This window comes from Phallusia mammillata, chromosome 2 (genome assembly GCF_965637545.1).
Source record: "Phallusia mammillata chromosome 2, kaPhaMamm4.hap1.1, whole genome shotgun sequence".
Classification (NCBI taxonomy): Eukaryota; Metazoa; Chordata; class Ascidiacea; order Phlebobranchia; family Ascidiidae; genus Phallusia; species Phallusia mammillata.
Genome location: NC_137253.1, coordinates 14180746 through 14242639, shown reverse-complemented (window position 1 = coordinate 14242639; position 61894 = coordinate 14180746). Strand labels below are relative to the sequence as shown.

The following is a 61894-nucleotide window of genomic DNA, read 5'->3' as shown; positions in this document are numbered from 1 at the left end:
GGTAAGTGCGACTATAGAATTGACGTTTCGTATGACATCGTTTACTATTATAATCAATGTTTACTGGTTTGCAGTTTGATAAACGTGATGGTGTACAGTGCTTATGATCAGTCGTTTCAAAATAATCTGAAGAAACTTTGGAACAAAGTAAGGCCACAGAAACTTACAAGATCAAATATTACTTCAGTTAACCATTGACGTTTGTCGCAAAACCGTGTTTTATAAATTTGTCTTGTATTTGTTTTACCAGATATTGTAATTAAATACACAAAATGTCATTACTTTATGTTCTATTTCAAAGTGTTTGATAAACCATATGAGTGAAATTTTCCCACTCCTGAAAACATACACTGAAAAATACTGTTAAAACTGGATCACTGATAAATTATTAATATCTTATTGTTTCCAAACAAAGGGTAACAAATAAGCAGTTCTTTTTCGACAATTGTCTGTTTAATCTTCCCGAAAACTGGAGCTAATTCGGTTTGCTTGAGGTATAGTTCTTGCCTGTTATACACGAGTTAGACATACGTTAGCTTTGCGTCGATAAGAAATCTCGTAAGAAATGCGGAATTTGACTGTAATTTTTTCTTCGTTTTGTGCTCTTCCTGCTTTTTGTTCTCGTTCAGCCTCAAATCAATGCCTTCAAACCACACTCATCGACTGTCAATACTGCAGGTAACTTTATACCACCGGTTTTACTCATTTTTTTGTTTTAACTGTTTCCTTGTGAGTTATTGCGAGTTTGTTTTATTTTCATATTTTTTTTTATAGTTTTACGTCGGCATTTTTCTTACTGTTTTGCCTTGCAATTCTTGGATTTTCTGTAGCCTTCTCAAATTTGTTGGTCTTACTGGTTACGTTGATTACAAAACCAAGTGACAGAAGAAAATTGGACTACGTCAAAGCTTCACTTGCTATGACTGATATCATTAGTGGTTTGTTGGTTAAAAATTACTTTGATCAATAATTGGAATAAGTTAGGAAAATAACATGCCGTTATACCAGCCTTGTGTATTTTGTTACCTGGTAAAAGATAGTCAGCAACGAGTCTTTTACACTTACCTTGTTCTTTGTTTTGCCAGGTTTAGATGTTCTGTTTGTGACTGTCAGATACGGTGCAACATTTTTACATTCGTCGGTTTTGGAGATGCTTGAAATTGAAACCAAATCCCGAGGTACTGTTGAAGCAACCATTGGAGGGATAGTGCATTTCTCAACCTACACATTAACCATTTACCACCTACTGTACATGAGCATGCAAAGGTTTGCTGCTGTAAAATACCCTTTCAGGTATAAAGCACAATCAGTCCGATCCGTACATTTTCACCTGATATTGGTCTGGTGCTTTTCAATAGTGTTTGGTTCAGCACCGGGTGAGTTTGAGTTATACATTTTACTATGGTGATAGCAGCTCAATTTTTCCGATTTCTGATTTGCAGCTTATATTTACGCTGACTTAAAATTTCAAGTTTTGGGCATCGCTTTTCAATATCTTCCGTTTGGTTCATTATACATTGATATTGTACAATCGAGACCTTTACAATTTTTTGTGTTTATCGCCTTTTTCCTTATTCCCTACGTGTTGGTGGTAAGTTTGAATGTAGTCTGAAGCAATATATTTTACTCTAACTATACGTCATAATTTGCAGACAACATTGACTTGCATAACGGCTCGAATGGTCTGGAAACTTCGTAGAAAGTCTAGAGACTTAAGGCAAGCTCACACACAGTGTACTTTGAACAAGGAGATACATTTGCTGAAAATTACAACGTTCATGGTGCTTGGCTTATCTGTGGGGATAGGTAAAATAACAAAAGTTGACCTGTTGTGTGTTTGAAACATGAAAAAGGTATAATCACATAAAGTTTTAGTAAATTCTATTCACAGTTCCTGTGGTAACTTTGTCCATGTTAACCAGTTTGGACTTGGTGCCTTGTGATTTTATCTCATCGTCCTATTTCATCTGCTACTGTCTTTCAGTATCCACAGGGTAAAGTATGATAAACAGAAATAGCCTACGTGTTTCGGCGTTTTTACCTATGTTGTTTTACTCAGCTTGGTAAACGTGATGGCGTACAGTGCATTCGACCATCAATTTCAAAACAACTTCAAGAAATACTGGAACAAATTATGCACATGCAAACAGTCAAGCTTGAATATATCACCGGTTAATTGTTGACATTTGTTGCAACGCTCTACTACTGTTGCTTCGTCCCGTTATGTTGGTGTTTGGGAAAAGGGCGAAGTCGCCTACCATGACTGGTTGAACGAAGCGATAAATCTGATGCTTCCACTCTGAACAATGACATGTACTAAAAGTTTTGTGATTGTATATTCATTGAAAAGCGATGCCGAACATTTGAAATTCTGAGTCATTGTAGAAGTACACTGTAAAAAACAAATCAAAATAAATATAAGTATTATCCCTAATTTGCAATCATAACGCACCCGGTGAAAGTCCCCACGCTATTGAAAAGCACCAGACAAATATAAGGTGAATATACACGGACCGGGCAGACAGTGCTTTATATTTGAAAGGATAATTAACAGCAGCAAATCTTTGCATGCTCATGTACAGCAAGTGGTAGGTGCACACTGAGTAGGCTGTAAAGTTCACAAATCCCAAAATGGTTGCCTCGATACTCCCTTTTGATTGAACTTCGATTTCCAGCATTTCGGAAACCGACGAATGCAAAAAAATCGCTCCGTACCGGAAAGTCACAAACAGGGCATCCAAGCCTGTCAATCACAGAACAAACGTGTGAATGAGTTTTAATGTTGATTATCCAAAACATTGGTAACGTCAATCTATACTTCACTTCTATGATTGGTGGTTTAATAAACCAATTGCAATGTGATAAATAAATGTCCGACCAATCGTTAATGATATCTGACACAGCCAATGAAGCCTTGACGTAGTCCAGTTTTCTTCTGTCGGAGGGTTTTGTTTTACAAACTATTGCAATGACCAAAAAATTCGAGATGACCACGGAAAATCCAACAAATGGGATGAAAAACAGTAAGAAGAAAGCGGATGTAAAACTGCAAACAAACCAGGAAAAGTTTTTTTACACAAAAAATGGTACAGATTGAAACAGTTTAAAACTAAGATCCAAAAATCAAGACTTGAATAAGGTTACCTGCAGTATTGACAGCTAATCAACGGAGTTTCTAAACAGTGGTTTGAAGCCGCTTGAGAACAGTAGGCAGGCAAAGCACATGCGGGAGTAATATTACCAGTTAAGTTGTCCATAGTCTTTGTGTTTTACTCTGTCACAAATCATACGTTTACACCCTACTAGCATGTCAAAAATTCACAGCGTTGTTCATAAACTTACACTGATCGTTAAATTAATTTTATTCAAACCAAATTTGTAGCTAAGTCACTTGAAGCCCAGTGCGTCGAATACCCAGAGTTCAATCAAACGCAGGTTAAGAACCACGCTGCACTAAACTATAGTTTATATGTATAGGCTAACCCCAAAATTGTTATCCTTCTGCACTCGATGCAACTTTATAAGAAATACCAGCCCCCTATAAATAATGTAGACTTGTCTCAATAGTTCATGGTTGTGTAAATATGCATGTTTTTTTTATGGTTTTAGGTTGATTTTCGATGTTATAGTTATAAATTTTTGATTTTGTATTATTACATATGTAAAATTTAAGTTAATGCGGTAATAACTTATATGAGCCCAGCGCACATTATCTAATTTTCGTTGAGTTTCGATGGATTATTAATGTTCGTTATAAATCTTTGATCGGGTAATTGTAATAAGCCAGAATTGCTAGTACATCGTGCAATAGTTCTTAAAACATGTAAAATTCAAGTAGATGCGGTAAATGATATGGTCACAGTACATCGAATGTTTTGGAGTCGATTTTCGAAATTCATATTAATTTTGCCGTTGAATGGCTACACTAGCCAATGCGGCCGATCTCTCGTCATCAGCTGCACTGATGAGACCTTATAGGTCGAAACAGTGTGCACTGTCTGCAGCTTATCATATTAATTTTTTTTGCTAAATTGGTGGTGTTATGCATAATACATGTAAATTTCAAGGGCACATCGAATATATTTGTGTGAATATGTTATGATATTAATGAATATTACGATGTTTTCCGATATGCTAGAACAGTGGTTCTTAACCTTTTCATAACGGCCGAACCCCCACGACATTCTTCAGCCTTTGGTCGAACCCCACAGTTACATCCTAGGTTTTAAACCATTTTGTTTGCTGGGTCGTAATTAGATTTTGTTCAAACGTAGTGTCAACAGTTATTGTTTGTCCTTTTGTTAAATTCTGACATAATAATACAAGCATCTTGTTTCCAGATTGCATTAATTCCGGTAATTTTTAGTTTTTACCAAAATGAAGCATTGTATTTTTAACATCTGTACACAAACATGAAAAAGATGAAGTAATAAGTTTTTGCTGCCAACAAAATTTCGTTGTTTTTCTGCTTGAGAACAACGCGCACAGTGCTCTTTGTTACGTTTAAAAAGAAAATAAAACTACAGTTCAGGGGTGCACAGCCTTTTTGCTGGGACGGCCGCATCGCAGATTCTTGTTTCACCAACGGCGGCCATTTACCTGCTCTTTTGTTTGAAAATACTTGGTTTATATCATATATATATATAATAAATTAATAGAGCCCAATAAGCCCAGATTAATTTCTGGCTTGGTGCACAGATTGAGCTGCACAACGCGGAGATCGGTCTTAAGTGTTTATGATGTCATAATCTATATTGTGATGCTTGTGGTACCTGTTTTGTTCGCATTGTTTGCACACAATAGGCGTACAAAAAGGCTGACGCATATGGTTATTAGGCTGGTAATACTCTTTTTAGTACCACAAAAACTGTTAAAGCAGTTTAAAAATTAAAATATTTAGCAAAAGAGTTTTATTTAAGTCACCGCCGCCTGTACATATATTTTAGTAAACATGTTTACGGCCGCACCAACTCGACTCTGCGGCGGCATACGGCCGTACGGCCGCAGGGTGTGCACCCCTGCCTTAGTGTAAGCTTCCAGCGTTTTGATATTTGGCAAATAGAAATGCCATTTTTTAGCGACTATAGACCCCAAAGTTTGACCAAAACGAGTATTTGTATTTTACTTCAAAAAGACCTTCGTCGAACCCCTGATTCAGCTTTGCCGAAGCCCTGGGGTTCGATCGAACCCCGGTTAAGAACCACTGTGCTAGAAGATTCAGAAATGTCGCATATTGTGCGCTGGTTTTAGACTAGTCATGCTTGTCGGGTACTTGAATTGAATTGGGAACTTGCAATGCAGACAAAAGACCTAACCAGTCATTATCTTAAATAACAATGCTAGTTTGGGAAGCCATGAAAAAGAAGAGTGTTCCGAACAGGAGGAAGACCTTTTTCGGGGAGTTCTTTGCCTAAAGTTTTCTTCCTATTTATGTTGAAGCAAATATTGCTTTACTGAAGCCAAATAGGCTACCAAGTTCTGGTGTGTCTGTAACTTTTGTTTTGGTTGTTGCGTAAACTAAAAATGTACAAGCATCCTGCACTCCAGCAGTTGCGAGCTCTTCTCCTTTAGTTTTTTTTAGCGTCGATATACCCAGCATTTAGTACTGCCATAGCTATCGTCTATGTAGCGGACTACAACATTATTAGCTCACTGTATGCGTTCATAATGGAAAATGTTTACAATCAAATGCAACTTCTAGGAAATTGGAGTGTTTGAACCGTTTGTGTCAAAAAATGTAACAAATCCCAGAACATTAATGGATGAAGCTAAAGAACTCTCTCAATAAACACCTAGTAGCTGCTAAATCGTTTCACAGGAAATGGTTTACTAGTCTTAAGATTAAGAATGAACATATCCTACAGAAGAGATACCAATGAAAGCATATATCCTACTTTTGCCAAAGAAAAGCTGGTCACTGAAATGATAAACAACAAGAAGGATACAGACTTTTTAAATAACACAATGAACTCAAAAGACTTGCACCTGCAGTGCTTACAATAGAAAAACAGTTTTTTAGTCATCATTAGATGATCAAGAAGAAAGTAATTAATTATTTTGCCTAAACTATAACTCCATGATACATTTTAGTTAAAAAGGCAAGCCAGGTTTAATAGTGTGGTTTAGAGTTAGGTGATAGTGTTGTGAATTTGGAGATATGGAGTTTTGTTGTGTAAAATAGAGTGTTTTTTTAAAATGTTTTAAGTTGTAACAGTTATATTTTAACCTAGGTTTAAGCTATTTCTCACAAAATGAAGCAGCAAGTATAAGTTGTGAAACTGAAAGTTTACATACAAAACTTCATGAATGCAGTAAGGATGTTTCAATCAACAAGTGCTAAGGAAAATATGTGGTTGTGAAATTTGTCAGTTATTATTCAATTAAAAATCTATGGCCAATTTTGAGTGTGGCTAATCTGTACACTGTTTTAGTATTTTTTGAAATGTCAACTGTGATTATAACTTACTCAAATAAAACATGACCATATTAATGGCTGAATGGAAAGTGTGTTAGTCAGTGGATATATTGTTACAACCTTGCTCCTTTTTTCTCTTTCGATCAATGTTATTTTTTTCATTATTTTTGTTTCGCGTATTTACAACCGATACGTTTCGAGCCTGTGTCGCGTGTGTTTTCGTGCTACATTATCACTTCGTGTTGTCAAATGTGGTCCATCGCCGTGCACAAAATACACAAATCATACCTTCTGTCTCTTGTTTATACTCATGTTGATTAATGCGTGACGAAATAACGTCACAATGGATTGAGTTGCTAGTTCATATTTGTATTCTTTGTTTTTCCGGAATAACAATGGGGCAGTTAAGGGTCACAAATTTCCGCGTGGTGTCACCACGCAACAGTTATGGTTGTCATAACGGCACAAACGCGCGCAAATTTAGACGCCTAAATTTGGTAGAGCTACTAACACCATACGTTTCTCCTGATCCAAAAGTGCTTAATTTTCGACAGGTGGCGCAAAGAGCACTTTTTTCATTTAAAACGGTATATCTCAAAAAATGCTAACGGTTAGGGCTATTAGGGTTGGGGTAAGGTGTTAGCACTTAAAATTCAATAAAACTAACCCAAAAAATTAGTTACTAATGTAAAAATTTTATGTAAATATTTCCCAGCCCAACCCATTTATAGCCGCTAAATAAATAATTCAGCTCTTTACGCCACTTATCGAAAATTAAGCACTTTTGGATCAGGAGAAACGTATGGTGTTAGTAGCTCTACCCCTAAATTTCGCATTACTTCATCAACACAACTCCACTCCGTCATATTTTTACCAAAAAACACTGCTATTTGCCAACATAAATCAAGTAAAAATGGAATATTCTAAATGGCCAACACACTGATTAAAATCTGAGTTAAATAGAAGATGTGCCAAATCAACTGGCAACAAAGAGGATTTAATTTTAAGGTGCGTTGTATTTTTGTGCAATAGCTTCTTGTTTTTTTTCTGTATAACTACTTGTACACAGAGGTTTATGATAGGAATGACAAATTCACCTGTGCTGTGAGCTTGAGAGAAAATGTAGGTAGCAGCTCTGAGTTACAGTGACCCAAAGTGGGTTTCCTCAAATAACCAGCTTGGACCAAATACCACACACAACTAGAGAACAAGTGAAAGTTTATTTTTATTTCAAGTCCACATGTGACAAATTTCCAACAGTGATGTGAAGGCTATTGTGAAAGGATTCTGGCAAGGTGGCTTTTCTATATATTGGTAGTTTTTATGTTCTACAAAGGCTGAAAATTAGGACCAGCACGCCCAGTATTTCTTGGCACGAGCCGCCACTGAAAAACGGTTTGATGAGCCACTGACTGAGATGGTGTATCAACTGTCAAACTCTTGCAAATAACACACATAGAAATAAAGTATATTGTATGTACACACTTTTATTTATAGTAGATGGGCAAACAAAATCAAGACGAAAAAAACGTCAGGGCTAATTGTTGTGCTACTTGATTTCGAAAGTCACTGCGATTCTTTTTTGTTCCACATTTTCTTCACACTGTTTTGAAACGATTCATCATAAGCGCTGTACACCATCACGTTTATCAAACTGCAAACCAGTAAACATTGATTATAATAGTAAACGATGTTATGAGGAATCTCAATTCTAAGATTGCACTTACCCTGAGGAAACAAGAAGAGTGTAACAGATAAAATAGGACGGAGAGACAAGCTCACAAGGTACCAAACCCACACTGGTCAAAACGGTTACAAGTAAAACTGGTACTGCAAAAAGTTGTAGATTGTAGCGTTAAATAGTTTAGCTTGGTGAATTTAACACCGGAGGAAGAGCAGTAGGAAAATAAAAAGGATTTTTTATATTTACCGATTCCCACAGAACAACCAAGTACCATGAAGGCTGTCATTTTCAACAAATGCATTTCTTTTTTAAAATTGGACACCGTGTTAAGCTGTCTTATGTGCCTAAAGTTTTTGCGTTGATTCCAAGCAACTCGAGATGTTATGCAGGTCAGTGTTGCCTGAAGAATGTTGTGTGTATTAGACTCAAATATAGACAAAGTTACACAGAAAAACTTACCACCAACACAAATGGGACAAAATAAAAAGCCACAAACACAAAATCTTCTAAAGTTCTTGTTTGTGAAAGATCTGTCTCTAACGTACCCTGTGGTAGAAATTGAAAAGCGATGCCGAACATTTGAAATTCTGAGTCATTGTAGAAGTACACTGTAAAAAACAAATCAAAATAAATATAAGTATTATCCCTAATTTGCAATCATAACGCACCCGGTGAAAGTCCCCACGCTATTGAAAAGCACCAGACAAATATAAGATGAATATACACGGACCGGACAGGCAGTGCATTATACTTGAATGGATAATTGACAGCAGCAAATCTTTGCATGCTCATGTACAGCAAGTGGTAGTTGCACACTGAGTATGCTGTATAGTTCACAACCCCCAAAATGGTTGCCTCGATACTCCCTTTTGATTGAACTTCGATTTCCAGCATTTCGGAAACCGACGAATACAAAAAGATTACTCCGTACCGGAAAGTCACAAACAGGGCATCCAAGCCTGGCAATTACAGAATAAACATGTCAAGTAGTTTCAATGCTGATTATCCAAAACATTGGTAACGTCAATCTACTTAACTTCTAGGATTGGTGGTTTAGTAAAGCAATTGCAATGTGACAAATAAATTTCCGACCAACCGTTAATGACATCTGACACAGCCAATGAAGCCTTGACGTAGTCCACTTTTCTTCTGTCGGAGGGTTTTGCTTTACAAACTATTGCAATAACCAAAAGATTTGAGATGACCACGGAAAATCCAACAAATGGGATGAAAAACAATAAGAAGAAGGCGGATGTAAAACTGCAAACAAACAAGCAAAAATGTTTTTGACTCCAAAGATGATACAGATTGAAACAGTTTAAAAGTAAGATCCAAAAATAGAGGCTTAAGGTTACCTGCAGTGTTGACAGCTAATCAAAGGAGTTTCTAAACAGTGGTTCGAAGCCGCTTGAGAACAGTAGGCAGGCAAAGCACATGCGAGAGTAATATTACCAGTTGAGTTATCCATAGTCTTTGTTTTTCACTCTGTTACAAATCCTACGTTTACACGATAGCTCGTCAAAATACACGCGTTGTTTATAAACTTACACTCGTCGTTCAATTAATTTTATTCAAATCCAATTTGTAACTAAGTCACTTGACGAAGCCCAGTGCGTCAAACACCCGGAATTCAATCAAAAGCAGGTTAAGAGTCAAAAACCACGCTGCAATACACTATATAGGCAAACCCCAAAATGGTTAACCTTGTACCTGCGATGCAACGAAACCCAGTCCAAAACAATCTGTACACAATCACAACTCTCTACTCTGATAGTTAGAGTTGAATACGAGCTGTTTCTGGTCGCAGAAACCGCACCAATTTCCATGCTGCTGCAAAACTTCTGTGGTCAACGTCAATGTGTATGCATATTAATCGCTGCCAATGTGCTTAACTCATGCCGCGAAAATATGCCAGGCACGGCATTTGCTTGAGCCCTTGTTTTTTAGGCTGTCAATAGCGTAAAAGATTTTCAATTCTGAACCTTCCAGTTTTTGTTTGCACCCCTTGTTTAACATCCAAATTTAAATTTAATTAATTCACATTCATCTTTTCACGAATTTGCAGTTTGCCACTCAACTAAACGTATAATGTGGAAACATGAGCGTGCGAACATGATATACACTGACATTTCACAAATAATCGCCCATACCTTATCTAAGTCGGCACGTTTGCACGAATATAAAATAGCGATCATTTCATTGCTTTTTGGAGTTCATTGCTGCAACGGTAGCAACGTTGAGCACTTAACATGTAAAGCATTCGATAAAATATATTGCACGAATATAAATAGCGACCATTTTTTTCTAGATTTTGTTGTTGTGTTTTAACGTATTTACAACCGCTTCGTTTCGAGATTATGTCACGTGTGTTTTTGTGCCACATTATTCCCGCATGTTATTGAGTTCGGTCCGTTTCCGCATGTTATTGAGTTCGCTGTGCAAGTAAATCCGTTTCCCGCATGTTATTGAGTTCGCTGTGCAAGTAAACAAACTACACAAATTATACCATCTACTATTTACACTCGTGTACATTATTGCGTAACGAAAATTACGTCACAATGGAGTTGCTAATTAGGATTTGTATCACTTTTTTCTGCACAAAATAATGGCTAGAAAACTAGAAATGTGGCTTTTCTATATGTAGCCAACTTATACATGTTCAATAAAGACTAAAATTCGGACCAGCACCCCCAGAAATTTTAGGCACGAGCCGCCACTGAGTTTGAGGCTTACATTGTTCCTCGTCATTCCATTTTTGACGTGACAGGGTGTAAAGGTTTGATTTGTGACTCAGTAAAAACATAAGCTATGGACAACTCAACTGGTAATATTACTTTCACATGTGCTTTGCCTGCCTACTGTTTTCAAGCGGCTTCAAATCAGTGTTTAGAAACTCCGTTGATTAGCTGTCAACACTGCAGGTAACCTTATTGAAGTTTTTATTCTTTAATCTTAGTTTTATTTTGTTAACACTTTAATGTCAAATAATTTTTTTTGTATGTTTGCAGTATTTCATCCGCCTTCTTCTTTTTGTTTCCATCGCATTTGTTGGATTTTCCGTGGTCATCTCAAATCTGTTGGTGATTGTAATAGTTTGTACAACAAAACCATGTGAAAGAAGAAAACTGGACTACGCTAGGGCTTCATTGGCTATAGCAGATGTTATCAACGGTTAGTCAAACATATTTATTTAAATGCATTGACATTAACTATGTTAAAGATAATGAACATTTAAACTAATTCACACGTTTGTTCTGTAATTGCCAGGCTTGGATGCCCTGTTTGTAACTCTCCGGTACGGAGTAATCTTTTTGTATTCGTTGGTTTCCGAAATGCTGGAAATCGAATTTCAAACAAGAGGGAGTATCGGGACAACCATTTTAGGGGTTGTGAACTATACAGCCTATTCAGTGTGCACCTACCACTTGCTGTACATGAGCATGAAAAGAAGTCTTTAAACGGATCCATCAAAGTTTGCGTCATCAGCGTATCTATGTTTTGATGCTTGTTAGCGACGTTCAAAAATTGACACTATAAATGATAGAGCGATCGCAAGTTCATCAAAAGTTGAGGCACTAGATTTGTTTTGTGTTTGTTCGTAAGCGCTAACAGCAATTTAGGCTTCGTCCGGACAACCGTTACACAAAACTAAGACTGTTAAAACTGAATAACTGATAAATTATTGATATCTTTTTGTTTCCTAACAAAGGGCAAAAATAGGCAGTTCTTTTTATTAACCATTGTCTATTTAATCTTCCCCAAAACTGGGACTTAATCGGTTTTCTTGAGGTGTAGTTCTTGCCTGTTATACACGAGTTATATATGAGTTAGCTGTGCGACGGTAAAAACTCTCGTAAGAAATGCAGAATTCGACTGTTAATTTTTCTACGTTTTGTGCTCTACCTGCTTTTTGTTCTCTTTCAGCCTCGAATCAATGCCTTCAAACCACACTCATCGACTGTCAATACTGCAAGTAAGTTTATACTATCGGTTTTACTCATCTTTCTTAACTGTTACCTTGTGAGTTATTGCGGGTTTGTTTTATTTTCATATTTTTTTTACAGTTTTACGTCGGCATTTTTCTTACTGTTTTGTCTTACAATTCTCGGATTTTCTGTAGCCGTCTCCAATTTGTTGGTCTTAGTGGTTACTTTGATTACAAAACCAAGTGACAGAAGAAAGCTGGACTACGTCAAAGCTTCACTTGCTATGGCTGATATCATAAGTGGTTTGTTGGTTAAAAATTACTTTGGTTAAGAGGAGGTGTATGTTATCAAAAAACCTCGGACACATACCATTATACTGACCTTGTGTATTTTGTTACCTGATATTGGTAGTAATAAGCAACAAGTCTTTTACACAAAACTTGTCCTTTGTTTTGCCAGGTTTGGATGTTCTGTGTGTGACTGTGAGGTACGGGGCAACATTTTTACATTCGTCGGTTTTGGAGATGCTTGAAATTGAAACCAAATCCCGAGGTACCGTTGAAGCAACCATTGGAGGAATTGTGCACTTCTCAACCTACACATTAACCATTTACCACCTACTGTACATGAGCGTGCAAAGGTTTGCTGCTGTTAAGTATCCTTTCAAGTATAAAGCACAATCAGTCCGCTCCGTATATTTTCACCTGGTATTGGTCTGGTGCTTTTCAATAGTGTTTAGTTCAGCACCGGGTAAGTTTAAGTTATACGTGTTACTATAGTGATAGCAGCTCATTTTTTCTGATTTCTAATTTGTTTTTTTGCAGCTTATATTTACGCTGACTTAAAATTTCAAGTTTTGGGCATCGCTTTTCAATATCTTCCGTTTGGTTCATTATACGTTGATATTGTACAATCGAGACCTTTACAATTTTTTGTGTTTATCGCCTTTTTCCTTATTCCCTACGTGTTGGTGGTAAGTTTGAATGTAATCTTAAACTATATATATTTGACTCTGACTATACGTCAAAATTTGCAGACAACATTGACTTGCATAACGGCTCAAATGGTCTGGAAACTTCGTAGAAAGTCTAGAGATTTAATGCAAGCTCACACAGAGAATACTTTAAACAAGGAGATACATTTGCTGAAAGTCACAACGTTTATGGTGCTTGGCTTATCTGTGGGGATAGGTAAAGTAACGAAAGAGAATCTGTTATTTGTTTTGAACATGAAAAACGTATATAACCACATAAAGTTTTGGTAAATTCCATTCCACAGTTCCCGTGGTAACTTTGTCCATCTTTACCAGTTTGAACTTGGTGCCTTGTGATTTTATCTCATCGTCATATTTCATCTGCTACTGTTTTTCAGTATCCACAGGGTAAAGTATGATAAACAGAAATAGCCTACGTGTTTCGGCGTTTTTACCCTTTGTTGTTTTTCTCAGCTTGGTAAACGTGGTGGCATACAGTGCATTCGACCACCAATTTCAAAACAACGTGAAGAAATACTGGAACAAATTATGCACATGCACAAGTCAAGCTTGAATATATCACCGGTTACATATTGAAACTTGTTGCAACGCTTCACTACTGTTGCTTTGTCCCGTTATGTGGGTGTTTGGGAAAAAGGGCGAAGTCGCCTACCCTGACTGGTTGAACGAAGCGATAAATCAGAAGGTTCCAGATTTCAGTGTATGTAACAGTTGTCAGTAATGACTAAACGCACTTTAATCGCCGTTTGTATTTGTAAAATGGCATGAAGTAAATCTGGTGCCTGAAATTTTGACGACCTTCTTCTAATTGCTTACTTATTTTGAGTCAATTTTCCAAAAGTTCACTATACACGCACTATAAAACATACATAAGCTGTTGACAAAAACTTTGGTGGATCCATTTAAAGATTTTAACCAGAAACAAACAAGCCAATATATTTGCATAAAGCATGACGTTTCGACATCAACTTGTGTCATTCTCAAATGAATAAATCTAAAATCAAGCAGCGCGTAAAACCAGTAAAAGCAGTAAAAAAGGCAATAAACACAAGCGCGAAAGGCAGGTTAAAACGTAAAGATAACGGCGATAAAAAGTCACGTGTTAAAAAGGTATAAGGGGGTCGAATTTTGGTCTACATTTAGCTCGGGGCTGTGTTCCTGAATGTTGAGCGATTCCAAAATCAGCAGGCGAGTAAAATCTTTTGACGAAGCCAGTACCTCGGGGTTGTGGAAACGTCATGCTTTATGCAAATATATTGGCTTGTTTGTTTCTGGTTAGAATCTTTAAAACCGTGAATTGTGTACCTCATTTAAAGATTTGTTGTCAAAAAAAGGAATTCAGCATTATGCCATTTCTGTAGCCGATTAACTGTTAAGTTTTATTTTCTCGTCAATGCGATGGTTATTTACAATATCAGTTTATCAAGCACCATCGACTTTTATATTATTTGTTGGAAGTACACTTAATGGGCTATTATGAACAAAACCATCTCATGTACTTTGTATTGGTTGTTTAAAGAGGCATGTTTAAATAAATGGTTTTGTTTCAACGGTCATTTTTTCACGTTTTAATTGTCTTTTTTTCTTAATTTTTTTGATTGTAAATGTTCTCATGCAATACGTCGATCAGTGTTGCTCAACCTGGGGTCAGCTCAGGATGATTTTATCCTTATGACAAAAACCTTTCCCAGTATCTTCTCTTTGGCATAGTAACTCACACGACAGTTACTTACAATGGCATAATTACAAACTTCCATGAATTTGATTTTTGGCTTTTAATTGACACAAAAATCAGGAAAAAGTGAAAAAGTTATGGTGACGTAAGCTATATGACCTCATTGTAAAGGTTTGCTGCAGAACAAACAGCCAAACTGTTCAGATGACATTTGATAGTAAATGTATAATGATCACATTCTGGTAGTAAATGGTAAAACTTCATTATGTGTTCCTGAAAGGGTCGCGTATAGTGTAAGATAACCTCTAAAGGGGGTCGCAAAGTAAAAAAGGTTGAGAGTCACTGACTTAGATGATGTACCAGCTATCCAACTCTTTTAAATAACACGTGTAGAATTAAAGTATATTGTATGTACAAACTTTTATTTAGCCGGGCAAACAAAATCAAGATGAAAAAAACTCAATGGGTAACTGTTGTGATACTTGATCTTGAAAGTTTTTGCGATTCTTTTTTGTTCCAAAATTTCTTCATATTCTTTTGAAACAAGTCATCATAAGCGCTGTACACCATCACGTTTATCAAACTGCAAACCAGTAAGCAAGGATTATAATAGTAAACGATGTTATAAGGAAAGTCAATTCTAAGGTCGCACTTACCCGGAGGAAACAAGAAGAGTGTAACAGATAAAATACGACGTAGAAACAAGCTCACAAGATACCAAACCCACGCTGGTCAAAACGGTTACAAGTAAAACTGGTCGAGCCGTTATGCTGGTCAGTGTTGCCTGAAGAATGTTGTGTGTATTAGAGTCAAATATAGACGAAGATAAACAGAAAAACTTACCACCAACGCGAAAGGGATAAAATAAAACGCCAAAAACAAAAGTTCATCTAAAAGTCTTGTCTCTTTCGCTAACGTACCATGTGGATAGTATTGAAAAGCGAAGCCCAACATTTGAAATTCCGCGTCATCGTACATGTACACTGTGTAAACCAAAGCAAATTAAATATGAGCTATTATCCCTAATATGCAATCATAACGCACGCGGTGAAAGGCCCCACGCTATTGAAAAACACCAGACAAAAATGATATGAATATACACGGACCGGACAGGCAGTGCTTTATACTTGAAAGGATAATTAACAGCAGCAAATCTTTGTATGCTCATGTACAGCAAGTGGTAGTTGCACACTGAGTATGCTGTATAGTTAGCAAATCCAAAAATGGTTGCCGCGATACTCCCTTTTGATTGAACCTCGATTTCCAGCATTTCGGAAACCGACGAATACAAAAAAATTACTCCGTACCGGAGAGTCACAAACAGTGCACACAACCCTGTAAATACAGAAAAAGCAAGTGTCAATTGGTTTTAATGTTGATTATCTTCAACATTAGTAATGTCAATCCACATGAATTCTCGGATCGGTGGTTTAATAAAGCAATTGCAATGTGATAAAAAAGTGTCCAACCAACCGTTAATGACATCGGACACAGCCAATGAGGCCTTGACGTAGTCCAGTTTTCTTCTGTCGGAGGGTTTTGTTTTGCAAACTATTGCAATAACAAAAATATTTGAGATGACCACGAAAAATCCAACAAATGCGATGAAAAACAATAAGAAGAAAGCGGATGTAAAACTGCAAACAAAACAAAAAAGTTTTTAACACCAAGAATGCTACAGATTGAAACAGTTTAAAACTAAGTTTCAAAAATAAAGACTTAAGATTACCTGCAGTGTTGACAACTAATCAACGGAGTTTCTAAACAGTGGTTTGAAGCCGCTTGAGAACCACTGCCCTAAACTGTATAGGCTTACCCCAAAATGGTTATCCTTCTGCACTCGATGCAACTTTATAAGAAATACCAGCCCCCTATAAACAATGTATACTTGTCTCAATAGTTCATGGTTGTGTGAATATGCATGTTGTTTTAAGTTTTTAGGTTGATTTTCGACTTTAGTTATAAATTTTCTTGTGTTATCTGCCAGAACCGATTTCATCGAGCAATAGCTCATTTTGAAGACATGTACGTAAAGTAGGCTACAAAATATGTAAAATTTAAGTTAATGCGGTAATATTTATATAAGGCCAGCGCACTTCGACTAATTTTGGGTGAGTTTCGTTATAAATCTTTGATAGCGTAATTTGTAATAAGCCCGAATTGCTAGAAAATCGTGCAATATTTCATTTTGAAGATATGTATGTACCGATAAAAACATGTAAAATTTAAGTTAATGCGGTAAATGATATTACCACAACACATCAAACGTAGAGTCGATTTTCGAAATTATCATATATTTCATTTTCTAAGTTGGTGGTGTTATGCATGATATGTGTAAATGTCAAGTTGAGAAAAAGACGTTTATGACGATCGCACATCGAATATTTGTGTAAATATGTCATAATATTAATGAATATTCCGCTATATGTTTCCGATATGCTATAACAGTGCTCTTCAACCGGTTATCACGAAAAAATACAAAATATGCATGGGGTGCACCAGTACAAAAAAATATAGTAGGGTGCATCACAAACTTTTAATAAACTATTAATATTTGACTTTCAGGATATTGGAAAAAATATGTTGGTTTTAACTGATGTATAAATGAACCTCTGTATTTTTTAAAAATGTTGGTATCTAATTTGATTCTTGTTTTGGTTTTATTAAGATGATGATATGCATAATGATTTTTCATATCGCATTTTAACTCAGTTTACCTATTAAGTAAACAGGGTATATGAGTTCGTCACAACACTTTAAATGGTTCGCGAAACCATGCAAAAGAGGTTGAAGAGCACTATAAGAACATTGAGAAATGTCGCATTTTTAATCTGGATGAGTTGCAGCCTAGCAGCTCTACGTTACTTACTTAAAAATTGTTATTATTCGTTTCAACGCCTCAATCATTGGAAATACCAAGTGCACCAACGATTTCTGCTCGATTGCACGCCTACGAAATAACTATGTCCCATGACCGAAAGAAATTTGCAGAAAGCAGCTATTTTAGTCTGTGTTCTTAATTCTTATCTTAACTTGTCATCTCTTTTACTCTTATTAGTTATTTGCTTTCATTTTGTTTGATGAACATACTGTTCTTAATGGGCCTGCCATACTGTGTCATTTTGTTTGAAAATTTTTATCTTAAAGAAAAATGTTCACCTTTGACTATGAGGTCAGTTACAGCACGAACACACTATGGATTTATTATCTACTAACTTTTTTGCATTACAGTTATAATGAAACATTTGGTAGCATTGGGTTTCAAATAAGGGAAGGATGCTAGGTAGAACTTTTCTGAGGATTAAAACATGCATAACAAAAACACATGCTGCAAAGGTCCACAAAAGAACAATTCAAACAACAACAGCATTGTGTGAAGATGATTTGCCTATTGAAATGGAAAACCCTTTCCAAGAAAGAACCAATCGCTGCACACTTTGCGGAGTACCTGTTGACTACAAAAATGTGCAACTGTTGTCACAATTTGTGTCATCGGTAACTGGATTGCCATTTCCTCAAAAGGCTACAAGTAAGACAATTGTTTCCATAGCTAGCTAAAAGTTAAACCAATCGGAAATGTTTTTTTTCCACAAACAGATTTGTGCGATCACAAATATAAAGAGGTAATACATGGAATACGAGTTTCAAGGGCCTCTGGGTACATGCCTTACACTTATAAAGAAGCAATATTTCTTGATGACCCAGTGTTAGCTTTTAAATTTGAAGATAAACTGGACACATTCTCTGGAGATGATACTGCATGTGACATAAAAGTTCAAACTCCCTGACCCATGTGATTGATGATTTAAGATCCTGTTTACACCAGATAGTTAAGCAGTGTCAAATAAATCATTGTTGTTTTTTTAACTACACATTATTTGTTGAAGTGTAGTGGTATAACTTAGCGTCCAACACATAGGTTGGATCACAAAGGCTTATTGTACACATTTCTGAATTTAAATTACTAAGACCCTAGTTGGTAATTTGACATATCTTGACGGTGGTGCTAAATACCGCATAATATCGAATGTTACCTCATGTTGTCACACAACAGGTTGTAAAAATCTTGAATATGCTTTTACGAAAATAAATTTTGGGGACTTTTGAAAGCGCTGACAGTTAGAGCTATTCGGGTTGGTTGAGGGTTTGTAAATAAAATAGCTAGAATCTGTTTTATTTTACCCTTGTTGTGCTTGTATTTCCACATTTCCCATACAATGCAGTATTGTAAGCGGAATAACATGCGATCTCATTTGGTATTTAGTACCACCCTCGTGGAGTCACTATTAAGTGGAGGTTTTAACTGTAATTAAGTAGAGCAGACAGATCATAAGCTGTTTTTACACATTTCCAATGCAATTTCACAAAACTAATATCAATTTAAGAATGCATTGGCTTATTCCTAACATTTGCTTGCTGCTAAATGACAACCAAAGCACTTTTGCATCAATATATTTCATAGCAAAATTTGAATTCAACATTCTCACATGGACAAATTTTGACATTCTTTCATTTGGACATGTGCTCCAACAAATCTTGTCATCTAAATGAACACAAACATTACATACAAGACAATTAAAGAAAAAAATGAACATCATACCTTTTGAAACAATCCTTTAAATATTGCCACCTTCAGACAAGAAACTTCTAAAATGGTATAGGTTGTTACAGAACTAAACAAGTATATATTTAAACACATTCAAGAATTATAAAAGCAAAATTTAAACCTGTGATTGAGAGACTCCATTCTGCACCTTATTATGAAGTTTTTGTTGATAGTTTCCATCATGCTTGTGTGCATGATAGTTAAGAGCCTGTTTGGACCGAAAAAATCTTTTGCATGTTTTGCACTGATATGGTTTTTCTCCAGTGTGACATCTCATGTGATTTTTTAAATTGTACTTTCGCCTAAAGTACTTTAAACAAATTGCACATTTCCATTGACTCTTTTGACCCAATTTAAAATTGTCATGTTCGGACACACACAAGCTTCGGCACAACATGCAATGGCGATCCTTGCAGTTAGCTATATGACTTGACTCTTCATACATATGCCTTGACAGACAAGTATAAGGGCTCACAGTTTCTACATTTTCAAGACCCTCCTTGACACTTTTGTCATGTTGATCATTGTTGTCTTTTAACATTTCATTTAAAGCTCCAGTATGAGATGTGGTAACCTCAAGAACAACTGGGGTTTGTTCGGCAATTTGTCCATCATCTTCGTTATCATCATACATGGCATCTTCACTGTCCAAATCCTTTGACATTGCTTGTAAATTTTCTTGTGTGGAATTATTATTTGTCAGAGACCACCCTGTTGGGCTGTTGTCAATAGGGTGCTCTGAGATGTCTTTGCCGAAGTAAACATCCTCCGGGTTTGAATTAACTAGTAATGTTTTGGAACTGTTAAGAACCACAAGGTTCTGATTTAGTATTTTCAACTGATTTTGGATTCCCATAAACTGTTCATTAAATTTTAATAACATTTGCCAATACATTTCTTTCATGTCCACCCGTAAGCGCTTTATTTCTCCAAAAAGCTCTGAATTGGATATTTCTGTTAGACTCTCCTCGTTCATCATAAACAAATTAGTATCAGCACAGTGTTTTTAGCAAACGACTTACGATAACCTACTGGAAAAAACAGTTACCTTTACTAAAAAGTTAAGGGCAAAAAGAGCTCTTCTTCATGCAATATTGCTGTTTAGCAATATTCGACTAATTCAGGGGTCTCTAACACGCGGGCCGCATGCGGCCCTCAAAGGGTTTTTGTGCGGCCTGCGATGTACCTTTTAGAAGTCACGTGTTTTACTTAGGCGGAATACCCTGATGTCAGACCAGAAAATTAACATGATACAAACATTCTCTATTGCTGGTATATGATGATTGAACGAGCCCATTTTTAAATTCAGCAATTTCAATTGTTGCGTCATATTTTATACATTGTTGCGTCATTGTAGGCCATTATTCCCACACAAAGCAATATTACACAGTTGACTCTTTTACTTGCTACACTGAAAATCTGTTTGTTAATTGTTACGATATTGTTTTTTAATGTAGCTAATGGCATAAATGAACATTTTACTTTTTAACATTGCAATATTTTTGATAGTGCGGCCCCTGACTTACTTAAAAGTTTGTTTTTGGCCCCCAAAGCAGTTTGAGTTTGAGACCCCTGGACTAATTTATATCAGTTTAACTTTAACGGTCAAGCGTAACAATTTAAAATGACCTATAGAAAATGTTAAACACCCATATATGACCCAACACAACTTTTCATTAGCTAGGTTGCTGGGTGACGTCACTAAGGCCCATCCGGATCACCACAGATGTTCAAAAATTATTAGGTTTTGCCATTGACACAAATCGACTAATGAGTGGCTGAGTTTATTCATAGACTATGGATTGTTACATGAAAAAAACAACAACAACAACAAAATTATTGCTTCTGCGCATGTTTTTTGAAAATAGAAACTGCATAGCTGTCGCCACTAAAAAACTGGCGCAATTTGGTGTGGTAAAGATCAAATGTGACCAATTTGGGCAATCACGCGCAAATGGCGCTTAGGCATGAAGCAGTTATGTCTTGAACGGTCCAAGTAAGTTGCTTGTTGTCAAAGTGAATAGAATTTGATTGGTGGGAAAAGATGTGTTTGCTTTTCTGACTTTAGATTTTAAACCAAGGTACCTGAAGGTATATAGGCCCGGAAGGTAATAAGGCCCACTGCTCATATTTTTTTATGTGCAAGAAAAAATGCTTCCGTTTTGATGCAATTTTAAAATATATGTGTACTTAAAATGATCTACAAAGTTTTGGACCTGCAAGTTATATGTAATTGTTATCATGACCAATCCAAATTTAGAAGTGTTTATTTTCAACTTTTTATTATTTTTTGTAAAAATTGGTAACAAAAATGAAAAGGTTGTGTTGTCGAAATGAAAACTTATTAAGATATATTAGTAATGGGGTCATTTTAGTTTAATTGGAGCATTATCCGATCTGGAAAAAAGAATTACTTCAAATAAATTTGATTACGGTTTTGTTTGTCAGCCATTGCTTGCAATAAGGCCCAACGATTTTTTGTTATTTTCTCAAGTGTCTTTTATAGTAAAGGCGACTGATTTGCACAAAATTTGCTTTTTTCCTTTCTTAGGAAGATAAAAAGTCCGAACAAGATGTTTGTGGAAGTAATCTTTCATTTAGTATTTTTGGTTATCAAATGTCGAGGGGTCGTTTATTCTTTTTTTAGTACCTTCAGATCAACAGTTATATGTCTTAGTTAACAGTATATGTGTAATATGAGTTAATAACGTTGCTTGTTTGAACTTTTATTTCACCGAAGCAAAGTATAAATGAGTCTGATTGGTTTCTAGACTATCTTTAAAAACATAAAAATGTTGGGCTTTATTAACAGCACAGGTTTGTATTAAGGCCCAAGTTTTCATTTTTTTTAAACTATTATCCTACAAAAACAAAACATGCAAACGTCCTCAAAATCTAATGGATGTTTAATATCAACCTCTACAACAATCATGCCGAATTTGGCCTGAAATTGTTAAATGGTTTTTCAGTTATACGCAAAAGTTTTTTAAGGGGCCTTGTTAGCTGCAGGTACCTCATTTAAGATAGCGAGAAGTTTGTTTGCATCAAAAATAGAGAGGCCGGTACTCAAGTTCGCGGCAGGCTAATGGGAAGCTGGAAACTGCTATCAGAACTTGGGCTTTATCAGTCAAAAACAAAACCACAATATAATTAGCCTAATTGGTACATTTGCACGATTGCAAACCTTAGGTAGGCTGATGGCCTTCAAGGCCGTTTAGTGTAAAATAAACCTTTCCTTTTTAGGCTTAAATTGAGTGTTTTTTAAAAGACCACCCAAGTAACACACCGTACTTTTTTTATTCAATGCACTACCGTTCCGCATTAGAAATGGATTTTAGAGATTTCAGTTGATTTAAAATCTAAAAAGAATTGTTTGTGTAAAGTTTCCAACCATCTTACATCAAACTTGTATTTTCTTACAATTTTTAGCATTTTTGTTGACCAACGTAATAATCACACCAAGATACCCAAACCACGACATGATTTCCATCACGAACTAGGTTGCTTGGGTCTAAAGCAGGGGTCGGCAACCTTTTTTGCACTGCGGACCGTTTATGAAACTGAAATTTTATCGCGGACCGGTCTTCAAAAAAAAATTACAAATATTTAGCAATGAAAACGCCAAAGTTAGTTTCTCCCCCGGGATACATGGGCAAAATGTTGTATAGCATATGGTTAATATTAACCTGAAAAAGTATACGGCCCGGTAACGAACTCCTCGCGGACCGGCGGTTGCCGACCACTGGTCTAAAGTATCAATAATTTACGCTCGTTGAATTTTGGTTGGCAGATATAAAGTGGCCGAGTACGTTGACCTCGGACAAACAACTTGTTTAAAGTCGAAACCGAAAAAAATGTGTTTATAAGCGTCAACGTCTAGACACGACTTTCAAACAAATTTTTAAACGGCAAGAGCGCACATAAATGGCATAGGTCTACTTTAAAGTTCCACATGTTATGTGTTCAGATGCTATAATCAAAGATTTTTTTGTTTCTGATTCCATGGAATCTGCAGGTCAAATTAAATAATGTAGATATGAATAATACAACTGGCAACAAAACTGACAACGAGAATGTTTTCCGTTCACCCGAAGTAATCGGTTTTCTAATGGAACTTATCTCAGTAATCGTTTGTTGCTACGTTCTCGTGAACTTGGCAATCATGTTATTACGGTAGGGTTTGTTTCACACGTTACTGCATATAGTTAAACTGAGTTGTCAAACAATATGGGATAAATTTTAGTTGCTTAGTTAAAAAAAAAAGTACTGTTACACTTATCTATTTGACTGATAAGCAATGTATTGCAATTTGTGGTGGTTTTGATTAATGTGTAGATAAGAAATCGAGACGAAACAATAAACAGTATATATATCCCTTCGTTTTGTAGAAAACGCCGAAAATCGGGCCATCGTCAGACCTGCAATTTTCATTTGATACTCATGCTATTCTTTATTAGTTTTGGGACGACCGTTTTTGCCAAATCTGTTATGGGTGTCGTATTTTACGTGACACACCGTGATACGACTGGATGCCTTGCTGTTGATACGGTTCATCAAGCTATACACACAATAGGTATGTACCCTAAAATTTTATTTTCTTACCTTTTATCGTATAAATTTACAGCAATACATCACAAAACATTTACACAAAAAACAACAAGTTTTATGGAATAGGACAAATACAAAAAGCCTTGGTCTCATTTCAATAGACTGACTTATAAAAAGCAACTTTATTGAAATTAATGTAGGCCTACTAATAACGACAGCAGCAATAAACTTATGAGGTCTTTATTTGGACTATTGGCCTGAAAAAAAAAAACAAATTTAACATTAGCATCAAAGAGAAATTTCACCGGCTATACGTTTACCCAAACTACAGGTTGATTTGCATTGTGTTTGTGTTATATATTATGTTTTCCAGGAGGCGGGTTTCTGTTTGTTTTTCTGTGGATGCGTCAGTACACTTTGTACAGAAACCGGTTTCTCAAACGATTAGCGACGAAATGTGTGCACAGGTAAAATCTCCAAGTATCTTACCGTGTAATTCTACCCGGTTTAAAAAATATTTGACTTGATCTTCTGAGCCACCACGATGAAAGCTGTTATTTACATGTTTACTGTTGCATTTACAGTTCACGACCAAATAACAGTCCACAAACTTAAATAACTACACAGGAAAAAATGCACCTTTAAACACACTATCAAATTGCAAATAGTATTTCAAATATTTTTTTTAATTCACCAAACGTTTTGTTAAGATTCAGCTTCGCGCTGCTCGGTGTCATGCTCATTCTGGTGGCAATGGCACTATTTGGAGTTTATTTTACGTCACTGCCTGTCGACGTAATAGCTGTTGGCCAGAAATGTTTGTACATTGACCAGACCCATTCCGTAGATCTTCTGGCAGCCGGATTTCATGCAATTGCAATATTAGCGCAAGGTGAGAGTTTAACAGACCGTTAAAGTTTTTGTTACAAACGATAGGTAGGCTATTGGCGCCTTTGGATAACTGGCACGTTTGCCTTTTTTGAAAGTTAGTGTAAAACACCTTATTTTCTTCCACCAAACGAAATAAACTTTATGATTCGTGCCGATTCTTATCAGTTTCTCTTTACAGGTTGCGTACTTGCGCTGTTCGTATTTATGCTTCGTCGGCATGAAAGCATGGCAAATGAGGTAATTCGAACCAGAGGCAGATCAAACTCAACCGCACTCGAGCGTCTCCGTGTGGTTGTACAAACTTGTTTTGTTTCATCAACAGTTAGTGTAGCAACTGACATTATCTGCGTGGCGATTACCACTGTCCTACGATATCGCGTGAGCATGCTGGTAACTATTCTTATTTAACAACATCATTTTGCAAATACAATCATTATGTATACTGTTGCAGGTGACGAATGCTATATGGGACTTCGATTCTTTAATCAACTTCATTTGTGCCCTGGTTTGTTTTAACAACTGGAAAGAAATGCTTCACCCTTTCACGAGTTCTAAAGACTCTTCAAGAATACGGCGATCTGATGTTTACGTTGTAACATAGTGGCTGATTATTACAAATATTTTATTTTTCGCCGCCTTTATTACGATACTCTCGGATACACAAAATTGGATGTCAATCTTTTTAGTCACTTTTAAAAAATGATTTTTTTACCAAAATTTTGAGATTCACAAAAAGATCAAATATCATATTATATTGAAATATACCGACATGTCTTTTCCGTTGTTGTAAAGTTACAGAGAATAACAAGAACCTGTGGGCTTGGTAAGTTTTGTAAATATGCAGTCATAAACCAAAACAAACCAATAAAAACAAAGCATTAAATAATACAACTCCAAAGAATAGTTACTAAATGACTTTTGTTGCTGTGTTAACACGAAGTATAATGGACATAATTTACTGTAACACTCCAAGCGTAAAAACGATCTTTATTTCAGAAAAGAAACAAACCGTGCAGTTGGATTGTACTTATAGATTAGGAATAATAAATTATTGATGATCAATAGTCACAAGCGCTTTGTCAGCATAACTCTGTCAGCTTTTAAAGTGGTCTCCAACGTATGGCGCTACCTTGTCAAGAGCAATTAAATTAAGATTAAAATACGAGGACCAGGCAACACATTGTATGCATCAGGTTGCAGACAAAACATTTCAGCACTTCTGTCAGCTGAATTGATTCGAAAGCCACAATTTAGATTTCAAGTCATTGAGCGATTATTTGCGACGCTGAGAAGTTGCGTTTACATAAAAAGCAACTTAACTGACATTTAACTTATTAATCAATTTTTTTTATTGCAAATTAATTGTTTTTAAAAAATAATGTTTTCAATGCAGGGATTTTTCAAAGAAAAGGTTTAACAAAGTAAAGCCATACAGGCATAATGAATGTGACTGAAATGTGGAATATAAGCGATAGCTTTAGTGAAAACGTTTTCCATTCCGTTGAACTATCCGCATTTATTTTGGAAATATTTGTGCTCTTTGCATGTACATATATTTTTGTTTCGATTGCGATTTTGCTCATAAGGTAAGAAAAGCAAATTATTTAAACTTTTGTTCCAGCGTTGACATTTATCCATTTTTTTTATACAAGCTTTGACGTTTATTCATTTTTTTGTTCTAGCGTTGATATTTATTCATTTTTTGCAGACGCTCAACTGCTACTGAGCAAAGAAGTGTTTATGGCACGATTCTTATTCTGCTTTTTATCGGTTTCGGCTTAACGGTTATTGCCAAATCGGTTGTTGGAATTGTGTTTTTTGTAGCTGCCAGAACCACGCAACGTTGCCATTTTGCTGACACTGTTCACCAAGTTCTTCATACTTTCAGTGAGATGTTTCTTTTTGTTCTCACTCACTTGAACAATAGAATTCTGGCCAACGTGGTTAAAAACAGTTGCAGATTGCAAAACCGTTAATTCCATCTTTACTATAAGCACAACACAGAGACTTGTGAAATTCAAGTGCAATGACTTATACGCCACCGATTTTATGTGACCGTGGACTTATTATATCACTTATAAATAAAACGAAAACGAACAAAGAAAGTCAGAAACCTTCACGCTACAAAGTTGTAACTTATCTGTTAACTGTGTTTTATCGTGTAGGCTGTGGAGTTCTCTACGTGTTTTTGTGGATGCGACAATACACACTGTATCGTAACAGGCAGGTCAAGCGTTTTGCTAAGAAATCTGTGCTCAGGTACAAGAATTGCTTTTTGACATTTTAAGCACTAATTAACCACGTCTATTTTCAGATTTAGTTATTCGTTGCTGATCATTATCTTCTTGTTGGAAGTTGTGGCGATGGTAGCGACTTACTTTACCTCTCAGCAAATTGACGTAAACGTCGAAAGAGGATTTTGCCTCTACAGCAACACACACTCTGTCACTTATCTGATTGCTGCTTCATATACCGTGGCCTTCGCGGTTCAAGGTACATAAGGAATAAATGTGAAACTGACATGAGGTATGCTGCTGCCTTAACTATTTCCAGAACAACAGTATAGTCGATCCCAGATTTGAAACCCCACTTACACTAGGTTACCTGCTCTCCACCTTTACGAACACCCCAGACCTCTACCTTTGACGAAATTTCCTAATTTAGTTTTACATTTTTTTGCAATAACATTTTTCGTAGAACTTCTGTCACGGGTTATGAATGTCAGGGGTTTGATTAAACATTTTTGGGTTTGAAACTGAGTTGGTGCATGCTCATCTTAATACACATAGAAAAGAAAATATACTTTGTACGAGATATTTATATTTGTAGGATGTATGCTGGGTCTTTTCTTTTATATCCTACGTCAGCATCAAAGTCTATCACGTGACGGAGTTGGTGTAAGCAACAAAACTACTTGGAGCGGTCTTGAGCGACTTCGCGCGCTGGTTCGAACTTGTCTCATTTCGGCCGCGGTGTGTGCGCTGACCGACGTCATTTGTGTCGTCATCACCACAACGATGCGACGTCATACCACCATGCTGGTAAAAAAATTGAAATTGTTTGAAAAGAAACGGACAGGAATATATATATTTCATTTAAACTTGACGTTTCACAAAACCTTTTACTGACAAGTTTATAAAGATTTGATTTAATTAGAAAACTGATGATGCCCAATACTTAGGTGAGGTATGTATATCGTTAATTTAAAGTTATGTTGTTGGTAGGTAACAAACGCTATGTGGGACTTCGACTCATTAATCAACTTCGTTTGTACACTGGTTTGTTTCAACAACTGGACAGAGATGCTACATCCCTTCACAAGTGGAATCAAGCACGTTGTCAACAAGCAGATTAGCATCACTGTTGTGACCCAATAGCGAGAAAAAAATCTGTGCATTTTCTGTGTATGCTTCAGCATGCGTCACATTTAATGTTTCCGTTGCACGCTAAGTTACAAGGGAAACCCATTGACACGTTATTTGCACCAAAGCAAAAAATCCCGCAATTTTATTGTTCTGCGTATATTTCTGCTTCAGCTTCTTGCGAAACCCAATCACTTCACTTTTTGATGAAAAGTTGCAGCAAAAGTTACAACGTCAACAAAGAAATCTTTAAAATCAGTGTAAAAACTATAACTTTCAACTTTTTTGTTTTGGCTTGTGGGTATTAGTTGCTTTTTTACAATTATTGGCTTTGCACTTAAAAAAACTAAAAAGTAATTTTAGTGTAAAATACATTCAAGCAAATGTTTCTGCTAATTTGTGCTTTATTTGCATAAAACATATTCAAAATGTACCACATCCGCACAGTCAATGCACTTTTTAATTTCCATTGAAAACATCCGGAAAAATATATTTACATTTAAAAATAAATAAAAAGAAAATATCGTTTCTTTGCTGCCAGGCATGGTATTACAAGTCCTAATGTGCATGCTGTGTTGAATTTCCTTCGCCAAATCGGTTTCAATAAAGTGGTTAAATTTGAAAAGACACGAGATAGTCTCATCACGCTTGTAACGATCGCCTTGCGCAGCCACGTCACGCGCAAAGACCGTGATGTAGCATAAATACGTCACAAAATTACGCTGTACGATATTTTTCGTGCCTGGGGCCATTGGTGCTCAATTCATCTGCTTAAATAGGATTGGTGACCCTTTATTACATCTGTTGAGAAATGAACGTAAGCAATGTTGAACTTGCTGCTTTACAGGATTTGGATTTTGTGTACATCGACTGTGGTGTTGTATTATCATCATGGAGAGATGAGCGATGCATTGTTAATAACCCATTGTTAAATGGGTTTTAAAGAGCAGATATCGGTTATAATGGAGTTCAATTGTTTGTTTTTGAAAATTGAGTGACAAAATAACCAAAGGGGGAAAGGATGATTTAGAGATTCTCGATGAAATTACCAGTTGCTTGACAGTATAATTTTGCATGCAAATAAAATTTAAATTTAATGATTACACAATACAAGACAAATGATTTTTTTTAAATTGGATGGTTCCAGAAAGATTCATTCATAACTTAAAAAAGTCTAAGCATAAAAACAGTCTTGATTAAGAATAAACAAGCTAGCCAGTATGCAGTCTCATCACACTTGTAAGTAAGGAACATATTGACGTTTTAAAACTCCTAGACCCATTTTTAATGATTTCATCTATACCGGAGATGAGCTTTATCTTATCATGTAAAATTGGTCAAAACGTCAAAAAGATGTGCTTATACTTACTGGCTTATTTGTTTATCAATCAAGCTATAGGTTCTCTAAACTGTGTGCGTAACAGCATTTTTATCGATAAAATAAAATACACTTTTGAATTACAGGTTTTTGCCTCTTAGGTATAAACATCATAATTTCACTTACGTATACCCACGTGCCACAAGCCCTAAATAGAGCAATGAGCGGCGAAAGTCCAGAACGGCCTAGGGTTGCAGAACCTTTTCTTATAGATAGAGTCGTCAGTCCGCAGCCCTTCGTATCACCCGAACCTGAATTCTTTAATGAAGTCTTTACTATGACTGCCGCAGCAACGTTTCGCCCTACCATATTCAACTCAATGGTCATTGATCGTTTCGAAACACCTGTCTATTTCGTACCTCTGAAACCCGAACTTGTAGCTCCACCAATACCAATTGAATTTGTCCAGCGTGTATTTCCAGTCAACGAAACTACAACCGTCCCTGAAAATAGTTCAAGATTGAACATTGCGACAGAAAGTGCATTGGATTTACAAAATGGAAATTACTTGAATCAGTCCAATGAAACTTTATTGCCATCCAATTTAAGCACGTTCAACAGCGGCCGACCCGAGGAACTAGACGATTCCTGGCTACCTAACCGCAATTACACACAAATAACAGATAATTATACCTCCACGAGTGTGCTGGAGTCCTCGCCATTGTCAGTTTTTCTGCATTCCAACTTAACCACAACCAGCGTGATGAAGGCGATTACACCAAGCACCCCTACTTCACAGCTTTGTGGTTTTCCAAGCTTTTGTTCATCGAACGCTTTATATGATTGTGCCAACATTGCATTGAAAGCATGCCAGCAATGTAACATGGCCGGGGCGTCCATTTTTGTGGCTCTAATAGTTTTGCTGGGTCTACTCATCGTGATGGGCAATGGATTTGTTATCTGGTGTAACATGACAAAGAAGAGCGGATTTTCTGGGACGTACAGCAAGATTAAAGCGTCGTTAGCAGTTGCTGACATGTTGACAGGTAACGTCGATTGTGATGATATGAAACGAATGACCTTTAAACTTTACCTTGTGACATTAAGAGATTCGCATCATGATCAAATGTAGTCAAAGTTTAGGCATGTAAACCTAAAGAGTCAGGTTTTTTATACTTTTAATTCTAAATGAAAAATAAATAAATAAAATATTGCTTTACAAAAACATAAATTAGATCTCAGTGCCTAAATATTAAAAGGACGGATACAAAATTGTCTTCAAACGTGCTTAACTTATTTTAACAGATCAGCGACTAACTTTGATTAAATCAATTCGTTTTAAACTAAAAACACATGCAAATTAATATTACATTAAGTTCGTATTCAACTAAGTTTTTTTCTCTCGTGTAGGGGATTCCAAATCACATTTTGCTTGCAGGAATTCAGATTTTTGGAATCGCCATCTACAACTTTAGCTGGACGTTGAATTCAACAGCAAACGAACTTGATCGACATCAGTTACAGTTACGGGGTTCACCACAATCGATTGCAGGCGGAATTTTTCACGTTTTCGGTTTTACTGCTTCCCTGTACCATTTGATATTTCTTGGCCAGCAGCGCTTTTGCGCTATCAAGTGGCCAATGCGATATCGGAGCCAACGGAACAGAAATGTATACGTGGGGTTGATCACTGTTTGGGGAATGGCTGTTTTGATGTCAGTGGTTCCAAGTAAGTTAATTTTGTGTCGTAAATGAAGGTTTATTGACGTTTTTTGTAACTATTATCTTCTTTTTTTAGCTTTTTTCCCTTCCGTCTACACCTACACATACTCCCACCCAATATTTCTGTTTAATATTACCATGAAAGAAATCACATTAAGTCAAGACCTGGGGCCACTTGCGCTGATTTTTACATTTCTATTTATTGTTCCTTACGTGATTATGGTAGGTCGTATTCTCAAAGTGCGTTTTGAGCTATTTTTTGCAAATGAAGAAAATTGGAAACGTATTTGAAACTTAATGATAATTGCGTCATTATTAACTTTTTAGCAATGCATATTAACAATATATAATGGTCTGTGGCCTTACGTATATTTACATTTTACTAGAATTTTTACTGTTGACTTTAGACTGCTTTAACCGTTGCTTCTGGTGCCATCCTGCGTTCGTATAAGAAGGGATCCCGTGATCTTTCTCAGCGACAGGAAGCACATAAAATAGAAAAACGGGAAACAGCTGTGTACAAAATGCTGGCCATCATGCAGATTGGTTTTACAATAACTCTGGGTAGGTATAGGGCAGGGATGGGCAAACTTTTCAGTGCAAGGGCCACATTCAAAAGTTCATAATTTTATGGGGCCGCATTGTATTTCACCAACGGCCTCTTACTTGTTTTTAAAAATAACTGGTGTAAAAAATTAGATTTATATCATATATATATATATATATATCATTTAAAGCCGCCTAAAATTCTCAGGTGTATAAGTTTAGCTGAACGGAGATAACTGTTTAAGACGTCATAATCTATATTGTGACGATTGCAGTGCCTGTTCTTTTCGCATTGTTGCACACAATAAGCGGATAAAAAGCCTTGCGCATATGGCCAGTCTCACGAAATCTCGTTTTAGCAGTTTGAAAATCGAAATATTTGGCAAAACACTTTTAGTCACGTCACGGCAGTCAGTATATATATTTTTTCATACAAGGTCACGGCCGCACAAACTCGTCTCCGCGGCCGTATATGGCCGTACGACCACAGGTTGTGCACCCCTGATTTAGCCCAAAATATTAACATAGTATATTTTCAGCTATGTGCAAATACGTTCGTTGTCACTTTGTTTGGAGAAACATTGGTTGAAACGCTACAATTGTAATTGTTTTAAAACAAACAGGCTTTTGTTGCAACATAGGCTACACCACGTTTTTTTTTGTTAATAAATTCCTTGCGCCAACATTAAACAAAGCGAGCGGGTCTGTGGTAACGATTCTATTGCCGTGTTTAATGTCCGTTTGCAATGTACTGCAACGACCTAAACTTGATCCAAAATGACCAAAGTTTTGGCGTCAACAGTGCAAAGTGGGCTGTAATTGAAAACGTGAATAGCTTTTACTTTTATCGAACGAAGAAATTGTGTCAAGTGACGATTTGCATAATAACGTGGCAGAAACAACAGGCTAAAACATGTAAAACGTATCTGTGTTTAGTTCCAAAGTATGGTACTGGTACAGATTCTGCATGTGGTAAAGGTATCGGCAAGTCGCACCTTCGGTATTTTTTAAAACTCTACGCCTGTGCTTATAATACTATTCAGCGTTGCTCGGTAACTTTGTCTTTAAAATTTACTAACATTTGGCGGGCCGCATAAACTCCTTTGCCCACCCCTGGTGTAGGGCAACCAATTGATTTGTATTTGCGAGTTTCTAATCCAAATCGCGAACTAAGCTATTTAATTGCGGCTATTTAAGGATCAATCACAATATACTGATCAACTTGCTGCGGGGAGCCGTACACTGTTTTGACATGTAAGGTCTTTATAGTGCAACTGGTGACAAGACATTGGTGGTACAAACTTATATTTTACTGTGGTTTATGGACATTTGTGGCACCACAATATGCTCTGGGGCTTAACAAACTGAGCTGCAGTCTTTTTATGCTGTTTGCGGAGTGCGGTAGCCTGTCTATACTGTTTGAAACTATATTCAAATCCCATTTTTACTCTGTAAACGTGTTGCTATGTAGTTTTCTTTAACCTTAAGCCTAGATTTGTCAACCTGGGCGGATGATCACATCGCTGGAAGTTTTGCTAATTTTATAGGCTTTTTGAAAAATGGTCCCAGAATACCACATAACAACAAGTTCTTAGAGTAAATATGGGATTTACATTGAGAAGTTAGTATTTTATGCCTTTGTTTGAAAGTGTTCAAAGACATAAGACTGGTTAAAAAAACCCACAAAACATCAACTGTAGCTTATTTGATCACTTCTATTGCAGTGCCTCTTTTGGTCGTGGTGGTCTTGAACTACACTGGTGCATTGACGTGTGAGACAATTTCTACACCACTTATTGTATGCGTCTACTTGAGCATGTCAAACAGGTAGGTTGTAGTGTGTATGTTGGGAGTCGTATGAGAACCGCCCATGTACTTAGTTTATGATTATGGCATCTTTTCATGATGTTGTCGTCATTAAACATTATAGGCTCTTTTCACTTTCCACTAAACGACACATTTTTTGAAAGAAAATTGTTAAGTTATAATCCACTTACTTGTTTTTTCATTTTTATGAACGGTTAGAGGAGCAAAGCATGGTTGCCTTGAACTGTGCATTGTTGTATATCAAGTGTCTTGGGAAAAGTAATAATGGCTGGGCTGAGATTAGAACCCACAACTCGCCCTAATATTGTTTTTAGTATTGTTGCTTCAGTAACGTCAATATATCTTCTAGTTTGGTGAACGTGATTGTTTACGGATTTATGGACAAGAATTTTCGGTCAGCTTTTGTCGAAGGCGTGCCGTCTTGCTTTCAAAAACACCCACCAGTTCAAAAGACATCAACAGGACCAAATCAACAAGCTTCGAAATGTTCAACGAACACAACGAAACTGCAAGGAAGTCTTGCCACTCATTCTGTGTAGTGATTGGTTTATAATGCTAGTATGTTTTTGACACAGCAGCAGAACCATAAGCATGTATTTAGACATAAAAAGTTTATAAATGTCACAAGACGCAGAGTTCATTGGGAAGTCGAGTTAAATATTTTAACGGATATGTCATTCTTATCTATGGAAATGTCGTTCATATATCCAAGCTCAAATTTAGCCTTTGCTTGTTGCGTTAAAAAGTCCACAAAGCAAAACGATGTATAACCAGCTAAGGGTAGCATTCAAGGCGAGTTAAATCTGTTTTGCCGTGCGCAATATTATAAGACGAAAAATAATGAACAGACTGTGATGTTGGTTGAACGCTGTTTGTATTTTAGGCATGTAACTTTGAAATGTTTGTGTGCTTATCTCAGACATATTCAACATCGATAGCATTGGTAATCAGCCTGCGACATTTTTTGGATGTGCTGTATGGTAACCAATATCATACTGTACATGTAATTTTTTTTAAAATTTTATTCGGTTCGATTTAGCAAAGTGCTTTATCTCCAAATGTAATATAACGCATCTTATGTCACGCAAAGTTACATTTATATTTACTACTTGAGACCAAAAAAAGTTTTTGTCAGCGTTGGATGTATTAATTGCTTAAACTATATTATGTTTCTTACTTGGGTTTTGCACAAAGCGACCTTTCTTGCGTTAAGTGCTTCAAAGCCGACTCTCGTATGGTTCCTTTGCACGATTTGTTGCCTCAGACCCTATCTATATTTAAACTTATATATATAACAAAAAAGTGTTCTGTTCGATTTGTTTGATAACGTTTTGCGTAAGCATGTAGTATATCTTCCTTGCTTTTTTCTATTGCGTAGCTGACGCTTATGGGAGTGAGCTGAGTACATCACAATTGCGAAGATTCTCTATAATTTTAAATAAATTTAATTAGCTATAAGTAGCCGGTTGCTGGATCTGGCATAATGTCATACAGCCCTAAAACGCCTTGTTCCCAGGAAGAATCCTGTCTTGGGTTTGAATTCCACCAAAGGATAGATTTTTTCTAGGCTAGGTTTTTTTAGCCTATGCCTTGTCTTATGGGAATGGTCGAAAGACCGGCTAAATTGGCATTACTCTTTGAATAGGCCAGGCGTACTATGATTTATAAATGAGTAGGCCGTGATCGCTGGTCTGCATGAACGTTTCAGGGCTGATCCCATAAAAAAGGTTGAGAACCATTGCTCCAGACTGTACAGGAACTTGTTAATGAAGCACGTACGCACGTAGCCTGTAAAAAACGATTCGGAACCACTGCATGTACGATTTTTGGTCAAACGTTTTTAACTAAGAAGATTTGGCGACGGTGGCAAACTGATAGGGCACGAGACAAGGTTAATGATTGGTCTATCCTAGTTCACTGCACGCGATGCCGCGCATTATTAAATCGCACATAATGCGTCGGACTATTTTGCAAAATTTTAGTTCCTAGTTCACTGCAGACGATGCCGCCCATCATAAAATCGCAGATAATGCGTTGGACTATTTTGCAAGATTTTAGTTCTCTTGATAATCGCAATCATTTATTCGTGTGACTAAATCCAGAAATCTAAATCTAAACCAACAGTATAAAATTTGAAAGATCAATTATAATTAAGCTGTACACAGTGCACACTGTTTTTACTTACGAAGCCTCATTAGTGCAGCTGGTGACAAGACATAGGTCATATTGGACAGGTTGGCCATCTAACTTACATATTATTTGTTTACTTGATGCCTTTATATAGATTAATAATATTTATCTTAAAAATTAACTTTAAGATTTTTCAGGCTTGACCTAAATGTTAAATAACAATGAGTGGCGAAAGTCCGGAACCAACAGTGGTCCATCTACCTTTTATGGTTGTAAGAATTTTACATAAAATACCTACAATACAATATGAAAAAGCTGCATATGTGACGGAACCCCCAATGATAATAAGTCAAATTGAGGAACCTGTTTACGGGGAACCCGCGTTGATCCCGGCTAACGAAAGTTTGTTTGTCCCTTGGAATCGTTCAGAATTTAACATCGTAACGGAAAGTGCATTGAATTTACAAATGGAGAGCTCCTCGCAGCCATATTACAGAGATTTCTTGCCAGAATTTCCTAATACGTCCAACCAGAGCCAGCTTTTTACATTACCAGATCTAATGCACTTCAACCAAAGTACAACAAACGACGATTTTGAGGCCGCGAAGCCAAGCGCCCTAATTGTTTCACAACTTTGTGGTTTTCCGATGTTCTGTTCATCGAACGCTTTATTCGATTGCGCCAATATTGCATTGAAAGAGTGTCAACAATGTAACATGGCCGGGGCATCCATTTTTATGGTTCTAATATTTTTACTGGGTCTGCTTGTCCTGCTGGGCAATGGTTTTGTCATCTGGTGCAACGTGGCCAAGAAAAGCGGATTTTCTGGGACGTACAGCAAGATTAAAGCGTCGTTGGCACTAGCTGACATGTTGACAGGTAATCAATCCTCTGTAACGAGTAAACTTTCAACATAAGCTAGTTTCGTTGCGTTTTCGCCTGTTATAAATGTTAACTAATGTGTACAAATCCAAAATATTTCGCATAAAATCAGATTCAACATTTTGTTGCAAGTTGTGCAATAGAAACTGAGAGGTAAAAAGCAAGATCTAAGTCACATTTTCATAAAAAATAGTTTAATACAGAGGTATGTATTTGTGACTAAATTACTCCACTTTGTGTAATAACAATCTGGAAAAAACAAACTAAACAATATAATACGTTTTTTTAAAACTTATATCTGGGCAAAAGTTCCAAACTGATCAAGTTTACCAACTGACGTCAGTAAAAAGAAAAACTCATTTTGAACTCAGGATTCCAGATATTTGGAATTTCCATCTACAACTTTAGTTGGACCCTCAATTCAACAGCCAACGAACTTGATCAACATGAGTTGGAATTAGAAGGCTCGCCACAATCGATTGCTGGCGGAATTTTCTACTTTCTCGGTTTTACTGCCTCCTTGTACCATTTGATATTTCTTGGCCAGCAACGCTTTTTCGCTATTAGGTGGCCAATGAGATACAGAAGCCAGCTTAACAGCTATGTATATGTTGGGTTGGTTGCTGTTTGGGGAATAGCTGTTTTTACGTCTGTAATTCCAAGTAAGTTGTTTTGCATTGTTTTCATTGTTAAATTGAAGTCAACTCAACCTTATGCTTATTTTGTTTGTTAGCTTTTTTCCCTTCTGTCTACACCTTCACATATTCTCACACGACTTTTCTGTACAATCTCACTCTGAAAGAATTGACATTAAACCCAGACCTGTTACCACTTGCTCTGCTCTTTACGTTCCAGTTCATTGTTCCTTACTTGATCATGGTAAGTCAAAGTTATGCCTTAATCTACTTTTTTCCTATGTCTGCCGTACCCAAAGTGAGAGCATAAATTAAACATATTTAAAGTCAAGTCAAATTAATTTAACCAGGGTAATAGAAATAGTTTTACCTGGTATACTACAAATAGTTTTACCTGGTCTACTCATGATCTGCTCTTGAGCAGTTTTTCTCAGCAATAAACAAAATAATTGCTTTAGCAGGTGAAAAGGCATTTATTTCTTAAACTAAAAATATTTTTCAGTTTGATGTATGTATATTGATTGTTTCAGACTGTCTTGACTGTAGCATCTGGCGTCATCCTGCGTTCGTATAAGAAGCGATCTCGTGATATTTCACAACGACGGGAAGCTCACAAAGTTGACAAACGGGAAAAATCTGTCTACAAAATGCTGGCTATCATGCAGATTGGTTTTACAATTACCCTGGGTAGGTTCAAGATATTCTGAACAATCAGTGTTATAAATCAAGTTATTTTCACTTTTGTGTAATATCAATTGCGTATAACTTTATTTGAGAAATTTTGTAATTTTAAGTTTTGTTTTGTCAGAGTAACAACCATCCAAATTAATTAAAAATGATACAAGTTTTTTATCATGCATGTTGTTTCAAAATTGGTTATCGAATACATTTGATCGCTCTCCTTTTTTCTTTACATCTTTTATTTCAGTACCGCTTTTGTTTGTGGTCATTTTGAGCTACACTGACGCAACGACGTGTGAAACAATCTCCGCACCGCTTACTGTATGTATTCATTTGAGCATGTCAAACAGGTAAGTTGTTGCAGAAGTAACAAAACAGACTTACTGTACTAGGACTGAGTGTAAACAAAGGTGACTGTGCATCCCTTTTTGGCCGATACTCTATTTTGTAATATCCAACATCCCATAAAGGAATCAAATAATAATGACAGTTTACATCATTTTTGGAGTTAAAAAGCTCTAAGAAAACTTATGTACGCCACCACCAAACATCAAATTAAATACATTTATTAGTTTAGTAAACGTGATTGTATATGGATTCTTGGACAAGAACTTTCGGTCAGCTCTGCGCGAAGACGTGCTTTCTTGCTTCAGAAGGAAGCCACGTGTTTCACGGTCATCAACGGAAGGAAATCAACAAACATCGAAGTGTTCAACGAGCGCAACAAAACTACAAGGATCAGTTGCCACTCATTCTGTATAGTCATTAATTTCATGCATTTCTTCTGTGTTGTTACGTTTACGATCTCGTGTACATATTTTTTCATGGGAAATATTACAAATGCATGAAATAACAAAAACGAGATTTATTTACAAAAAATAGTGCAGTAGTGAAAACCATGTATATAGGAACTTTTTGTGAAACTTACTTGGCGATAGTTTGTGTAGCAATGTTCAATACATATACAAAAAATCTATCTTTTTGTTGCATAGATTTTACTCAACGACCGGCGAAACTAGGTTTTTAAATTAAGTTTACGTTTATATTTAAATGCACATGTACAATCCAGCAAGAGCTTCCTGATGACAGTCCGCACAAAAGATTATTCTTGTTAAGGTTGTTATAATGCAGCAGACTGACTTTCTGTGTCGTCAAAACCATCATTAGTTGATCCACTGATCGTTTTCAGTTTACTGTCGTTATTTTTTTGGTTGTTTTGGATCGTGATCTCGACATCGTTGGGCGGCGCCGTCTCTTCCTCTGTCTTTGAAACTTGGTTGGCGGAGAAAAGAATCTTCACCAGACCAGTGATGGGCCACTCGATCAAAAGTGTAGTGTAAAATGAGCAGACAAATGTAACGAACACGACACCTAGAGTAAAACAGATCATGTTTGGGTTAAAATCTAAGAGAGGTATTTGAAACTCTTACCGAAATATATAAACATTGTGTTGATATATGAGTAATGAAACAATTGCTCCTGAACACCGAAGTACCAAGAAATGACCACTAGGTGGATAATGTAAGCGGAGTATGTGAGTCGACTCAGAGGTGCGAATGCTGACCAATCGAGAAACGCTTTCACGGGACCTTGGCACAAAAATTTTTTTTGGTTTATTATTTTTTGGTCATAATAACTTTAAATGATGATCAGTTTCTATTTCCATCATTCTTTATCGGATAAAAAGACCAATCAGTTTTCCAAACGTCTTCAACAGACATATTAGACTTATCAACAGGTATTGGTAATATTAAATAAAGTATAAGTAAGAATTTTAACATACTTTTTTGACTTTTTGGATCGGTTAAATTAGCTGATAAAAATTTATAAAAACAGAGTCAAACTTTTATGCGCAAATTAACATTTGGTTATGGATAGAATCTATTTCATCTCACTGCCTACATTTTATAAAGCTTTTTTAAATATGTAAAATATTACTGAATGCTTTGTACAAAGACCAAACAGGCGATTACGCCCGAAAAAGAGTTATTCTATTAAGACTTACCTCCATAACCGGTGACGCAGGCAACTATAACCCACACAATGCACAGTGCCCAGACGGGTCGAGAAAACGTTCCCCACATTACAGCTGCCTCAATGGTAAGGGGCTCGGAGACCTGGACGCTCGGGTAGAGGGCGTAAACGATGGTGCAAGCAACCGCCGCGCTTGTTAACCAACCGAAGAATACAAGCATCTTGAAAAAACATTATATTTTCAGATATTTGTCAGGGGAATGGAATTGCATGAAATGTTTTGCTTGCAAGGTAATATTTCATTCAAAATTGCAAAGCTGCTGCGCATTTTTAATACTTCTTGGTGCATTTATTTTGTGTTAAATAATTGTTATAATTTTCAGCGGTACTAAAATAAACGATGATCAATTATTTTTTGTGGATTACCGTTGCAAGCATTTATTGCAAAGATATCATGCTACACTTGGAGTTGTACTTAAATTTTAACATAAAAAACAAACAAATGAAACCTTGTTCATTTTCAGTCTCATCTTGTGTTCAAAAAGAAAGTAACCCGCCATCATTCCAATAAGATACACCGAAATTCGGCACCATGGAGTTCTATAAGTGTCGGTTTGATACTTTACAGGGAATGAATCTGGAATACCCGCGTTGGGGTTAGAAAATCTGCGAGCCCTGCAAAAGAGCAATATTAACTACATGACAAGTTAATATTTTGTTCGGCTGGTAATTAAGCATTGGGATTTTAATCAGTGAGGGGATTCAAATATTTTGTCATCCAGTTCTATCACAAAAGTCATATTTTTCTGCTTGTTCTGTTACGAAAAGTCCATTGACAGTAACCGGTTCGCTGATCTCATAAAATTTCGTGAGATGGTTCTACACAACCGGTGTGAGCTGGCTGAATCCCACTACTCGTTTTAATGCTTTGTTGCCATTAAGCGATGCAAACAAACTAATGCCAATTCTTAGAATACCTGTAGTGATATAATTAAATACACAACTACCATACAGCTTTTTACAGCTAATCATATTTATTGTAAACGTTTCAATAGTTGCTGTTGAAACCAACCAGCCATGTTTCCAGACTACCGTATCTTCATGTTTCCATAACACACACGCTTATTAACTTTTGCTTACATATATTTAGCATTTGGGGTGCGGCAAACATAGGAAAAATGACTGTGATCGTAAAAACCGTTTCGAAAAGTTTGTCCTGGTTAAGAGCCTATGTTTAAGCGCATAATAAACGAATTAAACAAAAAATAAATAATCCACAAACAAATAAACTTACAAATTGAGGTTTAGTGATATGACGACAGCATCAGGTTGTACTGCTGCAAAGTATGTGAGTAATGCAGACGTTAAAATGCTTCCAAGTGTTCCTGCAACGAGTAGCACATGGCCCCACAACTTCGACCTATGCACAAAAAAGGTTTGGTTGGATGTGAACGCCCTAGTTTGGATGAAGCTGCTCTTACTTGTAAAGTACAAACAGAAAAATTGGAGAAAGTAGATAAAACTGCATGTCGTTTGCCAGATACCAACACCATTGGAAACACTGCAAAACATTTTATTATCAATTTGATTGTAAAAAAAATACAATTAGAAGTTAGAACTGCGTCACTTTGCTTTTCGAAGACGACTTTTACGAAATTTTACTTACGTCGGGTACAAGCGGGTATAGGTTACTGAAGTAAAGCAAGTTTGCCCACCAGTCGTCGTGGCATTGGTCGTAGAAATCATCCGAGCTTGTTGGCCACTCAGGACCATCACCAAGATATTTATACAGACCCATCGATATTAGGATAACGTAGGCGTACACTGGAGTTAATCTGAAAATAACGTTTTGTTAGTATTTCCCTATAATTAATTTGTTTTGCACCAGTGGTGTAGCAATAAGAGAACTTTGGGAGGTGCCTAAATGTTCTTGCTCAATACAAGTGGATTTTAAACACCCAGTTGTGGGACCATAAATGTGGATTTATTTTTATGCGGGGGCATGACCCCTTTGCCGAGATGATATCAAGTTAATTTGATGTCGTTGACCTACTTTACAACAACATTTCACTCGTATATGCATTTGCTAGGGCAGTATTTCTTAACCTTTTTTAGATCTGTGACTATTTGTGTCTCAGCATATCCATATATGGGCTCCATGGAAAAGGACATTGCATCATGGAGCAAGTATTTTTGCATGCCGTGAGGCTTTCGCGAACTGACTGAAACAGTTAGGAAATTTTAGTCAGCGAACTCGGTATTAGAAAACACATAAATTACACAACACTATCTTACCTCAGGTAGCGTTGCAGGTAATATATCGGTACGTTTAACCGGCCTTTATACTTGTGCATTCTTTTCATGCCCAGGTATGCGACAAGCATCCCACCAATAACAAAAAATGTGTCAACACAAAAGATTCCGTTCACCATCGCCATCAAGGATGCATCACCCCTAATATTCTTCGCAGCACGAACAGAATTGTCTGTTAATACAAGTTTTTAGTTCTGCACTTGGTAGCGAAAGCAAATTCCCATGCAAGAAATATGGTAGCTATTTTTTGCGTCACAACACAAAACTATGTATCATTTGAACTAATTTTGAACTCTCAAATCAAACCGTTTAAAAGGTCAAACAGGTTTGCAAAGTAAATTTTTGTGTAATCAACAGATTTTGTGTTTTATCACCACAGTTTTATTGACGTGTTTTTTAAAACTTTACTTTCTTGCATTTAAAGTTACCTACCAGAGGCATACGGCAGCACGAAGAAGACGTGAAACATAATAACCCACGTCGTACTAATAACACGCATTCCGTCCAATACTGGTATCATTCCGGGTAAACGTCGAGTGCTTAATATATTTTTGCCGTTCGACACGAACGAAAAGCATTCAGCAAGACGCGGCAGAACTACATATAAACAAATACAAAATCACTGTTTTTGTTCATGTTTTGTCTTGAGCTAAAAACAACGTTACTTGGGCGAGTGGGCTTGAGAACATCTTCTTGCGCTGTGGTTTTGTAGTGCTGCCAGTACAAGTCAGCCACGGTGGCCACTAGACCGAGGAGAAGAAAAATCAACGTCACCAGCCTAAGATAACATTCTCGATTAGACTTAGCAACAACTTTACTGTTAAAAACGAGCTGCTAGGACTTCAATACCTTGATTTTTTGGATTTGTACAAAAGTACAATGAGAGTTAATTATGTTTATGAAAATTATTAGTATTGCTTAATCCAGGGGTGTCCAAAGTGCGGCCCGCGAGGGCATTTGAAGTGACCCGCAGCTGTTGTTTCAAATTTTGCTGCGTATGGCCCGCCATAATTTGAATCATAATTTGATTTTTGGTTGTGGCGTCTTGCCACTTCGCGCGAAAACTTTTCCATGGAATTTTATATACCGGTAAAAAGGAAGTAAACATGGTAATGACGCAACAAAATCCCAACATTTCCTTAAATGCCGTAAATTTTGTGTTATTTTTTTCCGGTTAAAAACTTTGCAAAAATACGTTGGCCCGCGGCGTCTTCACCTGATATAAATTGGTCCCCATTGAAAAATGTTTGGACACCCCTGGCATAATCGAAAAAATGGTTAATTTAAGCATTATGCAACAGTTAAAAATAACACGTTTTTTTATCACATTTTTCTGTCGCGGGCTAATAAAAGAAACTAAGAACTTACATGCCAAGAATTTCCATATGACCGAATGTCTGATCAAGTACGGGGCAGCTCACCGATAGTAAAGGTGAGTTTGTTAGATTTGCGTAAAAACTCCTCAATATTGTTTCAACCGATTTCTCTGAGCATGAAGTGGGAAAGCAGGTTCCGATTGTGGCAGCCATTGGATAACCATACACGTACGGCTGATTAAATAAATGATACAAATGTAACTCAGATTGGTGAGTAAAAGCGAACAAATGGAAGACCAATTTCAACAAAAAGTTTTGAAATTATAAATAGGGACAAGTGTCACGAGCAGGGATTCTTAAACAAGGCGCATGTAACACCTGGGCTGGGGTGTTCAAATTGCGGGTTGCGACGCCATTTCACATTGTTTTAAATTGTGTTGCTTATTGCCCATCATAATTTGGATTAACTTTGAGCTTGTTTATGCAAAAGCTTTCCATGTAACTCTATTTACCGGTTAAAAAGCCGAATACATGATGCTGACGTACAAAATCCCACAATTTCCTTAAAACCCGTATATTTTGTGTTCTAATATTACAGTTCAAACTTAAAAAAAAAAAAAAACGTTGGAACGCGGGCGTCATCACTCGATAAAAATGACCCCCATTGAAACAACTTAGGGGGTTAGCGGGGGTTATTAGAAGCTGGGATGTCAAAACAATAGCTCTTTCAGGCCTATTTGCAAAATAACTACTGCAATACTTGCCATGGCGTATATTTATTGTTACAGGAGCAGGCACCAGTGCCTTTTTAAGTCGTTGTTCATTTATTTTTCGTCATTTCATCACTATCGCTGGCAGTTCGTTTATTTGTGAAGATTATTTGATGGATGTGAACTCAGCTGCTCACCAAGGACGTGTAACCCATCGTGGACATGCACCACCTGCCATAGATTGGCGTCGTTTTATTCTTGGCGTCCAAACATTCGTAGTAATGTCCCCGCCATCCAACATTTCCCTCCATAATGCCGCCTTCAGGCTTTGCCCAGGAATCAAACACTACAAATGACAAACCCAACTTTAAAATATGGTACAAGTTATTCATTACTAAAACCTTTATACACGGTCGTTTATGATCGATGTTAACTAACGTTCTTTAGTATTTTGACAACGCATGTTTGACATTGCTGAGTTTTGCAGCTTAATAAAACATATTAAAACAAGTTTTACACCCTTCGGGTAGCCAATATACATGTCACCTAGTCATAAACTAAAAGTTATTTGAAACTTACTTTGAACTGCGTAGGACTTTTGGTTTTGCGCATCTTCAATTACTCTTGTCAAATCATCGCTGCATGATTGCCAGTCTCTTTGCAGTTGTGGATCAGTTACGTTTTGGTTTAAACTTTCAAGCAATAGCGCCAGGAACATCCTGGACGTAGGCCAACGCGAGAGCATTCTTGTAATCAGTTCTGGTCCTTTGTCGGCTGGTTACTGCCTAACTGTATATTTCACCTAAAGTAATCAGGAAACAAAACATAGTCAGGTTACAAAAAAACGATTAAAACTGATACAAATCTTGTCTGTTAATTTGTTAAATGTCGTATTTGACTGTGATACGTAAACGTTTAAACAAATACCCGAAGTCGTCAGAACTATTGTGCAATCTCTAGATAACTATCTATCTGAATTATTCTACCAAAGGAAAAAAATCTTATCAATGAAAGTAATAGTGCAAGAGTTGCAATGTCGAACTTAAATTAGGAAAGAGCGTCTGTGCAGCAACCAACATGTCCAGAGCTCCTTCATTGCGTACAAGCGAATGTTCTATTTCTCTGTCCATGCGTGACTTTATATTCAGTTGCGCGAAACTATCGCGTGCCTTCGTTCGTGCGCTTGGGTTCGACGTAGACAAACAAAGTCGTTTTGGTCCCGTTTATTTGCTGGAGCTTTTTTGCAAACGCACAAGAATGTGGCCTCACATGAACTGAGTGCAGCTGTGTCCTCGGACCGAACTATTCACTTCTTTGAACAAGTTTTTACCGGTGCGGTTCAAGCACACTCAACCGATTAGCGTTAAGCTGTATTTTTAACGCAATAATCTGCATTTGGTTTGTACCGCGTCTGGAAAACTTCTTCTGTTTCTTATATTCCAAATATAGGTTGCTAAGCCAACAACCAACGATGACCTACTGATTTGCGACTCCTTACTATGCTATGAAGCTATAGTTATCATCTTACCCTGGCAAGTCTTTAACATGAACTCTGAATTGCCATGACATTTTAAATTCAGAACCGACATAACCTGTAAATCACTTATATTATGCAATGCGTTTTTTTATTATTTTATTTTTGTCTTGCATGGAAAGGCGCCTGCGCTCAAAACATGTTTTTCTCGAAAATACGAACGCGCTCCATTTAAGCGAGAAGTTTAAGTGTACTATATGATTTCGTTCAAACCGGTTTAGCCTGACTCCATGGGTTTCGTGACTCAGGTCCCGTTAACACTTTGAAACCGCCACACCACCTTGGTCGCATCTTTGGTAATGTATATTAAGGTAGTGGTCGGAATAAATCAAATAAAGTTCATCCAACGAACATGGGCAAACGTCAGTGCAACATTTGCCAACTCACGCGACTACTAAAAAAACTTTTTTGGCGCATTTTCCTCGTAACTTAAAAACACAAGACGTTTCATTTTGTCATTGTCCTTTTCAACATAAAAGTATGGTTTTCTAACAATGTTTCTGAATTGCGACCCCCGGATATTTGACAAGCAATAAATACCACAAAGGACAAGCAATAAATACTACAAAACTACAAAGCGATCTGGTGCAGCTGCAACATGTTCAACCGTGACTCACCAATGGTGCGTTTTTTCCGCCACAAAACGTTCTAACGTTGTGCAGCTATTTTCGATTTAGATATTGTTGCAGTGCAATTGCCTGCAGGTTAAAACGTATCGTTGAGGTAACTCTGTATAAATACCAAATTATTTAATATTTAATTTTATGAATTGGAAACCGTTGTTACAAACTATCATCGAAAATCGTTTTTGGACACGAAGTTTATGAGGGTCCAGAACAATTTTTACGAAGAACTCATTACCCTATTACGTTTGTCTATCACGCTCATGCAGTAAATATACCACAAGCGTAATACACGATTTGTATAAAGCGCGAGGTCGTTGGTGGTGAACCGCGCTGCACTGTAAGCTAAATATAAAATTAATAAAGATGCTATTTAAGATTATGCTCACAAAAATCATACGGTTGTATGATTTAATAATGTAAAAGGTAATACATATCATCGATAGTGTACGCCAGGCCCGGAAGAGGCGTTGTTTCATCAAGTCAGTCTTATACGCCTTTCCATGCGGCAATTATAAATTAAACTAAAAAAGAAAAAGCCTGTGATGGGGTTCGAAGCCAGGAGTCCGGAGCTGGCTTTACACCAACTGAGCGTGTGTTTTTTAGCCGCATGGAAATATCACGTTTTACAAAAAAAGAAAACGACCGGCTAATGGTGGATTTGTCGAATTTTCATGGCCATAATGTTCTGTACAGCACTTTAGTATTTTTGTTGAAAATAAAACGCAAATGTTGACAGTGGAAATAATATTCCCATGCTGTATCTGTTACAAAATGTCATTTTGGGTGTTAAGAATTAGTGTCGTGAAAAAAACATCATCTAGATGCAAGTGGACAGTATAACAACAACAACTCGCACTAAAGCAGTGGTTTCTAACCTTTTAGTATAGTTGCTAACCCTTTCTACTGGTTTATCACATCTGTGGAAGTTTAAAAATATTTTAAATTTTTCGCATTCACCCCCAATCTGTCCACAGAGCCCTTTGGGTACCGTAAATCCCGGGAATGGAACAACCTCCCCAAGTCACGGTGTCGTTGAAGGTCTTTGTCACTTGCTTAATGAGAAGCAAGTAAAATTGCAATATACAGCCTGTCTAAATGCAGTTACGAAACAAAACAAATGTTTGATGTGAACTATCATTGGGAAAATTTAAACTGTTGAAGTTGTTCTTTCACTTTCCTTCTGATGAGAGAGTCTGGTAGTTTGCGACTTGTTCTTCTTCTGCGATGGCAACCGCAATTTGAAACAAAACATTTCGCGGAGAGTAGATCGAAACCTCGCGTCTCTTGCACTGTAGACCACCACGTTAACCAAGCTAAGATAAAAAAAGATAAGTTGAGAAGGGCTTGGTTTTAGGACCAAAGTTCCTTCTATAACTGTGTGTCAAGTTCAGACACGTCATTAAACCCTGATTTTATTTAATATTTCTCAATTCAATTAGCTTTATCCCATTCAAAACTTTGTTTTAGTTATTTTTATTTACTACGTTTTGGGTTGTTGTGTTAGGGATACACGTTAGGTTACCGTTACCTGTTTGACATGCTCATGTAAAAGCAAATGAGATATGGCAGAGAGATGTTATCACAAGTCAATTCATACGTGTAGCTCAGCACAGTCGCAACCAGCACCGGAACTGCAAAGCATGTAGCAATATTTCAGTAAAACAGCACAAATCTGTTAATCATGAACATTTCATCACAAGACGAAAGAAAAACTTGTTTGACGCTTACTTTAATGGTTGCCAAAAGCCTTTAAACGCAGCAGTAACGGCTAGTATAGTTTAGACGCGTTCGAGCACTACTGTCTTTATTTAAAAACAGTATATAAAACTGTACGATATTGGCAAGGTCACTGCGCATCACAAATTTCAAAACATAAACAGCAGGGGAATAACTCCTCACAACCTTACGTGGTCCGCAAAAGAGCTTGAAACACACGAAAAAAGCTCGCGACAGAAATAATAAAGAAACAAGGAAACTCACAAGTCACATGGTAGAAACCCACTGTCAATTATCATCGCCCTAACGAGGATGGTTACACCTGAAATTGTACTTGGAATGCTGCGAAACGCAAGGATAGATGAGCGCAAAGTGTGCCGGGGATTAAAGCAGTTAAAAACAAACGTGAACGTAACAAAAAATGTGAATAGGGATCAACGTGAAATACATAAAATCCACATCGTGAAATTAAGATAAACACGTTTTGGGCCTATATGCACACATAGGAAACAACTTACGACAAACAAACTTAGTAAATTAAAGATCATATAAGGCAGGGGTGGGCAAACTTTTCAGTGCAAGGGCCGCATTCAAAAGTTTATAATCTTATCGGGCCGCATGGTATTTCACCAACGGCCGCCAATTGCTTGCTTGTTGTTTTGTTTTAAAACAACTGATGTAAAAAATAAGGTTTGTATCATATATATACCATTTAAAGTCGCCTAAAATGCTCTGATTAACAATTTCTAACTTGTGCATAAGTTTAGCTGAACGGAGCTAACTGTTTATGACGTCAAAAACTGTATTGTGACGATTGCAGTGCCCGTTCTTTTCGCATTGTTTGCACATAAAAAGCCTGGCGCATATGGTTACTAGACTGGTAATCTTTTTTCCAGTCCCACGAAATCTGTTTTAGCAGTTTGAAAATCAAAATATTAATAGATTGCGGCCGCAGGTTGTGCACCCCTGCGCAAAATTATTACATAGTATATTTTCAGCTTTATGCAAATACGTTTGTTCATGATTGTACAAACAGTGGTTGAAAAGCTACAATTGTAATTGTTTCAAAAAAACAAGCGTTTGTTGCAACAAAGGCTGAACCACGTTTTTTGTTGATAAAGTCCTTGTGCCAAAGTTTGGGCGTCACCAGTGCAAAGTGGGCTGTATTTGAAAACGTGAATCGCTTTTACTTTCATCGAACGAAGAAATTGTGTCAAGTGACGATTTGCATAATAACGTGGCAGGCTAAAGCACGTGAAAAGTATCTGTGTTTAGTTCCAAAGTATCGTACGGGTACAGATACTGCACATGGTATTGGTATCGGCAAGTCGCACCCCCCGGTATTTTTAAAACTCTGCGCCTGTGCTCATAGTACTATTCAGCGTTACTCGGAAACATTTGGCGGGCCGCATGAACTCCTTTGCCGGGCCGCATGCGGCCCGCGGGCCGTAGTTTGCCCACCACTGATATAAGGACTACAAGACATAGGTGACTAATGTGAAACAAGGTGATAATGAAACGATGCAAAATTTTTGTAACACATATATTTACCTTTTATTAGATTGTTAAATACCCCAAATACCACTAAATTGGTTTACTGAATTACCATGACTTTAATCTTAAATATAATCTAGCAATGCAGTACGACTGGCATATTGTTCTAAATGGTATTTTTGATTTATCCCGGATAATGTTTTGATGGGTACTTCTGCAGTTGTTTCTATATTTTTACTCACCTAATGTTACTGTAAATCCGATCTGCATGTACGCCACAGTTTTGAAAAGATTTATTTCGGCGTTGTTATTCTGAAACCGTCCCGCTCTTCCCAGGTTTTCTTGCAAAAGGCGTCGTTTTCGAATTTGTCTTCTTGCAAGAAAAGCCGTGAATCCGGTGAGAACAGTCTGATTCGCACAGCATAAAAACATTGTCGTTACCTTTGATAAACTTTTTGTTGAGTTTGTTGAACACGTATTTTTAACTTCGCAACTTGTAACTGTCCGATCAATTATGTTAATTTTGACCGTAATTTTTCGACTATATGGAGCAATATACGAGTTTCTCATGGACTCAAAACAATTGCTGCGAGCATAATTAGAAGTAAGAAAATAATGCGGCTTACCATAAAAATGAAAGGAACAAGGATTGTTACCACAGGGATTGCCATTGCTTCGGCAAATCTTTTAGGTGTTGGTTGGATGTCGGTAATAGCGACAGCAAAAAGAAAGATTGTATGAATGTAGGAGAATGTAAAAACGTCAGGAAACCAAACTGCAAACAAACGTTTGTTTTAGTTGCTAAAATTTGCAGCTTTACCAGTTTCTCATCAAGCCGGAAAAAGTTGATCAATTTTAAATTATGTAGATGGCACAAAAGTAGAGGGCACTATAGTAAAGGTTTATTGTAAAGACTAACAAACCATAAGGTCGACATTGGCGAGAAACGGGATTCCAAATGTATGTTTTTTTTTACCTGGCGAAACTCTGAATAATGCAAAACCTGTTTCGAGTTTTATTGACGGTAAAACACTTACGCGGTATGGTTGCGGTAACTAAAGCGAAAGCCCAGACAGCAGCAAGTCCTATGTAGACAACCCTTGTGGGCTGAAGCTTGTATTTAACTGGCCGCCAGACAGCGTACAAGCGTTGTCCGCCAAGAAACACGAGATGATAGAGAGATGACGTAAACCCAAGCAAATAAAAAATTCCACCGACAATAGACCGGGTGGATCCCCTGAACTGCAACTGCCGATAATCAATCTCTTTCGCTGTTGAATTGATCGTCCAGCTAAAGTTGTACATGGCCACGCACAAAATCTCGATGCCTTAAAAATTAAATAAATGATGATCTGTTGTGTTCAATGCCCTAAATTTGGTACATCAATAGCGTTACCCTTCTGTATACAATGGTTCAAATTTGAAAACCTAAGCATTGTCATTATTTTGCTTTTGAAGGTACATGTTTTGTGATGAACTACACTCATTTCAGTGATTTTTTAGTTATTGGATATGAAGCAAAACAAAAGAACAATTACTAAGGAGTACTCACCAGTAAGCATATCTGCCAATGCCAAAGAAAATTTAATCTTTAAAAAGAAATCTTTTCCCTTTCTCTTCAACGCACTTCGAATCACAATTGCGTTTCCCAGCAGTATTAGAACTGCCAGGATAATTGCGACTGAAGCAAACAAGGCTGCTCCGGCCATACTACATTCATCACAATGTGATAAAACTGTCTCTGCACATGTTTTCTGTGCTTCAACAGAACAAAATCCTGGAAATCCGCAAAGCTTAGACGAGTTCTTTAACATCGTATCTAGTATCATGGTACCAGTTGGATCGTAAGGAACGGTTAAATTTAAGTCCGGGTCTAATGATATGGGCATTGATTCTTGGGGCACAAAATAAAATACTTCGGTCTTAATAACGTGTGTCAGTGACGTGTACAAAATTGGCATCCGGTCTTGTATTGGATTATTCGAAAATCCGATTTTGATTTTATATGTGTTTGTCCGTGTTTTTTTCGGAAAGTAGGTTTCGTTATATAAAATATCTCCTGAACCGGATGCTGATTCAAAATGAGGTATCCATGTTGATTTGTTCTGTGAATTTCCAGATCCCGAAAAACTGATGGTTTGATTTAACTCTGAAGAATGACCAGACCCAAATCCGGAAAACCCAGAACCGGAAAATCCAGAACCGGAAAATCCAGAACCGGTAAACGAAGTTGCAGCAAAATCATCTTGATTAATTGGAGGACCAGAGAATTCATCAGTTTGCACGTATTCCTTAAATTGTCCAGAGCCCATAACCAATGGTGATTGATATAGATTCCCATACGTTTTTGTTTGTGGAACTGTGATATCATGAATTGTGGGTGAAATATCCAATTCAATCATTGTGGAAGATGTTGAAGTGAGCAACGTTATGGAGGTTCTTGTTGCGTCAAACCCCGTGGAAGTTTCCAGATCTGTTCCAATACTATTTTTTCCGGACATAATCACAGTGTAACAGCACTTAAAATTAAAACGATGAAAAATTGTCATACCTTAAAACAGTCTATAAAGACATCTTCAATCTCATTGTGAGAAAGAAATGTCAAATCAGCATGACTAAATTATTACAACTGATAGTGGTTAAAATTACCATTTCAAATGCTTATTTTTACTTCGATTTGTGCCCGTTGCTGTCAATAGACGAAATACGTTTGTCAACCATCTGACTAACAGTAACAAGTTCGGCCTGTAATCGTTGTCTATTTTTTAAATTCTTCGAAACGACCTACATTTATGCTGTATGACAAACTACGTTTCTAACGACGGTCAATCATAGTGACCGTAGCAGAAAATATCTAACTATGTTAGTTTTGAAGCCCGCCATTTCACTCATGATGTTTTGTGCAATGTCTGAAAAACTTTGTTGTTTATTACCTCTGCCATGGACTATACCTGAACGTACCCGATTGGCATTGATTCAACCGATTAAGCTACCCAAGTAAAAAGCCCGAGGCTTAAAACAGGTATTGAAACAACCGCACCGAAAACCGATTGAGAGAATGGAAATGTCAGATACAATGGGTTTGCGTTCAGGTAGCTTACTGTTTATTGCCCCAAGGAAAACTTTAAAGCAAGTTTATGTTCAAACTTTTATGTAGACCATTATACTTAACAAGTTAAAGACACATCACGTTTGTCTGAATTTAAGCCGGCTAGTAGTGGATTAAATAATGTAACATTATCATGGTAAAATCGGAATAATTACCAAATACAAAGCACAAAATGTAGGAACATAAAACGACGCTGTGTCTTACATTTGGGAAAGGAATTCTACGAGTTAAAATAATTAGGTGTTTTGGCAGCGTTCGCCCGAAAAACACGACAAAATTGCTATTTAAACTAGACAAGAATACAGTGAAAATGTTATGAAGTCACTTTGGTTTTGACTGCCATGATTCTAGCTCACTATCAAAACACACGACAAAAGAAAAAAGTTCCAGAAACGCCGTTCTAAAATGCGGAAACAGAAAAAACACACCATGACAAAAGTTACAGTATGTAAGTTATACTAGTGAAGTTGTTTTTCCACTTTCCTTCTTATCACACACCCTGGTACTTTGCGTTGTGCTTGATGTTGATGATAACCGCAATTTGATGCAAAACATTTCGCGGAGATTAGATCGAAAATCCGCGTCCCTGACACTGTAGACCACAACCTTAACCAAGCTGAGACAAAAACGTACAGCAATGTTTAGAAATAAGATGATTTCACAGTATTACACTTCAATGCTGATTCCAAAATAAACAGATTAGGGTAAACGTATTCCGAAAATTAGACCATTGCGTCGATGCGACGTCACGTAAAAAGTGAAAGACTTGTAGTTAGTTATCTTGTTTGTGTATTACTCGTGCATTTATATTTGGATGATGGCAATTTATTTTTACTTTTTTACGCGGACAGCGTAAACACGGGATGTAATCATCATTAGTACAACTCAAACACACTGTTTTGTGGATATCTTTATTAGACGGACGTTGTCAGTAAAGTCGCAACCAGCACCGGAACTGGAGAAAAAGTAACAAACTTTAGTAAAATAGTATAGACATGATGATCGTGCACTCTAATACGAGTTGTGCGTGAAGAAAATAGATGAGAATCAAAAAGAGCCACAGAAAATTCCGCATAGCACAACATATTTTATATTTTTTTAGCCATCAAATTTACGAATGTGATTTAGTAAATTGTTTTCCTGCATTAATAATGACTAGGATTCTATGTAAGCCAGCACAACACGATTATGAGTAATGCACTTATGTGTATTTACGATATGTGGTTTTACTGTCTGCTTTAACTAATCCATTGTGGTTTTGTGCTTGGTTTATAATCACTCATACTTTTGTTTCGTAAATAAATAATTACACTGGCGCTCTTCTGCCGAGTATATTCTGTATATTGACCAGAAAACATTATGATTTTGTATTTTTTGGTAGGGAATGAGCAAACCACGTAGAAAAACAGTTTGTGCATCGTTACAAGATAGTGAACGAAAGATTGGTCTACAGAATTCTTAGAAAGGATTGCTGACTGCTGTAATAAAGTCGATTGTCCATACGGCAGCAAGTCCTATGTAGACAACCCTTGTGGGCTGAAGCTTGTATTTAACTGGTCGCCAGATGGCGTACAAGCTATGTCCGGCAATAAAAACGAGATGATAGAAAGATGACGTGAACCTAAGCAAACAAAAATTTCTCCCACGTCGTCCCGGGTGGACTCCCTTAACTGCAACTGCCGATGAATTTAGTCCGCTGTTAAATTGCCCATCCAGCTAAAGTTGTACATTGCCACGCACAAGCTCTCAATGCCTTCGAAATTACAAAGATGATTTAATATCAAATTTGTACATCAATGGAGATGTGCAGCACTACATTGGTGCAAGGTTTGACATTTATTTTTGTTTTTTTGCTTCTTGCTTACGAGAGTAAAAGGTTTGTTACGTGCGAATCCAGGCTGGCTTCATACCAACTGAGCTGCAATTGTGTTTTTGATTCATTCAATTTATCGTACTCTAGCGTGTTATAAAACGACATTTTAGGTGTTAAGAATCCGTGTTTTTAGTGTTGTCGACTCAATAAACAACATTTATCAAAATGTAAGTTGACAACAGTAAAACAACAAATACTCGCTCTAAATCAGGATTTCTTAGCCTTTTAGAATAGTTACTGACCCTTTCTATAAGCATTACATCTGTTGAACCCTATACGTGTATTTCACCCCATTCAGACGTTTCACAATATTTCACAGTTTTCGCGTTCACGTATTCCTGAAGGCTCCACAGACCATGGGGGTACCGTTAACACCAGGTAGTGAACAACTACCCTAAATCAAAGTGTCGTCGAAGGTCACAAAAAAAAGCGAGTAAAAGTACAATATATACCCTGTCAAAATGCGTAACAAAACAAAAGAAATGTTTCATGAGAACTTATGTTGGGTAATGTTTAAACTGGTGAAGTTGGTCTTTCACTTTCCTTCTGGTGAGTGAGTCTGGTAGTTTGCGACTTGGTCGATCGTGATGGCAACCGCAATTTGAAACAAAACATTTCGCGAATAGTAGATCGAAAACCCGCATCCCTTACACTGTAGACCACCACGTTAACCAAACTAAGAAGAAAAAAAAAACATTTTTAGAAACTAGGGTTTGGTTTCAGAACCAAAGTTCCTTCTATTACTGTGTGGCAATTTCAGACACATCATAAAACCCTGATTGGAGTTTAAAAACCTATCAAATTCAATTAGCTTCGACTCATCTTAAACTTTTGTTAAGCTATTTTTGTTTCTTGCATTACATGGATAAAGTGAACCATATCAACATCATATAAGCAAACAAGATCATAGTAATGTTAATTCATTTTAGAATATTGCACAGGTTTTTAATAAAGGTTGTTTAGGTTACACATTAGGTTATCGTTACCTGTTGGACATGCTCATGTAAAAGCAAATAAGGAATGGCAGAGAGACGTTATCACAAGTCAATCCATAGGTGTAGCTCAGCACAGTCGGAACCAGCACCGGAACTGCAATGTATGTAGCATATTTCATTAAAATAGCACAAATCTGATGACTATATGCACATTTTATCACAAGAAAAAACACTCATATTTACCCTTTTATTAGTTCAGGGGTTCCCAACCTGTGGAACGCGTACCATCAGTGATACGCAAATGTTTTTCAGGTGATACGGGAGTACCAAAAACTATAGGTGCGCCCGGAAATGACTTTCGAAGCGCTGTTAGCAAATTTGCACCGCGCATCGACTAATTGGTGGACAGTAAACAAAAATCTCATTAAATTTAGTTGTGGTGCTTTAGTGTTATTTTAGTAGGCCAATATTCTTCTTCTGACGAAAATATGACTCGATCAAGTTCGGTACGCGGGGCAGTACAGAGCGTCCAAGTGGTAATAGATCGTAAAAAGGTTGGGAACCCCTGCATTAGATTGATGATACTCCTACAAACACCCCTAATATCACTAAATTGGTTTACTGAATTGCGTTTAATCTTAAATAATCTAGCAGTGCAGTGCCACTCGTATTTTGTTATAAATGGCATTTTTGATTTCTTTCGTCTTATGTCTTGAGGTACTACACCAGTTTCTCTAGTTTTCGCTCACCTAATGTGACTGTAAATCCGATCTGCATGTACGCGACAGTTCTGAAAAGATTCATTTCAGCGTTGCTGTTCTGTAACCTTCCAAGATTTTCTTGAAGATTGCGTCTTTTTCGAATTTGTCTTTTTGCAAGAACGGCTGTGAATCCAGTCAGAATAGTCTGAAACGCAAGAGTACTTTTCTTCGTTCTTGTGAAATAGGCGTTTTTAACTCAAGTGTTAGGTATTTACGACTGATCTATGTTTATGTAGCCTTTGTGTACTAAGTACTAAGTAAAGCACTTCAATCTATTAATTTTTTTAGTGAAATTTTTCGACTATTTGAAGCATTTCAGTTTCTAATGGTCTCCGTAAACACATGTGCATCATGCATGATAAGATAATGATACAAGAAAGAAAGACTTACCATAAAAATAAACGGAGCAAGGATTGTTACCACAGGGATTGCCATTGCTTCGGCAAATCTTTTAGGTGTTGGTTGGATGTCGGAAATGGCGACCGCAAAGAGAAAAATTGTGTGAATATAAGAGAATGTGAAAACGTCGGGAATCCAAACTGCAAAGAAAAAAGTTTAGTTTAGTTTGGTTTAGTTGCCAAAAATGGCGTTTGCCGGAAAACTTTTTCATCAAGCCGGAAACAGCTAAATCGAAAAGAAATAGCGGTCACTACTAATTCAATGTAAAGACATTTAAAATAAGGTTGGCTTATTGCCGAACAATATAATAAAAGTACGTACTTTCTCTTTCAAAACTATGAATAGCGCAAAACCAGTTTCAAACTCTTTTGACAGTGAAACACTTACGCGGTATGGTTGCTATACCCAATGCGAAAGCCCAGACAGCAGCAAGTCCTATGTAGACAACCCTTGTGGGCTGAAGCTTGTATTTAACTGGCCGCCAGATGGCGTACAAGCGTTGTCCGCCAAGAAACACGAGATGATAGAGAGATGACGTGAACCCAAGCAAATAAAAAATTCCACCGACAACGGCCCTGGTGGATCCCCTGAACTGCAACTGCCGATGATCAATCTCTTTCGCTGTTGAATTGATCGTCCAGCTAAAGTTATACATGGCCACGCACAAGATCTCGATGCCTTAAAAATTAAATAGATATGATCTGTTGTTTACAAAGCAGCAAATTTGGTGCATCAATAGTGCTGCCCGTCTGTACAATGGTCCAAATTTGAAAACCAATGTTTGTCTATATTTTGCGTGATGAACTACACTACTTTTAGTAATGTTTTATGTATTGGATATAAAGCGAAATAAAAAAACCATTACTTAGGAGTACTCACCAGTAAGCATATCTGCCAATGCCAAAGAGCATTTAATCTTGGAAAAGAAATCTTTTCCTTTCTTGCTTGTTTTTAACGCACTTCGAATCACAATTGCGTTTCCTAGCAATATTAGAACTCCCAGGATAATTGCGACTAAAGCAAACAAAGCTGCTCCGGCCATACTACACTCATCACAATGCGATAAAAGCGTTCCTGCACATGTTTTCTGTGCTTCAACATAACAAAATCCTGGAAATCCGCAAAGCTCGGACGAGTTCTTTAAAGTCGAATCCAGTATCATGGTTCCAGTTGGATTATAAGAAGGGGTTAAAATTTTTGCTAAACTTGTGTTAACATTGTCGAGCTCATTAAAATTGTTGTCATGAATATCAGTAGCGGTGGTGTTGCCCAAGTCCGGGTCTAAATATATAGGCACTGATTCTTGCGGCGAAAAGTGAAGTACTTTTGAAGGTAGTCGCGCCAATAACTTTGGACGATAATACAACATAGTGGGTAAAATTGGCTTCCGGTCTTGTATGACGTTTTGAAGTCGTTTTGGTGTAGTACGTTTAATATAAACGTACGTCCATGTTGGAAACGGAACATAGTTTTCGCTATATGAAATAAATCCAGAACCAGATGCTGATTCAAAATGAGGTATCCATGTTAATGTGTCTGGTGATTTTCCAGATCCCGAAAAGCTGCTTGTTTGAATGATCTCTGAAGAATGACCAGACCCAGATCCGGAAAACCCAAAACCGGAAAATCCAGAACCGGAAAACGAAGTTGCAGCAAAATCATCTTGATTATTTGATGAACCAGAAAACCTATTAGTTTGCATATATTCCTTAGGTGGTTCAGAGCCCATAACCGGTGGTGCTTGATATGGATTTCCATACGTTTTTGTTTGGGGAAGTGTGATATCATGAATTATGGGTAAAAGATCCAATTTATTGTTTGTAGAAAGTGTTGAACTGAGCAACGTTTTTGAGGTTCTTGTTGCGTCCAATGATGAGAAATTTCCTCCATCTGCTTCAATACCACTTTTTCCGGACATAATCGTTTTAGTGGAACAGCACTTCAAATTACTTTACCTAATGAGATGCAAAATTGTGATACGTTGGCACAATGGGATTCCCAAACTATCATCGTGCTATTGGTTAAAAAAAACCTCTCCTATAAAACTACATCATGTTGACGCTAATCGAGATCGCCCGTTGCTGTCGATTAAGGAAGTACATTTGTCAACTATCTGACTAACTAACAGCCACAAGTTCGGTCGGTAAACAATTATAATCGATTAGATAATTATCTATCTTTTAAATGCTACGAAACGACTGATATTTTTTGCTGTATGACAAACTACGTTTTAAACGACACTCAATAATAGACATTGTGGAACAAAATGTCAACTATGTTAGTTTTGAAAGTCGACCATTTCGCACGTGCTGTTTTGCGCAATGTCTGAAAAGCTCTGTTGTTTGTAGACCTTACTATTTCTGAACGTGCCCGTTTGGCAATAAGTCAACCGCTTAAGCAACCCAGGTAAAAAGCCCGAGGCTCGGAATTAGTTCGCTGTAAGCTAATATTACTGCTGGTATATCGACCAACATTTACTAGTGTGCCGACAAACAGGCTTTGACTTGTCAAAACTGCTTTTGAAACAACCGCACAGGAAACAGATTGAAATATGGGAAATGTGAGATACTATTGCTTTTCGATCTGGTCACACACTGCTTATTGCCCTTTAAAGTTTACAAATTTAAATGGAGACTTCACAGCCAGTATAAGTTCAAATTTTTATGCAGAATATTGTAGAATTAAAAAATACACATATTACGTTAGTCTGAATTTAAGCCCGCTAGTAGCGGATTAAACTATGTAACATTATTTTGGCAAAATCGGAATATAAAGGGGATATAAAGCACAAAATGTTAAAAGAGAAATTTGCGCTGTGTCGATGTCTTGCAATTAGAAAAGGAATTCTGCGAGTTGGAATGAGCCGTACGCTGCTGAAACAACAACGACAAAATAGCAATATAAACGTAGAACCAGACAATAATACAGTGAGAACTCTCTGAAGTCAATTTGCTCTTGACGGCCATGACACAAACTCACGATCAAAATCAATCCATCAAGGCATTTTTGCTTGGGTAAGTTATACTGGTAAAGTTGTTTTTCCACTTTCTTTCTGACGACACACCCTGGTAGTTTGCGTTCTGCTTGATTTTGATGATAACCGCAATTTGATGCAAAACATTTCGCGGAGAGTGGATCGAAATCCCGCGTCCCTTGCACTGTAGACCACAACATTGACTAAGCTAAAACAACAAATTACAACAATGTTTAGGAATGATTTTCCACAGTTGTTTAGAAATGTGGACACAATCAAAAATTTATCCAAAACACAATAGATCAGTTTTAACGACATTCGTTGAACGTAGCAATGCTGATTTAAAAATAAACAGCTTCGGGGTAAACGAATTTCAAAAATTAGACCGTAAAGGCGACGCAAGTGTAACTGCGACGCCACGTAAAAGTGAGAATCTTTCGGTTCAAGTTATCTTGTTTGTTTACTCGTTCAATTATATTTAAATTATGGCAATTTATTTTAATGCATGCCATTTTGCTTACTTTTAGGCGGACAACGTAAACATGGGATATATTCATCATTATTACAACTCAACCACACGGTTTGGTAAATATATTTTTTTTTGGACAACAAAATGTTACCTGTTGGACATGCTTATATAAAAGCAGATGAGATAAGGTAGGGAAACATTATCACAAGTCAATCTATCAGTGTAGGACAGTAAAGTCGCAACCAGCACTGGAACTAGAGAAAAAGTACCAAAATTCAGTTAATTAATATAAACCTGATTATCGTTTCACTCTGATACAATTTGTGCCTGAAGGAAACAGATTGGATCGAAAAGGGCCACAAAAACAAATTCCGTATAGAACAACAGATCGTTTTCATTGGTGAAATACTGTCTACTTTAATCTTATCCATTGTGGCTTTGTGATTTGTTTATACTCACTCAATGTGACTGTAAATCCAATTTGCATGCACGCGACAGTTTTGAAAAGATCGGTTTCAGTGTTGTTGTTCCTTAGCCTTCCCTGATTTCCTTGCAAGCGGCGACTTTGGCGAATTCTACCTTTTGCAAGAAAAGCGGTGACTCCGGTGAAAAAAGTCTGTGACACCAAAGTTCAACTTGAATTAATAATGTCACCCATAGGGACATGAGCTTGATGTAGAACAAAAAAGCCGGAGAGATTAATAAACAAAAAGATAAATAAAAAAGAATTCGTTTGGACAATCCATTTTCTCATCGGCCGTGCAGGGTTTCAAATGAGTTTGAACCGTGCTTAAGATAGGCTCTTAAAGAGAAAAGGAAAGTCACTGTGTAAGAAGAAAAACAAAACAAAGCCGGTATAAATACCGACACTTATCACGCATACTTGGTGAACTATTTTTATAATAGGACAATAGGAGATTCTTGCCACTTACCATAAAAATAAAAGGAACAAGGATTGTAACTACAGGAATCGCCATTGCTTCGGCAAATCGTTTAGGTGTTGGTTCGATATCGGAAATAGCGACGTAATAAATAAAATTTGTGTGAATGTAGGAAAATGTAAAAACGTCAGGAATCCAAACTGTAAAGAAATACATGCAACTCAGTTTCAGTAAAGGCAAGCGCCATCTTATTTGGAACCTTGTTTTAATTGTCACATTGTCAGTTAATTGTAGAAAGAAAGATTATTATCTATCAAACAAACATAACTTATAAGAAAAAGACGGAAACTGACGATGCCTTCTAAGTAGACGAAATGAATATTTCTGTTTCGTAAATACAAGGTAACACTGATCCTGATAGTCTGCCCCTCTTTTTAGCATATTTTATACATCTATCAGAAAACGTTATGATTTTGTTGCTTCTGGTAAGGTGTGAGCAAAGAACGTTAAAAAAATTAAGGTAAGTTAGTATATCATTACAAGGCAGTAAACGAAAAATTAGTTACTATTGACAATCTATATCGAAAGGTACTGTAAAAAATAAAAAAATGTCCATGTAATTTGAAAACCTTGATTTTTGTTTTCATTTAATTGCTTACGTGGAATTGTTGCTGTAACCAAAGCGAACGCCCAGACAGCAGCAAGTCCTATGTAGACAACCCTTGTGGGCTGAAGCTTGTATTTAACTGGCCGCCAGATAGCGTACAAGCGTTGTCCGCCAAGCAAGACGAGATGATAGAGAGATGACGTGAACCCAAGCAAATAAAATATTCCACCTACGACGGCCTGGGTGGATCCCCTTAACTGCAACTGTCGATGATCAATCTCTTTCGCTGTTGAATTGACCGCCCAGCTAAAGTTGTACATGATCACGCACAAGATTTCAATACCTTGGAAAAATTAGAACA

The 61894-nt window shown here is 36.9% G+C and overlaps 9 protein-coding genes across 10 annotated transcripts in view; 4 read left to right on the top strand and 5 right to left on the bottom strand.

Annotated features, from left to right (window-relative positions):
• Positions 1 to 15097: 15097 nt before the first annotated feature.
• Positions 15098 to 16634, bottom strand: LOC145214293 (uncharacterized). The gene is made up of 5 exons (XM_080082793.1): positions 16424 to 16634; positions 16168 to 16331; positions 15538 to 16029; positions 15351 to 15478; positions 15098 to 15277 (listed from the first exon to the last, which is right to left on the bottom strand). The coding sequence occupies exons 3-5, from the start codon at positions 15670 to 15672 to the stop codon at positions 15154 to 15156; spliced, it is 387 nt and encodes a 128-aa protein (XP_079938919.1). The 5' UTR covers positions 15673 to 16029; positions 16168 to 16331; positions 16424 to 16634; the 3' UTR covers positions 15098 to 15153.
• A 1270-nt stretch (positions 16635 to 17904) lies between these two features.
• Positions 17905 to 18965, top strand: LOC145214779 (small ribosomal subunit protein bS18m-like). Its single transcript, XM_080083380.1, has 2 exons — positions 17905 to 18223; positions 18292 to 18965. Exons 1-2 carry the CDS (start codon positions 17971 to 17973, stop codon positions 18480 to 18482), a joined length of 444 nt encoding a protein of 147 aa, XP_079939506.1. The 5' UTR covers positions 17905 to 17970; the 3' UTR covers positions 18483 to 18965.
• Positions 18966 to 19130: 165 nt separating this feature from the next.
• Positions 19131 to 20360, bottom strand: LOC145214778 (uncharacterized). The gene is made up of 3 exons (XM_080083378.1): positions 19422 to 20360; positions 19295 to 19341; positions 19131 to 19237 (listed from the first exon to the last, which is right to left on the bottom strand). Exons 1-2 carry the CDS (start codon positions 20277 to 20279, stop codon positions 19327 to 19329), a joined length of 873 nt encoding a protein of 290 aa, XP_079939504.1. The 5' UTR covers positions 20280 to 20360; the 3' UTR covers positions 19131 to 19237; positions 19295 to 19326.
• A 2731-nt stretch (positions 20361 to 23091) lies between these two features.
• On the top strand, positions 23092 to 25518 carry LOC145214304 (uncharacterized). Of its 2 annotated transcripts, none has more exons than XM_080082805.1 (6): positions 23092 to 23473; positions 23758 to 23873; positions 24222 to 24315; positions 24559 to 24740; positions 24918 to 25129; positions 25191 to 25518. In XM_080082805.1, exons 1-6 carry the CDS (start codon positions 23337 to 23339, stop codon positions 25338 to 25340), a joined length of 891 nt encoding a protein of 296 aa, XP_079938931.1. In that variant the 5' UTR covers positions 23092 to 23336; the 3' UTR covers positions 25341 to 25518. The 2 variants fall into 2 exon arrangements, with proteins under 2 accessions (XP_079938931.1, XP_079938930.1); XM_080082804.1 differs by having other exon boundaries at positions 23689 to 23873.
• Positions 25519 to 27059: 1541 nt separating this feature from the next.
• On the top strand, positions 27060 to 28425 carry LOC145214887 (uncharacterized). Its single transcript, XM_080083499.1, has 3 exons — positions 27060 to 27232; positions 27569 to 27780; positions 27964 to 28425. The coding sequence occupies exons 1-3, from the start codon at positions 27103 to 27105 to the stop codon at positions 28114 to 28116; spliced, it is 495 nt and encodes a 164-aa protein (XP_079939625.1). The 5' UTR covers positions 27060 to 27102; the 3' UTR covers positions 28117 to 28425.
• A 1084-nt stretch (positions 28426 to 29509) lies between these two features.
• On the top strand, positions 29510 to 34939 carry LOC145215330 (neuropeptide FF receptor 2-like). The gene is made up of 6 exons (XM_080084019.1): positions 29510 to 30465; positions 30858 to 31148; positions 31218 to 31363; positions 31549 to 31705; positions 33412 to 33514; positions 33864 to 34939. Exons 1-6 carry the CDS (start codon positions 29640 to 29642, stop codon positions 34051 to 34053), a joined length of 1713 nt encoding a protein of 570 aa, XP_079940145.1. The 5' UTR covers positions 29510 to 29639; the 3' UTR covers positions 34054 to 34939.
• Positions 34940 to 38731: 3792 nt separating this feature from the next.
• LOC145213030 (O-acyltransferase like protein-like) lies at positions 38732 to 44949 on the bottom strand. The gene is made up of 13 exons (XM_080081275.1): positions 44735 to 44949; positions 44353 to 44501; positions 43498 to 43679; positions 42795 to 42907; positions 42562 to 42726; positions 42112 to 42301; positions 41483 to 41651; positions 41298 to 41377; positions 41111 to 41236; positions 40326 to 40491; positions 39848 to 40037; positions 39273 to 39431; positions 38732 to 39213 (listed from the first exon to the last, which is right to left on the bottom strand). Exons 1-13 carry the CDS (start codon positions 44898 to 44900, stop codon positions 38963 to 38965), a joined length of 2106 nt encoding a protein of 701 aa, XP_079937401.1. The 5' UTR covers positions 44901 to 44949; the 3' UTR covers positions 38732 to 38962.
• Positions 44950 to 54738: 9789 nt separating this feature from the next.
• On the bottom strand, positions 54739 to 58677 carry LOC145213484 (uncharacterized). Its single transcript, XM_080081774.1, has 6 exons — positions 57482 to 58677; positions 56990 to 57280; positions 56594 to 56742; positions 56192 to 56348; positions 55494 to 55596; positions 54739 to 55183 (listed from the first exon to the last, which is right to left on the bottom strand). The coding sequence occupies exons 1-6, from the start codon at positions 58518 to 58520 to the stop codon at positions 55021 to 55023; spliced, it is 1902 nt and encodes a 633-aa protein (XP_079937900.1). The 5' UTR covers positions 58521 to 58677; the 3' UTR covers positions 54739 to 55020.
• Positions 58678 to 59250: 573 nt separating this feature from the next.
• LOC145213483 (uncharacterized) overlaps positions 59251 to 61894 on the bottom strand; it is a 3875-nt gene continuing 1231 nt past the window's right edge. Inside the window, exons 2-6 of the mRNA XM_080081773.1 lie at positions 61586 to 61876; positions 60978 to 61126; positions 60505 to 60661; positions 60197 to 60299; positions 59251 to 59784 (exon numbers count right to left, since the gene is read on the bottom strand). Of these exons, the coding sequence (XP_079937899.1) occupies positions 59622 to 59784; positions 60197 to 60299; positions 60505 to 60661; positions 60978 to 61126; positions 61586 to 61876 (863 nt within the window). The 3' untranslated portion in view covers positions 59251 to 59621. The remainder of the gene's footprint in view (positions 59785 to 60196; positions 60300 to 60504; positions 60662 to 60977; positions 61127 to 61585; positions 61877 to 61894) is intronic.

What these genes read in the sequence shown, in the direction of transcription:
- LOC145214293 (XM_080082793.1), bottom strand. Translation starts at nt 15,672, where the DNA reads ATGTACGATGACGCGGAATTTCAAATGTTGGGCTTCGCTTTTCAATAC. An exon ending in TTATCCCTTTCGCGTTGGTG is followed by an intron (nt 15,479 to 15,537) that starts GTAAGTTTTTCT and finishes AACATTCTTCAG; the next exon opens with GCAACACTGACCAGCATAAC. An exon ending in ACTCTTCTTGTTTCCTCCGG is followed by an intron (nt 15,278 to 15,350) that starts GTAAGTGCGACC and finishes ACTGGTTTGCAG; the next exon opens with TTTGATAAACGTGATGGTGT.
- LOC145214779 (XM_080083380.1), top strand. Translation starts at nt 17,971, where the DNA reads ATGCTAGGTAGAACTTTTCTGAGGATTAAAACATGCATAACAAAAACA. An exon ending in ATTTCCTCAAAAGGCTACAA is followed by an intron (nt 18,224 to 18,291) that starts GTAAGACAATTG and finishes TTCCACAAACAG; the next exon opens with ATTTGTGCGATCACAAATAT.
- LOC145214778 (XM_080083378.1), bottom strand. Translation starts at nt 20,279, where the DNA reads ATGATGAACGAGGAGAGTCTAACAGAAATATCCAATTCAGAGCTTTTT.
- LOC145214304 (XM_080082804.1), top strand. Translation starts at nt 23,337, where the DNA reads ATGAATAATACAACTGGCAACAAAACTGACAACGAGAATGTTTTCCGT. An exon ending in GCGACGAAATGTGTGCACAG is followed by an intron (nt 24,316 to 24,558) that starts GTAAAATCTCCA and finishes CGTTTTGTTAAG; the next exon opens with ATTCAGCTTCGCGCTGCTCG. An exon ending in AATTGCAATATTAGCGCAAG is followed by an intron (nt 24,741 to 24,917) that starts GTGAGAGTTTAA and finishes TTCTCTTTACAG; the next exon opens with GTTGCGTACTTGCGCTGTTC.
- LOC145214887 (XM_080083499.1), top strand. Translation starts at nt 27,103, where the DNA reads ATGGTAGCGACTTACTTTACCTCTCAGCAAATTGACGTAAACGTCGAA. An exon ending in CGTGGCCTTCGCGGTTCAAG is followed by an intron (nt 27,233 to 27,568) that starts GTACATAAGGAA and finishes TTATATTTGTAG; the next exon opens with GATGTATGCTGGGTCTTTTC. An exon ending in GACGTCATACCACCATGCTG is followed by an intron (nt 27,781 to 27,963) that starts GTAAAAAAATTG and finishes TGTTGTTGGTAG; the next exon opens with GTAACAAACGCTATGTGGGA.
- LOC145215330 (XM_080084019.1), top strand. Translation starts at nt 29,640, where the DNA reads ATGAGCGGCGAAAGTCCAGAACGGCCTAGGGTTGCAGAACCTTTTCTT. An exon ending in AGTTGCTGACATGTTGACAG is followed by an intron (nt 30,466 to 30,857) that starts GTAACGTCGATT and finishes TTTTGCTTGCAG; the next exon opens with GAATTCAGATTTTTGGAATC. An exon ending in TTTGATGTCAGTGGTTCCAA is followed by an intron (nt 31,149 to 31,217) that starts GTAAGTTAATTT and finishes TTCTTTTTTTAG; the next exon opens with CTTTTTTCCCTTCCGTCTAC.
- LOC145213030 (XM_080081275.1), bottom strand. Translation starts at nt 44,900, where the DNA reads ATGCTCTCGCGTTGGCCTACGTCCAGGATGTTCCTGGCGCTATTGCTT. An exon ending in AAAGTCCTACGCAGTTCAAA is followed by an intron (nt 44,502 to 44,734) that starts GTAAGTTTCAAA and finishes TGTCATTTGTAG; the next exon opens with TGTTTGATTCCTGGGCAAAG. An exon ending in CATATGGAAATTCTTGGCAT is followed by an intron (nt 42,908 to 43,497) that starts GTAAGTTCTTAG and finishes ATGTTATCTTAG; the next exon opens with GCTGGTGACGTTGATTTTTC.
- LOC145213484 (XM_080081774.1), bottom strand. Translation starts at nt 58,520, where the DNA reads ATGTCCGGAAAAAGTGGTATTGAAGCAGATGGAGGAAATTTCTCATCA. An exon ending in TTGCTCCGTTTATTTTTATG is followed by an intron (nt 56,349 to 56,593) that starts GTAAGTCTTTCT and finishes CTTGCGTTTCAG; the next exon opens with ACTATTCTGACTGGATTCAC. An exon ending in CGGATTTACAGTCACATTAG is followed by an intron (nt 55,597 to 56,191) that starts GTGAGCGAAAAC and finishes CATACATTGCAG; the next exon opens with TTCCGGTGCTGGTTCCGACT.